This window comes from Aegilops tauschii, chromosome 2 (genome assembly GCF_002575655.3).
Source record: "Aegilops tauschii subsp. strangulata cultivar AL8/78 chromosome 2, Aet v6.0, whole genome shotgun sequence".
NCBI classification, from domain to species: Eukaryota; Viridiplantae; Streptophyta; class Magnoliopsida; order Poales; family Poaceae; genus Aegilops; species Aegilops tauschii.
The window spans coordinates 611,219,573-611,291,661 of record NC_053036.3 but is presented as its reverse complement, the minus strand read 5'-3'; the positions used below and the strand labels follow the sequence as shown (position 1 = coordinate 611,291,661).

The 72,089-nt window shown below is 46.6% G+C and overlaps 1 protein-coding gene and 2 pseudogenes across 1 annotated transcript; all 3 read left to right on the top strand.

Moving 5' to 3' along the window:
• Nucleotides 1-38,785: 38,785 nt before the first annotated feature.
• On the top strand, nt 38,786-40,805 carry LOC109782221 (senescence-specific cysteine protease SAG12-like; annotated as a pseudogene).
• Nucleotides 40,029-43,284, top strand: LOC109782230 (cytochrome P450 81Q32-like; annotated as a pseudogene).
• A 23,516-nt stretch (nt 43,285-66,800) lies between these two features.
• Nucleotides 66,801-68,715, top strand: LOC109782232 (cytochrome P450 81Q32-like). Its single transcript, XM_020340839.4, has 2 exons — nt 66,801-67,797; nt 67,893-68,715. Exons 1-2 carry the CDS (start codon nt 66,874-66,876, stop codon nt 68,508-68,510), a joined length of 1,542 nt encoding a protein of 513 aa, XP_020196428.2. The 5' UTR covers nt 66,801-66,873; the 3' UTR covers nt 68,511-68,715.
• Nucleotides 68,716-72,089: the final 3,374 nt, after the last annotated feature.

The following is a 72,089-nucleotide window of genomic DNA, read 5'->3' as shown; positions in this document are numbered from 1 at the left end:
CGGCTTCAGAACCTGAAGACCCGGACAAGGGAAGGAACTACTTTGTGAGTTGCCAATCGATAAACGAAGGTGAATACTACTGCCAATGCTGCAAATTCGAACGGGGCGGGATTGTGTGCTGTCACATACTGAAAGTAATGGACATGCACGCGGTAACGCGAATGCCCCACCATTTCGTACGACAGCGATGGACTTGGGACACTGACGATGCGTTGGGGCCACGAACATCAAATGCAATTTTGGCTGTGCATGATGAGAGATCAGAGGCAACCATGGACGCCGTGAGGCACGTTGTGTTGACCAAGAACTATGCTGAACTAATAGATGAAGCATGCAAGAGTGATGAGACAGCGAGGGTGGCAGGAAAACATAGGAAGGCCTTGAAAAGAGAGCTTGATGAGATCAAAAAGAGGAAGGCTGAAGAAGCCTTACACAGGTTCCCTCGCACCTCAAGTGTGCCTTCGTCCACGGGTCCATCATCTGAAAACTCGGAGGTAGGGTCTGGAACAGCAAGCACGCAAACCCAGGTCAGGAACCCGCCCCGTTCCATCACAAAAGGGCATCCAAAAGAGGTGAGATACAAATCAGGGTTGGAAATTCAAGCAAAACACAAGAAGACAAAGAAAGGGACGGGCAATCCATAAGCAACTGTGGAGGACTGTAACTTGGGTGTTGGTGACATTTTTTGTAAGGTAGATGGTCTAGATCTTAAAAAATGGGAGAATGACTGTTGGTGGGCATCAGAATTTGAAGAAAATGCCATGAATGAATGACTAAAAATGCCACGTGTTTGCAACTAAATCTGCCATGCAGATTCCATCGAATCTGCCATGTTATTTCTACTGAATCTGCCATCGTGTAGATTTCTGTTTTTAGACCATGCATTTTCCCCCACACATATTGTATTGTATGCTTACTATGAACAAACTAGTTGAAACGACCACGTGCAAAAAACACGAGATAACTGTTGCTTATGAACTACCATGCTAACCGATACAGTTAGCAATGCAAAAAACCCCAGAACCAAAAAACGGAACGATTACTTTCATTGACCGTGTCTGATCAACTATAATTGCCATGTTTCAGGCATCGTAGACGCATTCAAACACAGAAATGGTACTACCAACCACAAACGCATAATAGTAGGTAACATAAACGTAGATGTTGTCACACCTAAGAAGGTTCACATCCACACATATATTACAAAATAGTCAATGGCACTCACACACCACCACTATATACTAGACTACGAGGGATGCAGTCATAACATAGCACATGGACATAGTTTTAAAAGAACAAGCTGATACCTTACATTCCTCAGCCACAGAAATGTAAGGTAGGCATGCAGTATGGAGCATCACGTGATCACTTGTACTTTTTGTTGGCTTTTTTGACAGCTTCCTCTATGAACTCTCGTGCATTGGCCTCCGTGTTGAAATCTTCATTCATCAACCAGTTCCATGTGTATATTTTTCGGAGCTCAATGACCATTGCAGCTGTGACGACAGGGACCCGTCGACCTTCCCACTTTGCAAGATATTCCAACATGTGAAAGCCACAGTCATGCATATAAAGAAAAGAATCAGGTGAACTCAAGAGAACAAAAAAAATCATAAACTTCAATGCATAGGGGACAAAAAGGTTTAGGATTGGTGTGGAGGCCACATGAAAAAGATAGTAATTACCGGTTTCCTTGCTTCGTAGTCGCGACATACTCGATTGGAAAATGTCTGATCTGGACCTTTGAGTTTTCGTAGTGACGGTTCCATGTCTCTTTGAGGTTGTTGATGAAGAATTTAGCATGTGTAGTAAGGTCTTCATCAGCTCCTGAACGCATTGAATCAAGCACCTCAAATCGTTGTTTCTTCAGGTTAAGGAAAATCGCATAGTAGTGACCACACTTGTCATCTGGGTTATCTGGTGCAAGCTCCTGGAACATGGGGAACAGGACCTGCAAGTAAAAAATGAAGGAAAGAAAAAGCAGAGTTCACATCAAAAACATAAATGATGTAATTAGAAAAATGATATGTAAAGATATTGCAGGATGCAGTAAGAGGTACATGAATGACAAAGCAGCAAGGGTCCAAAAATGCGCCCACAGAGAATGTTTATTTGCCATGTGTAATTAAAAGAAGTTGCCATCCATGTATAAACAAAGTTGCCCAATATTTTAAGTGAAGTTGCCACATAAGTAGCATTAGAAACAGTCAAACTTATTGCCACGTGGCAGCTGTTGCCACATGAAACATCTATCACAAAATAGTATGTAGCCCACATATGAAGCATAGCTACTAACAAAACATACATACCATGGAAGAAAAAATGTGCAAACAAGAAGGAACACTCACATGTTTCTTCAGTGTGAGCTTGAAATCACCATGCGCGGCAAAATGCTTCATTAGGATTTTATGGTGGAAGTCACCATCCCATCTTATGCAGGTCACGTTGTACTACATGATCGTCTTGTCGGGACAGATATCCATATGCCTGTTGATGAGGTCAATCCCACACGCAACTACATTCTTCGACATTTTACCAAGTGGCCTCACAGACTCGGCAAGATCACCCGGGTCGACGTACGTCGCATCACATTGTATGATTTTGGTTCTGTCCAAACATGAGCTGTATGAAATGATATAACATGAAAGAATCATGTCTACTAAATAAAATAAAAATAAAAACATAAACAACGCATGGCTGGAATAGCAAAGGAAAAATATCAGAGAAAAAGCAAGTGAGGGATTATGTGGTGTGGACATTACGCTTTCAGCTCCTTCATGTGATTGTTGTTCGATCTCGCATTTCTGAAACGCTTGAAAATATCGTACAGATGGTTCTGCTCCTTTGTGGCCTTAACTTCGGGCTCATAGTCATCCACGGTGGTGCGTGAACTACCCTGTTCTACCTCACGGATCCAGGGGTGGCACTTCTAACGGTATCCTCGGATACCATCTCAGCGGGCACATTAGAACTTGATTGCCCCTGACCCCGTGAGGACATCCTCTTCAATGCTTCCTCGTCAATCCTGCGATAAGCTGCATCAAGTGACGGCGAAATCTCCTCAGGGGTGACTGCAAGGATCAAACAGTGTGTTAGGAAACTAGGAAACAACAAGTTATTGTGAATAAAGAGTGCAAAATGTGAACTGTAGGTGCAAATTAGAAAAGTGTCCATGTGGAAACAACTCCAGTTGCCATGTGCATTGTACAGTAGTTGCCATGTGGCAACAACTATAGTTGCCAAGTACATTGAACTGGAGTTGCCATGTCGCAGCAACTCCAGTTGCCATGTACTTTGGGAATGGAATTGCAACATGGCAACAACTGTAGGTGCCATGTTGCAGCAACTCCAGTTGCCATGTGCATCTCATGAGATTTGCCATCACTAGTAAGAAACCAATAAAAGCTTGTGACAAACGTCAGACTAAAAAAATGTAGAAACAAAATGATAAACACACAAAAAATGTACCTTGCAGTATCGGCTCTGCAAACTTCATAGCCTTCCTGCCATCAGCAATTGGCTGCACCATCATTGGGGCCGTGCCTGCCGGGAAAGCAAAGGTAACATGCATAGGATCTTGCGCCACTAGTTCATCTTGACTGCGATCGATGCCAAGGCTAAATCTCGATGGGGTGAGAGCCAATGGGTGCCTCTCCTGCCAACCAGCCGGACCGTGAGGGAGTTGTTTGGCAGAATCCAGGGATGACAGATCAACAAACATTTCTGGCTTGTCTGCTGCAGGATCATCAGGCTTGTTAGTAGGTCGGGGCGTGCTGTCAGCGATCTCAATCACAACTTTCTTGCCTATCTTCTGTTTGGGCTGTAGGGGACACCAATGTTGACTGGGAGCTTAGAAGTGCGTAGATTTAAGCTGGGGTTCTCCACGGCGGTGAAAGACGCAATCTGCTTCGGACGTCCACCTCCTTCAGTAGCAGACGGCTTACCAGTTGCATTAGTTGTACTCCGGACTTTTGTCTTATCGGGTACATTGCTTTTGGGAGGAGGTGCGAACAGTGTGGAAGCAGGCACATAACCAGAGTCGTCTCTGCTACTCCTAGTTACATCTGGTGCATTGGATATGTCTGCTGTTGGGGAACGTAGTAATTTCAAAAAAATTCCTACGCACACGCAAGATCATGGTGATGCATAGCAACGATAGGGGAGAGTGTCGTCCACGTACCCTCGTAGACCGTAAGCGGAAGCATTATGACAACGCAGTTGAGGTAGTCGTACGTCTTCACGATCGACCAATCCTAGTACCGAACGTACGACACCTCCGCGATCTGCACACGTTCAGCTCGGTGACGTCCCACGAACTCACGGTCCAGTAGAGCTTCGAGGGAGAGTTTCGTCAGCACGACGACGTGATGACGGTGTTGATGAAGCTACCGACGCAGGGCTTCGCCTAAGCACTGCAACGATATGACTGAGGTGGATTATGGTGGAGGGGGGCACCGCACACGGCTAATAGATCAATGATCAACTTGTGTGTCTTGGGGTGCCCCCCTGTCCCCGTATATAAAGGAGCAAGGGGGGGAGGCGGCCAGCCTAGGAGGAGGGCGCGCCAAGGGGGAGTCCTACTCCCACCGGGAGTAGGACTCCCCTTTCCTAGTAGGAGTAGGAGAAGGGGGGAAGGGAATTAGAGGAGGAGAAGGAAGGAGGGGGCGCCGCCCCTCCTCCCTAGTCCAATTCGGACTAGGCTTGGGGGGCGCGCGGCCCAGCCCTTGCCAGCCCCTCTCTCTCTCTCCCCTAAAGCCCATTAAGGCCCATATACTCCCCGGGGGGTTTCGGTAACCTCCCGGTACTCCGGTATTTATCCAGTGAACCCCGGAACTCTTCCGGTGTCCGAATATAACCTTCCAATATATCAATCTTTATGTCTCGACCATTTTGAGACTCCTCGTCATGTCCGTGATCTCATCCGGGACTTAGAACAAACTTCGGTCCATCAAAACACATAAACTCATAATACCGATCGTCACCGAACGTTAAGCGTGCGGACCCTACGGGTTCGAGAACTATGTAGACATGACCGAGACATATCTCCGGTCAATAACCAATAGCGGAACCTGGATGCTCATATTGGATCCTACATATTCTACGAAGATCTTTATCGGTCAAACCGCATAACAACATACGTTGTTCCCTTTGTCATAGGTATGTTACTTGTCCGAGATTCGATCGTCGGTATCTCAATACCTAGTTCAATCTCGTTACCGGCTAGTCTCTTTACTTGTTCCATAATGCATCATCCCGCAACTAACTCATTAGTCACATTGCTTGCAAGGCTTATAGTGATGTGCATTACCGAGAGGGCCCAGAGATACCTCTCCGATAATCTGAGTGACAAATCCTAATCTCGATCTATGCCAACTCAACAAGTACCTTCAGAGACACCTTTAGAGCACCTTTATAATCACCCAGTTATGTTGTGACGTTTGGTAGCACACAAAGTGTTCCTCCGGTATTCGGGAGTTGCATAATCTCATAGTCATAGGAACATGTATAAGTCATGAAGAAAGCAATAGCAACAAAATAAACGATCAAGTGCTAAGCTAACGGAATGGGTCAAGTCAATCATATCATTCTCTAATGATGTGATCCCCTTAATCAAATGACAACTCATGTCTATGGCTAGGAAACTTAACCATCTTTGATTCAACGAGCTAGTCAAGTAGAGGCATACTAGTGACACTTTGTTTGTCTATGTATTCACACATGTACTAAGTTTCCGGTTAATACAATTCTAGCATGAATAATAAACATTTATCATGATATAAGGAAATATAAATGACAACTTTATTATTGCCTCTAGGGCATATTTCCTTCAGTCTCCCACTTGCACTAGAGTCAATAATCTAGATTACATAGTAATGATTCTAACACCCATGGAGTCTTGGTGCTGATCATGCTTTTCTCGTGAGAGAGGTTTAGTCAACGGGTCTGCAACATTCAGATCTGTATGTATCTTGCAAATCTCTATGTCTCCCTCCTTGACTTGATCGTAGATGGAATTGAAGCGTCTTTTGATGTGCTTGGTTCTCTTGTGAAATCTGGATTCCTTTGCCAAGGCAATTGCACCAGTATTTTCACAAAAGATTTTCATTGGACCCGATGCACTAGGTATGACACCTAGATCGGATATGAACTCCTTCATCCAGACTCCTTCATTTGCTGCTTCCGAAGCAGCTATGTACTCCGCCCCACACGTAGATCCCGCCACGACGCTTTGTTTAGAACTGCACCAACTGATAGCTCCACCGTTCAATATAAACACGTATCCGGTTTGTGACTTAGAGTCATCCGGATCAGTGTCAAATCTTGCATCGACGTAACCATTTACGACGAGCTCTTTGTCAACTCCATAAACGAGAAACATATCCTTAGTCCTTTTCAGGTATTTCAGGATGTTCTTTACCGCTGTCCAGTGATCCACTCCTGGATTACTTTGGTACCTCCCTGCTAAATTAATAGCAAGGCACACATCAGGTCTGGTACACAGCATTGCATACATGATAGAGCCTATGGCTGAAGCATAGGGAACACCTTTCATTTTCTCTCTATCTTCTGCAGTGGTCGGGCATTGAGTCTGACTCAACTTCACACCTTGTAACACAGGCAAGAACCCTTTCTTTGCTTGATCCATTTTGAACTTCTTCAAAACTTTATCAAGGTATGTGCTTTGTGAAAGTCCAATTAAGCGTCTTGATCTATCTCTATAGATTTTGATGCCCAATATATAAGCAGCTTCACCGAGGTCCTTCATTGAAAAACTCTTTATTCAAGTATCCTTTTATGCTATCCAGAAATTCTATATCATTTCCAATCAACAATATGTCATCCACATATAATATTAGAAATGCTACAGAGCTCCCACTCACTTTCTTGTAAATACAGTCTTCTCCAAAAGTCTGTATAAAACCATATGCTTTGATCACACTATCAAAACGTTTATTCCAACTCCGAGATGCTTGCACCAGTCCATAGATGGATCGCTGGAGCTTACACACTTTGTTAGCATCCTTTGGATTGATAAAACCTTCAGGTTGCATCATATACAACTCTTCTTCCAGAAATCCATTAGGAATGCAGTCTTTACATCCATTTGCCAAATTTCATAATCATAAAATGCGGCAATTGCTAACATGATTCGGACGGACTTAAGCATCGCTACGGGTGAGAAGGTCTCATCGTAGTCAACTCCTTGAACTTGTCGAAAACCTTTCGCAACAAGTCGAGCTTTGTAGATAGTAACATTACCGTCAGCGTCAGTCTTCTTCTTGAAGATCCATTTATTCTCGATGGCTTGCCGATCATCGGGCAAGTCAACCAAAGTCCACACTTTGTTCTCATACATGGATCCCATCTCAGATTTCATGGCCTCAAGCCATTTCGCAGAATCTGGGCTCATCATCGCTTCCTCATAGTTCGTAGGTTCGCCATGGTCAAGTAACATGACCTCCAGAACAGGATTACCGTACCACTCTGGTGCGTATCTTATTCTGGTTGACCTACGAGGTTCAGTAGTAACTTGATCTGAAGTGTCATGATCATTATCATCAGCTTCCTCACTATGGTTTCTGTGATGAACTACTTTCCAATAAGGGAGCAGGTATAGTTATCTCATCAAGTTCTACTTTCCTCCCACTCACTTCTTTCGAGAGAAACTCCTTCTCTAGAAAGGATCCATTCTTAGCAACGAATGTCTTGCCTTAGGATCTGTGATAGAAGGTGTACCCGACAGTCTCCTTTGGGTATCCTATGAAGACACATTTCTCCGATTTGGGTTCGAGCTTATCAGGTTGAAGCTTTTTCACATAAGCATCGCAGCCCGAAACTTTAAGAAATGACAACTTTGGTTTCTTGCCAAACCACAGTTCATAAGGCGTCGTCTCAACGGATTTAGATGGTGCCCTATTTAACGTGAATGCAGCCGTCTCTAAAGCATAACCCCAAAACGATAGCGGTAAATCAGTAAGAGACATCATAGATCGCACCATATCTAATAAAGTGCGGTTACGACGTTCGGACACACCATTATGCTGTGGTGTTTCGGGTGGCGTGAGTTGCGAAACTATTCCGCATTGTTTCAAATGAAGACCAAACTCGTAACTCAAATATTCTCCTCCACGATCAGATCGTACAAACTTTATTTTCTTGTTACGATGATTTTCCACTTCACTCTGAAATTCTTTGAACTTTTCAAATGTTTCAGACTTATGTTTCATTAAGTAGATATACCCATATCTGCTCAAATCATCTATGAAGGTGAGAAAATAACGATACCCGCCGCGAGCCTCAATATTCATCGGACCACATACATCAGTATGTATGATTTCCAACAAATCTGTTGCTCGCTCCATTGTTCTGGAGAATGGAGTTTTAGTCATCTTGCCCATGAGGCATGGTTCACAAGTACCAAGTGATTCATAATCAAGTGATTCCAAAAGTCCATCAGAATGGAGTTTCTTCATGCGCTTTACACCAATATGACCCAAACGGTAGTGCCACAAATAAGTTGCACTATCATTATCAACTCTGCATCTTTTGGCTTCAATATTATGAATATGTGTATCACTACTATCGAGATTCAATAAAAATAGACCACTCTTCAAGGGTGCATGACCATAAAAGATATTACTCATATAAATAGAACAACCATTATTCTCATATTTAAATGAATAACCGTCTCACATCAAACAAGATCCAGATATAATGTTCATGCTCAACGCTGGCACCAAATAACAATTATTCAGGTCTAAAACTAATCCCGAAGGTAGATGTAGAGGTAGCATGCCGACCGCGACCACATCGACTTTGGAACCACCTACGCGCATCGTGTGACGCCCCCGATTTGACCGTACACTAATCATGCACGCAAATGTGTACGATCAAGATCAGGGACTCAGAGAAGATATCACAACACAACTCTACAACATAAATAAGTCATACAAGCATCATAATACAAGCCAGGGGCCTCGAGGGCTCGAATACAAGTGCTCGATCATAGACGAGTCAGCGGAAGCAACAATATCTGAGTACAGACATAAGTTAAACAAGTTTGCCTTAAGAAGGCTAGCACAAAAGTAGCAACGATCGAAAAGGCAAGGCCTCCTGCCTGGGACCTCCTAACTACTCCTCGAAGCCGAACTCCATGTAGAATCATCCTCGGGATCTCTAGCTCCTGGACTCCAGCATCTGGTTGCGACAACCAGGTAAAGAAGGGGGAAAAGAGGGAGAAAAGCAACCGTGAGTACTCATCCAAAGTACTCGCAAGCAAGGAGCTACACTACATATGCATGGGTATATGTGTAAAGGGCCATATCAGTGGACTGAACTGCAGAATGCCAGAATAAGAGGGGGATAGCTAATCCTGTCGAAGACTACGCTTCTGGCCACCTCCATCTTGCAGCATGTAGAAGAGAGTAGATTGAAGTCCTCCAAGTAGTATCGCTTAGCATAATCCTACCCGGCGATCCCCTCCTCGTCGCCCTGTTAGAGAGCGATCACCGGGTTATATCTGGCACTTCGAAGGAGGTGTTTTATTAAGTATCCAGTTCTAGTTGTCATAAGGTCAAGGTACAACTCCGGGTTGTCCTTTTACCGAGGGACACGGCTATTCGAATAGATAAACTTCCCTGCAGGGGTGCACCACATAACCCAACACGCTCGATCCCATTTGGCCGGACACACTTTTCTGGGTCATGCCCGGCCTCGTAAGATCAACGCGTCGCAGCCCCACCTAAGCACAACAGAGAGGTCGGCACGCCGGTCTAACCCTATGCGCGCAGGGGTCTGGGCCCATCGCCCTATGCACACCTGCACGTTGCGTACGCGGCCGGAAGCAGACCTAGCCTAGTGGCGTTCCAGTCCAATCCGGCGCGCGCCACTCAGTCGCTGACGTCAAGAAGGCTTCGGCTGATACCACGACGCCGGGATACCCATAACTACTCCCGCGTAGATGGCTAGTGCGTATAGACCAAATGGCCAGACTCAGATCAAATACCAAGATCTCGTTAAGCGTGTTAAGTATCCGCGAACGCCGTCCAGGGCCAGGCCCACCTCTCACCTAGGCGGTCTCAACCTGCCCTGTCGCTCCGCCACAAAGATCCACTTGCGGGTACTCCTACGAGCCGACCCGACTTTAGTCATCACATGTGTCATGTATATAGTATATAAGTATATACCCGTGATCACCGCCCAGGTGATCACGGCCCGATAGTATAGCACAGCAGACGGACAAGAATGTAGGGCCACTGATGGAAATCTAGCATCCTATACTAAGCATGTAGGATTGCAGGTAAAGGTAACAACAGTAGTAGCAAGGATAGGCTATGCATCAGAATAGGATATCGGAAAGCAGTAACATACTACACTACTCTAATGCAAGCAGTATAGAGAAGAATAGGCGATATCTGGTGATCAAGGGGGGGCTTGCCTGGTTGCTCAGACAAGGAGGGGTCATCGGTGACGTAGTCGACCACAGGGGCATCAGCATCGTCACGGGGTCTACCGAAGAGAAGAGGGGAGAAACAGTAAATACATAGCAAGCAAGTGCATAACAGGACAACAGGCAGAGCTAGACGTGTTCTAACACGGTATGAGGTGATACCGGTGAAGGGGGGAAACATCCGGGAAAATATCCCCGGTGTTTCACGTTTTCGGACAGACGAACCGGAGGTGAAATGTTGCAGGTTCAATAGGTTAGGGATGTGTGGTGGACGAACGGGCTGCGTATCCGGATTCGTCTCGTCGTTCTGAGCAACTTTCATGTACAAAGTATTTCCATCCGGGTTACGGATTATTTTATATGATTTTCTAAAGATTTAATCATTTTCTGAATTTTAATTAATTATTTAATTCAACCTTATCCAAAACAGTGTTGCGATGACATCAGCATGACATCATGCTAACGTCAGCAGTCATCTGACACGTGGGTCCCACATGTCATAGACTGATTAGGGTAATTAGGGTTAACTAATTAATTAACTATTAATTAAACTAATTAATTAAATTATATTAATCTAAACAGGGTTAATTAACTAATTAATTAACTAATTAATTAATTACTTTTATTTTATTTTATTTTATTTTTATTTTTATTTATTTATTAATTTTTATTAATTAAGTTATTATTATTATTATTATTTATTATTATTTTATATAATTTTCTTTAATTCTTTTTTTTAAACGTTCAGGGCCGTGGGGCCCCCAGGTCAGTGGCACAGGGGCTTTGCGGGTCGGGCGTGCTAGCGGGCGGCCATGGGCGCCCGATGGGCGCGAGCGCCAGGCGCGGCCTCACCCGAGCGGGAGCGCCGGCGGGGAGTCGAGGCGGGCGCGACAGTAGCAGCCGAGGCGGAGCGAGCGGCACCAAGGCGGGGTGGAGTTGGGCGACGGCCGTAGCGCGCGACGAGCGCGGCTGGGACGCGGGTAGGACGTGGTCTCGGCGGGGCAGAGCACAGCGACTACTTGGGCGGAGGAGCTACGGGCGCGGCATCGGGAGTGCTCGAGCTCGAAACCGAGCTCGGGAATAAGCGAGGGGGGAGGAGGAGCTCACAGGGGCGGAGGACGAGCTCGTGTGACCGGAGGTCGACAGGGGCAGCGGATCGATGTAGTCCGGCGGGGCAGAGAGGGGAGACGAGGTCGATCCGACGTGGCTGGGGGCGAGGTGGTCCGGTGAGGGGGAGGTCGGGGAAGCGAGCCTGCGAAGTCCGGCGGCGTCCTGGCGGCTCGGGTCGAGGGCGACGGGATCGGGGCGGCGTCCGGGCGCCGACGGCGAGGCCGGTGAGGCGATGGCGCGCGACGGGTCGGGGGGGCGTCGGTTGGGGAGGAGGTTTGAGGAGGCGCTGTGGGCAGGCGACGAGGAGGCGCCGGCCGGCGACGAGGCGTAGGGACGAGGCGGCGGGGTCGGGCCCCCCACGCTGCGATCCGATCTGGATCGGGGGGGAAGCAGAGGAGGAGTAAGACGAGGGGGAGGGCGAGTGGGGAGGTGGAGGTTGTCGGTGGGGAGTGGGGGGGCTGGAGTGGATAAGGGGATGGCTGGTGGGCCGGTTTGGGCCGGCCGGTTAGCTGGGCTGGGAGGCCCAGTGGGGGGGCAGGCCTCTTTTCTTTATTTTGTTTTGTTTTTTTTGTTTGTGTTTTCTTTTATTTATTTTCCTTTACTGTTTTATTTTATTTCTTTAATAGTTATAGTTTTATAATAACTTAAAGCCCACACCTAAATCGGAGTTGTAAAAAGTTTTTAGTGACTAAATAAACTAGTTTAATATTTGTTTATATTTAATAACACTTATATAATTGTTTTTGCTACTGTTTTATTCATCTCATAGTATTTAAACATTTTATAAAGGTGTGGTTTCTCCACCATAATTATCTGTGCAATATTTGGTTCACTCCGAACATTTTTGTTTCAATGTTTGAAAACTTTTGTTGTTTGCCATATTTTGAATTGATTTTTGAATCGGTTTTGAACTAACGAAGGATTGGAAACAGTAACGGAGGTGACGTGGCATCACTAGCAGAGTTTTACTGTAGCTTGATTATCCGGGCGTCACACATCGTCACCTCGTCCTTAGCTAATCTTCGCTTAATCCATAGTCCCTGTTTTGAGTTGCAAATATTAGCAACAGAACCAGTATCAAATACCCAGGCACTACTGCGAGCATTAGTAAGGTACACATCAATAACATGTATATCACATATACCTTTGTTCACCTTGCCATCCTTCTTATCCGCCAAATACTTGGGGCAGTTCCGCTTCTAGTGACCAGTCCCTTTGCAGTAGAAGCACTCAGTCTCAGGCTTAGGTCCAGACTTGGGCTTCTTCACTTGAGTAGCAACTTGCTTGCCGTTCTTCTTAAAGTTCCCCTTCTTCCCTTTACCCTTTTTCTTGAAACTGGTGGTCTTGTTGACCATCAACACTTGATGCTCCTTCTTGATTTCTACCTCCGCAGCCTTTAGCATCGCGAAGAGCTCGGGAATTGTCTTATCCATCCCTTGCATATTATAGTTCGTCACGAAGCTCTTGTAGCTTGGTGGCAGTGATTGAAGAATTTTGTCAATGACACTATCATCCGGAAGATTAACTCCCAGTTGAATCAAGTGATTATTATACACAGACATTTTGAGTATATGTTCACTGATAGAACTATTCTCCTCCATCTTGCAGCTGTAGAACTTATTGGAGACCTCATATCTCTCAATCCGGGCATTTGCTTGAAATATTAACTTCAACTCCTGGAACATCTCATATGCTCCATGACGTTCAAAACGTCGTTGAAGTCCCGGTTCTAAGCCGTAAAGCATGGCACACTGAACTATCGAGTAGTCATCAGCTTTGCTCTGCCAGACATTCACAACGTCTGGCGTTGCTCCTGCAATGGGTCTTGCACCTAGAGGTGCTTCCAGGATGTAATTCTTCTGTGCAGCAATGAGGATAATCCTCAAGTTACGGACCCAGTCCATGTAATTGCTACCATCATCTTTCAACTTAGCTTTCTCAAGGAACGCATTAAAATTCAACGGAACAACAGCACGGGCCATCTATCTACAACAACATAGACATGCAAAATATTATCAGATACTAAGTTCATGATAAATTAAAGTTCAATTAATCAAATTACTTAAGAACTCCCACTTAGATAAACATCCCTCTAATCATCTAAGTGATCACGTGATCCATATCAACTAAACCATGTCCGATCATCACGTGAGATGGAGTAGTTTTCAATGGTGAACATCACTATGTTGATCATATCTACTATATGATTCACGCTCGACCTTTCGGTCTCAGTGTTTCGAGGCCATATCTGCATATGCTAGGCTCGTCAAGTTTAACCCGAGTATTCTGCGTGTGCAAAACTGGCTTGCACCCGTTGTATGTGAACGTAGAGCTTATCACACCCGATCATCACGTGGTGTCTCGGCACGACGAACTTTCACAACGGTGCATACTCAGGGAGAACACTTATACCTTGAAATTTAGTGAGAGATCATCTTATAATGCTACCGTCGATCTAAGCAAACTAAGATGCATAAAAGATAAACATCACATGCAATCAATATAAGTGATATGATATGGCCATCATCATCTTGTGCCTTTGATCTCCATCTCCAAAGCACCGTCATGATCACCATCGTCACCGGTGCGACACTTTGATCTCCATCGTAGCATCGTTGTCGTCTCGCCAACTATTGCTTCTACGACTATCGCTACCGCTTAGTGATAAAGTAAAGCAATTACATGGAGATTGCATTTCATACAATAAAGCGACAACCATATGGCTCATGCCAGTTGCCGATAACTCCGTTACAAAACATGATCATCTCATACAATAAAAAATAGCATCATGTCTTGACCATATCACATAACAACATGCCCTGCAAAAACAAGTTAGACGTCCTCTACTTTGTTGTTGCAAGTTTTACATGGCTGTTATGGGCTAAGCAAGAACCGTTCTTACCTACGCATCAAAACCACAACGATATTTCGTCAAGTATGTGTTGCTTTAACCTTCACAAGGACCGGGCGTAGCCACACTCGATTCAACTAAAGTTGGAGAAACTGACACCCGCCTGCCACCTGTGTGCGAAGCACGTCGGTAGAACCAGTCTCGCGTAAGCGTACGCGTAATGTCGGTCCGGGCCGCTTCATCCAACTATACCGCCGAATCAAATTATGGCATGCTAGTAAGCAGTATGACTAGTATCGCCCACAACTCACTTGTGTTCTACTCGTGCATATAACATCTACGCATAAACCTGGCTCGGATACCATTGTTGGGGAACGTAGTAATTTCAAAAAAAATCCTACGCACACGCAAGATCATGGTGATGCATAGCAACGAGAGGGGAGAGTGTCGTCCACGTACCCTCGTAGACCGTAAGCGGAAGCGTTATGACAACGCGGTTGATGTAGTCGTACGTCTTCACGATCGATCGATCCTAGTACCGAATGTACGGCACCTCCGCGATCTGCACACGTTCAGCTCGGTGACGTCCCACGAACTCATGATCCTGTAGAGCTTCGAGGGAGAGTTCCGTCAGCACGACGGCGTGATGACGGTGTTGATGAAGCTACCGACGCAGGGCTTCGCCTAAGCACCGCAACGATATGACCGAGGTGGATTATGGTGGAGGGGGGCACCGCACACGGCTAAAAGATCAATGATCAACTTGTGTGTCTTGGGGTGCCCCCTGCCCCCGTATATAAAGGAGCAAGGGGGGGAGTCGGCCGGCCTAGGAGGAGGGCGCACCAAGGGGGGAGTCCTACTCCCACCGGGAGTAGGACTCCCCTTTCCTAGTAGGAGTAGGAGAAGGGGGAAGGGAAGGAGAGGAGGAGAAGGAAGGAGGGGGCGCCGCCCCTCCCCCCTAGTACAATTCGGACTAGGCTTGGGGGGCGCGCGGCCCAGCCCTAGCCAGCCCCTCTCTCTACCCTAAAGCCCATATAGGCCCATATACTCCCCCGGGGGTTCCGGTAACCTCCCGGTACTCCGATATTTATCCGATGAACCCCGGAACTCTTCCGGTGTCTGAATATAACCTTCCAATATATCAATCTTTACGTCTCGACCATTTCGAGACTCCTCGTCATGTCCGTGATCTCATCCGGGACTCCTAACAACCTTCGGTACATCAAAACACATAAACTCATAATATCGATCGTCACCGAACGTTAAGAGTGCGGACCCTACGGGTTCGAGAACTATGTAGACATGACCGAGACACGTCTCCGGTCAATACCAATAGCGGAACCTGGATGCTCATATTGGCTCCTACATATTCTATCAAGATCTTTATCGATCAAACCGCATAACAACATATGTTGTTCCCTTTGTCATCGGTATGTTACTTGCCCGAGATTCGATCATCGGTACCTCAATACCTAGTTCAATCTCGTTACTGGCAAGTCTCTTTACTCGTTCCGTAATGCATCATCCCGCAACTAACTCATTAGTCACATTTCTTGCAAGGCTTATAGTGATGTGCATTACCGAGAGGGCCCAGAGATACCTCTCCGACAATCGGAGTGACAAATCCTAATCTCGATCTATGCCAACTCAACAAGTACCATCGGAGACACCTGTAGAGCACCTTTATAATCACCCAGTTACGTTGTGACGTTTCGTAGCACACAAAGTGTTCCTCCGGTATTCGGGAGTTGCATAATCTCATAGCATAAGTCATGAAGAAAGCAATAGCAACAAACTAAACAATCAAGTGCTAAGCTAACGGAATGGGTGAAGTCAATCACATCATTCTCTAATGATGTGATCCCATTAATCAAATGACAACTCATGTCTATGGCTAGGAAACTTAACCATCTTTGATTCAACGAGCTAGTCAAGTAGAGGCATACTAGTGACACTTTGTTTGTCTATGTATTCACACATGTACTAAGTTTCCGGTTAATACAATTCTAGCATGAATAATAAACATTTATCATGCTATAAGGAAATATAAATAACAACTTTATTATTGCCTCTAGGGCATATTTCCTTCATCTGCAGGATGCTTGCGGGGCCTACGGCGCCTAGGTGGAAGACCAACTCGCGCAACGCTCGCCGTAGCAGCCTCTGGACCACCAGAAGCTGGAGCTGTTGTGCCATGAGTCTCACCTGTGGATGGCATCTCATTCTGAAATGTGGCCGCAGCCCCTTCTTTTGTGGACGCAGAAGTGCCACCAGCCACACGCTTGGAATCCGTATCAGATGAGGGGGGATCTTCCTTTTTAGGTTGTTCCCAGGAGCGTCCACTTCGACACTTGCTGATCGGGTGGCATGGGTCACAACAGCATCCCTCATTGCCACCAGCGTGGGCAATATCTCAGCAGTCCTGGCAGATACTGACTCATCACTCCCAGATGTACGGATGCCTGTTGTTGTAGTCTGCACATCTGCAACCGGCGGAGATGGTTGGTCGCTTGCATCAAAGCTAGTGGGAACAGTGGCTGATAGAGCAGCAGTTTTGTCGACTGGCGCCTCATGAACATCTGAGTTGCCACTTGTCGACAGCTTGGAATGAATGCGTTCGAGTGGGTCTCTAGGGTTGCGTGTGGCCACGCGTGTAGTAGTCTTCTTCACCCTGCAAAGAAAGCACATGAAGAGTATAAAAAAGTGAACAAAATAATTGCCATGGTAGTCATCATAAAAATGAAAAATGCGTGATGTGCCAGAGCTGCCATTTGAGAACATGGTATGGATGAGCACACATGACAATGTAGGTGGTGGATGACAGTGGAAAGCTGCTAGTTGCCATATCAGTGGAATAAGAATTGCCATGTGTTCTAGTTAGCAGTTGCCATACATAACAAGCAGGAGTTGCCATGCAGCAAAATAGTAGATCATGAAAAAAACAGTAGTTGCCATGTGGGACTGATGGCAGTAGCCCATGTGGCAAGCTAGATAGCTGCCATGAGAAGCAGACGGTAGTTGCCACATAAATATATCAAGTAAAAAAGTTGTGTATGATCTAAAATGCATCAAGCAAAAAAGTAGCACTATGACAATGAAAACCAGGGAGAACCTACTTCTTGGTTGTCTTCCTCAAGTCTTCCAACACGACAGGATCCCCGGTGTTGGACGTCGGCGTACGAGGTGATGACCTAGTGGAAGTGGTATCACCAGCAGTGGGAGCACCCTTGTTCAATCGGGAAGAAACACGGGTTGGTGTTGGTGCTTGTTTCTTCTTAACTGCTCGTCCACCAGCTGTCGCCTCACTGCATGTAGAAAAAATGGCAAAAAAGGATACCAAGTGTGAGACAAAAAAATCATGCCGCACTTAGCAAACAATGAAAAAAAGGGTCGGTCTGTTAAAAAGGAGGGACAAACAAAACACTAAATAGATGTCGAACCTCCTCCTAGCAGCTACGGGATCGGTCCTAGACCTCTTGCTAACAAATCCCTGCCCAACATCCTCTGGAGCCCTGCCCCTCTTTGAGCGCGACACCCCCGTGTCTCCCGCAACTATTTGTTCAACTGCTTCCTGCGGTGGCGGAACATTTGGTACAGCCTTATCCTTCTTACCACCTACACGAACTTCAACATGTTCATCATCGTCGGTTGCATGTTGCACATTCTCCATGTCATCGTCACCGTCCTTGTCGAGACCAGCGTCTCCATCTAGATCATCTTGCGTGTCAGGGAGCTCTTGTGAGCTGTTGTAGTCGTACCGGCCACGGCAACCAGTTGGTCGATGTGTCCGTTCTCCAACGAATGATGTGAACTGCCTTGCAACCGCGTCGCTGTCAGAGCCATTAAGTGTCGTCCAACCCTCAACCAACTTCCCGAGCAAGCTGGTCATGCCGGAAGCAAACTACCCAACTAGATGCTCAACAGGTGCCCTCGCCTGAGCACAAAAACAAAAAGTAGGAATAACCAAAGATATTAGAGTCACGTGCGTAAGAACAAAAAAACCAAAACAACCATAAGAGATATATCAAAAATGCAAAGAGAAAAACAATTTCAAAAAACAAAATAAACATCCTTGATTACCTCAGTAGGACAAGATGGAGCTGAATGCACATCCATCCACTTGCCAAAGTTTTGTGGCCCACCAAACACACTGTAGTCTATAGCATGCTTGGCCATCAGCTGGAAAGCAGCAAAAAACAACTAAGATGTAAGAGAGAAATAAGATGCAGTGACTAACAATTCATGTATTGCAAAAAGAGGGAAAAAATGAGTTTCAACACGGATGGCGGAGTTGCCATATGGGGTCAGACATGGGTGCCATGTGCAGACAGCCATGGCTGCCAAGGTATTTATCTCTTGTTAGCCATAAATGATTGTCGTACGGGGATTTTTTTTCATATGTTATGCAACATCTAAATTGAAGAATGTCGTGCAAGAAAGAAGGCAGAACTAACCTGCAGTTTCCCATATTTCGTATCAGTTATCCTGTCTGTGGCAAGCACAGCCTTGACAGCAGCGTCCGTCCATGCAGAGACAGCAAACTTATGTGCAGGCGGCGGGCCTCCTATCCCAGTAAAGTCAACGGTGGACAGATCAAGAGCATCGACGTACATGAGCTGGTATACACAATAAAAAGGAAGCTATGTCAGTTGCAATCATGCTATGGTTAAAAAGAAGCTTATGTAGTTTCCTTGAGTCATCAAGTTGATGAGAATGAAGAAAAGGATTTGCCATCTATCTATGTTAGTTGCCATCATGTTGTGTTGGCAATTGCCATCTTGTTATGCTGGTAGCTGCCACCAGCTCAGCATCATAGTTGCCATGCAAATTGTACAAGAGAGAATGAATGTATGAAATGAACACTTTTTGTGTTGTTGAAAAATGCTGGTATACACAATAAAAAAGAAAGCTATGTCAGTTGCAATCATGCTATGGTGAAAAAGTAGCTTATGTAGTTTCCTTGAGTCATCAAGTTGAAGAGAATGACGAAAAAGATTTGCCATCTATGTATGTTAGTTGCCATCATGTTGTGTTGGCAGTTGCCATCTTGTTATGCTGGTAGCTGCCACCAGCTCAGCATCATGGTTGACATGTAGATTGTATAAAAAAGATTGAATATATGAAATGAACAATTTTTTGTGTTGTTGAAAAATGCTATTGCCTTGTAGGCAGCAACTACAGAAGCCATGGATCAAACAAAAGTCACTTTCACATGTAAAAGGATTCACATAAAAAAGAAACAAAGGGTTGCCATGCACGATCTTGTATGGTTGCCATGCACGATCTTGTACAATTCACACTTATCAACAGCTGCGATGTTGATTTAGGAAAAACATTGAACTGTGATATGAGTATTTGCAAAAGAGTAGGGAAAAATACCATTAGGTGCAAGCGACAACCCTTCTGGTACATCTTGGGCGTGAATGCATCATGCAGGAAGTCCGCGATGAATTTACACCAATTCATGTTCTTGACGTCTTTAGCTTCGCCTGCACAACACAATTTCAGGATAAAAAAGTCATGCCGCATCAGCGTTCAAATAAAAACATGAAAAAAACTAGCAGTGACTAGCTTCCAGATAACATCAAAATCAAAAAAATTGAAGGGAAAAAGAAGTAGAGAGAGCATTCACCAGGATGGGGAAGCACTTGTTGCTTGGGCGAAGAGACGTGGTAGGCGCAAAGACAGTTGAGATCAAGTACATGAGCAGCTTCATCTTAAATACCTCGCCATGGGTTTTCATGCCCTCCAGCGAAGTTGCCAGCACAGTCGTATTCAGCATGGATGACATCCCAGGAAACAAACGGGCGAACAAGGATTCCTTAATCTTAGTATTCACCTCATACGGGACTTTGATTTCTCCACTGGGCACACCCAAAGTGCAGAACACAGATTCCTCATCCAAAGGCAGTCTTTTCCCCGTCCCGGAATCACGAATTCTCTGGAGGCAGGATCATAAATCTCACCGAGCCAGTCGCATACAGGGTTCACTGGGTTCTTGCATCGAACATCCATCAGAGCCTGCATCCCCATCTCACCGGTAGCTCCCTTCTGCTCATCACTAAATCCATTGTTCAATATAGTCAGGCGTTCTTACGAAGCCCTATTGCAATGACGTTTCTTCTTCTGCATAACAGAAAAAGGATCATTTGTTGCCATGTTCAATGTCATGAAAATTTAGTTCTAACGGAAGATTGAAAACTCAATGTGACATTAAAACATATGGGGTGGAAAGTGACCTCATCGCCATATTTTGTCTGACCAGTCGCGCGATTCTGTTGCGGTACATCCATGAAGTCATCATCATCATCTTGATGGTCGCCACGAGCCATTGTGCTATGGTAAGAACAAAACACACGTTAGGGTGAAATGAAAACACAGCCAACGGATACGGAAAGAAATGCATAAAGTAAAATATTCACTGGATATCATCGACAAACAAAAATGAAAACTCGATGGTTGCCCCAAAGTTTAAGCATCTGAAGATGACAGTAATTGCCATGTGCTGAACATGCACAAAAATGCAGAAAAATAATCAAATGGAAAAGCAAATTGCAGGAACATGGCAACTGGACGTGTATGTGTTTCTGAAGGAAGCAGTTGCCAGATAGCAGAATCTACTTGCCATGTTGGCTCCAATTAAAGTGGCAAATGAGGCAGAGCATAATAACACCCACCCCCTAGGATTGCCCAACATGAAATGTGGCAACCAACACATTGGCTTCATAAAAATGTACACATCACATCTTCTAGCTTCAAGTTGCTATGTTAACACAATGCACTTCAAAAAAAAGGGCAGACAATTTCCACTGCACAACATATAATATGGCAACTAACACCCTGAGTCATCTAAAAATGAGTTGCCATGTAATACATTCAAACATGTGCAGCTATCACAAGTCAGCATGGCAAACGCAATTAAGTCTATCATACAGTGAATTTGCCATTATCCTGCATATAACATGGTAACAGGCATGGTGTATTCACAAAATTAGTTGCCACTTGGAAGCATAGTCCTGAGTAAACAAATGCAATGAAAATTGCCATGACTGCCATGATCATACACTTAAGTATGCAACTACCTATAGGTAGAAATCATACACAAAAATTACTCCCTGAATTAGATCTCACAAACTGATATTATCCTACAACTAACATGGCAACTGGCACGGTTGATTCAGAAAATTAGTTGCCATCAGTGATGGTAGTTGTTGAAAATGCCATGACTGCCACTATCCTACAGTTTGAAATGCACCTAACTAGATCTAGGGTTCAATCGCAACAATCATACCCTAAATTCAACAACAAAAAATGCCCTACACTGATGTCCATAGCATTTCGAGGCAAAATCAAAACTAACATCAAGAAAATCCCCGCACAAACACAGGCAATATACAGATGCGGCTGCAGACCAGGCGAGCCACACCGGCATGACTGCCACCGCGGTGGCGAGGAAACTGCGCAATGCCACTCTAAATGGCAAGCACGGGACTCCACCGCAGACGGGGACGCCGGAGTACCGCGAATCGGCTGGAAATCTCGAGGAAACTCGACGGAAGATTGACCACAGATGGGAGGGCGACAGAAATCGCAGGCATGAATGTGAGCACGGATGAAGCCTTACCTTCAATCTGCTGCTGCCCCGCCGACGACGCTCCGGTCCGGCGAACCCCACCAACGGCCGCGAATGCGGTCGACTCTTTCGCCGCCGCCGTCGCCTTCTCCTCTCGGTTTCTCCTCAATCGAATGCAACTGGTGTGGACGGTGGGTTGGGGAGTAATGAATGGGAGGGGAGTAATGAACCGGGAGGGGAGCGCGAGTGGCAAGTGGTGGGAGACGGCAACCGCAGTCGGGCGTGGCGTGCGGGCGCTAAGGCAGTTCCACCGCACGCCCCGACTCGCAACCGCTGACCTCGGAGCAAAACAGGTGTGCGGACGAACTGCCTACACGCCACACACGGGACTTGTCCTACGTGTCAAACCAAATCCATCTTTTCGTGTCAAGATTCGTGCAAAAAGTAGTGAACGATGATCCAGGCATGTGGGCGAGTTGGGGAACGCCCACACGTGTGGGCGTTAGTGTTTCCGTTTTATAAAGGAAAATCCATGATTTTCGTAAGGACATGAGCTATGGGGCCACATATAGTTTCAAAATTGCTGGAACCGGCGAAAGATGATGCTGAAACCGGAGAGTGAGAATGCTAAAACAACGGAATAAATAACTCCGAACGTGCCAGTTTTTATTTTTCGGGTCGAACGCTGTCTTTGCCGTTTGATTCCTGGCACTAATCTTGGAGCATGGAGACAGCCACGTCATGTTTGTTCTCCGTTCGGAAAAGAGAGAATTGCCACTATACCACTAATGGAAACCACGAGTGCCAAAATACCACTATGAAAAACCAAAGTGTCAAAATAGCACTCTTCTCTCAGTTTTTCAGGCCACAATAGCACTCCCGTTAGATGTCAAACAAATTCTGTTAGTCAAACCGTTAGCAACTTGTCACTTTTTCTGGTATTCCCAAAATGCCCCCAGTAAACCTAAAGAGATGAGACTCGTACACATCTCTCCCGTATCCTCCTCCTCCTCCCAGCCCACTCTCATGGCGGCGCGCCGGCGCTCGCTCCGCCGCCCTTCCGCTCGCGCCACCGCCCTCCCCTAGCTTGACCACCCAGCACCGCGGTCTGTGGCCTCGCCGCCCTCCTCGGGCCCCCGACACTGGCCTCCAACGACCCCGACGAGGCCCGACGCCGACCTCACAGGACCCCGGCGAGGCCCGACGCCGTCCTCCCAGGTCCTCCACGGCAGCTGCTGGGGCGGCCTCCCAGGCTCCCGACGCCGCCCTCCCAGGCCCTCGACAGCAGCTTCCGACTCGTCTCTCCCAAGCAGCTCAACGCCATCCTCCCAGGGCCCTCAACCTTGTATGATTTTCCCCTGTTAACTAAGTATTTTTCATTTCAAGTGCAGCAAATCCTTGATATTTTTCATTGCAAGTGGATGGGAATATTTGGTGTTTTGTCAGGTATATATAGACTTTTTTGTGGAAAAGAAGCAATGGGATACAACTTTCTTAAAATAATTTAACATTTCAATTCTGTAGTAGTCTCTACCTGCTAGTATGTATTGTCTCTAGCAACTAGTATCTACTGTGAATGGTGCTAGTATCTACTGTCAATGGTGAATGCTCCTAGATGATGAGCCTCTGTTTGCGTGTTTCAGATTCGATGGGCGATTTCAAAGTAGAAATAGATGTCCAGTCTTACTTGACGATTGTAGATGGCAGAAGAGTGTACACAAGGGGCAAAACATGGAATTTTATGGCCGGTCGGGGCTTGTCTATGGCACGGATAAAGGAGGTTGTGGAGGAGAGGTACAAATGGTCTGCTGATCAGAGAATGACCATTTGGTATGGATCCGGAGATAATGTCGTCCCATTGATCTCTGAATCAGAGATAGCTCAATTGTTTGATACATGTTCTAACACAAAAGTACTAAGGTTCGGTGTGACCATTGAGAGCAAACAGCAACGCAATGAACCTGCTCCTGTCATGACTGAGGAGATGGATGATCAGTCGGTTCACGCTCCATTCTTTGCTTGGCCGAAGCAAGCCTATGAAGGAGAGTACGAGGATGATGAGCCTGTGGGATGGAATCAGGAGAACACCTATTTGCCTGAGGAGAATGCTGAATCAAAGGAGGATGCCACACCACAGAAAAATGTCGAGCCAAAGGCTGCAAGAGTTCCATTGGGAACCCTGGATGTTGACAACTCTTATGATCCACAACATGTGCGAGGGGATGATGAGGCTTTACTTGCGAACAATATGGCTCCTACTTATATCCACAATAAAAACAATCCTCGAATTGAAGTAGGAGCCACATTTCCTAACTCTAAAGCATTTAGAGTTGCATTGAGACAACTAGCAATTAGAGAAGATTGGTCCTTTGGCACGCAGTATAGTGACACTCAGAGATTTAGGGCTAATTGCACTGATGAGGATTGTCCATGGAGGATACATGCCTCAAAGTTACCGAACACTAAAACTTTCATGGTATGGATAGTACAGTTGTTTGCTTCTTGCTTTGGCTCATGTTATTGTTGATTTCTTTCTTTTTACTGTTGTTTAGGCACTTATGTTTCTTAATGTTATTGTAGGTAAAGAAACTTCCTTTTGGCCATACTTGTGGGAGTACCAATTGCAGCAAAGGAATGGCAAATAGAGATTGGCTTGCTGATAAAGGGAGGGCTGCACTTGAGGAGAATCCCACGGTGAGTGCAAAACAACTTAGAGAAACTTTGCAAAAGGAGTATGATATTAAGCTTCAGTACACCGATGTTTGGAAAGGAAGAGCTCGTGCAAAGGATCAATTGGAAGGTACATATAAGGAGAATTTTCAGCAGTTGTGGAACTTCAGAACCGAATTGTTGGCAGCCAATCCTGGAAGTATATTTGAGATAGACATAAAAACAACTACCAACAAAAAGGGTGACATTGTGCATGTTTTTAATAGGTTGTTCATTGCCTTCAAGCCATGCATTGATGGATTTTTGGCAGGGTGCAGACCATATTTGGGGGTTGATGCAACTTTTCTTAGTGGGAAATATACCGGACAATTGGCAGCCACAATTGGTGTGGATGGGCATAGTTGGATGTTTCCGGTAGCATTTGGAATATTTGAGAAAGAAAATACAGAAAATTGGGTATGGTTCATGGAGCAGCTGAAATTGGCCATTGGAGAGCCACAAGGGCTTGCGATCCATATAGATGCATGTAAGGGGTTGGAGAATGCCGTTTCTAAGGTCTACCCAAATTGTGAACATAGAGAATGCATGATGCATCTAATGCTTAACTTCAAGAAAAAGTTCAAAGGTGACATACTAGATAATATGTGGCCTGCAGCTTGGACATATGAAGTAGAGAAGCATGCTTTCAGGATGGCAGAAATACAAGCACAAAGCGCCGAAGCAATAGCCTATTTGAACATGCATCACAACCGTGTGTGGACAAGAAGCAAATTTTCAGCAATGACAAAAGTTGAGTATGTGTGCAATAATTTGGCAGAAGTTTTCAATAATTGGATTAAGGACATGAAGCAGCTTGCATTGGTTGAGCTTTTGGACAACCTTAGGGAAATGATAATGAAATTGTTAGAGAAAAGGAGAGCCATTGCCGGTGCGCTTCTAGGTTACATACTACCTAGTGTGATAAAGGAGTTGAATTTGAAAAGCAAGGGGCTGCATTATTTGGAAGCAAGAGCATCGCCAAATATAGCTGAGATTTCAGGAAATGGATGGAGGCACACCGTTAACTTGGAGAAAAATGAGTGCTCTCGTAGGAGATGGCAGATTTGTGGTAAGCCATGCACACATGCTCTTCGGTTCATATTCTCCAAAAAAGCCAAGCTTGAGGATTATATTGATGAGTGCTTCTCAGTGGCAAGGTTCAAAGCGGCATATGAGGGAATTCTCATGCCAATTAGGGGCAGGTCCCAATGGCCCAAGGTAAATCCTGGATTTGATATGATCCCTCCCAAGCTTACCAAAAGTGCTGGACGTCCAAGAACTAGGAGGATAAGGAATTACACCGAAGGTGGAACCGGCAGAAAACATAAATGCAAAAGGTGTGGAGCATTAGGTCATCTTCGGAAGACATGCAAGGAGCCAGAGATTGAAAGTGACGCGGACCGAGATGCTACTCCTCCTCCACGGTAATTATTTCATGAGTCCAAATTCCTTTCACTTGTTGCCAAATGTCTTGCATATTAATTGCTAATAATGTTGTTCTGTAGGAAAAAATCAAAGGTTGAAGCAAGCATTGCAGCTACTTCTTCTCCTATTACACCAACTAAGCAAGGTACTCAACTTGGTACTCCTACAAGTCCAATGACAAGGCAAAGGGCAGCAGCTATTGCAATTGCTTCAACACCTCCTAGTGCCTCTACAAGGAGCAAAACTGCTGCTCCTAGCCCTCTTCGGTGAGTTTAGTTCATTTGGTTGTGAGAACCATGATCTTTTGCTTATGGTATGAGTTTGTTGTACTGGAATGCAGATTATACTAGCCACTTGTCTTTTCCGTTCATTAATTTTCTCTAAAAACATTCGGATTCTAAATTGCCTTCATCCTGATCCTTACTCCATTCTCTCTAAAAACAGCAATGCCATGTGAAGGAGGATATCAGCAAGCTTTTGGATGTTGAGCGCTCCAGATCAGGTTGCGTACTTTGTTCTTTTATGTTATGTGACTTGTTGGTTATTCTGTTGTTGCTCACAACCTTTCTTTTCTGCTATCATGTGGGTAGTACTAGAAAGAAAACATCCAACACTAGGACATCTACATTCAGGAAATGTCGTAATACTAACTAATATCATTTTCAACTTGCAGTTATATGGATTTTGGTTCATCAATCAGGGAGAGCAGAGAGCTGCATTTCCTTAGTCAGTTGCAGTTCTAACTGTTTTTATTATAACTTGTAGCAAATTAATTAGATGCTATGTAACCGGAGCAAGTACTCCTATCCTATGGTACGATGACTGTTTGCAACTGTGCTTGCATGCTTAGTAGCAGAATGGTGTATGTGATCAGGAGGTGCTCTTTTGCTAATTGCTATATTGTGTTGTGAGAACCATTCTGTGTCCATGTCCATTTTGTGTTGAAGAGGTAAGGGCGTGCAAGTCTTTTTTGGATGATGTTAGTCTCAGTTATGAACTAGTGGTATTTTGGCTAGAGAAAACTAAAGTGAGTGCTATTTTGGCAAGTTGGTTTTTACTAGTGGTATTTTGGCATGTTTGGTTTTCACGGGTGGTACTTTGGCTATTGTCTCTTCGGAAAATACAGGTCTCCTCCCGAATGCCTCCCTGTCCCTTCCCCACAACAGCGGTCAATCCACACTTCTCTCCTCATGTCTCCATCCCTACTCATCTTCCCACCCCCTGATTTCTCCACGGAGCACAAACTCCGGCGAGCTTGACGGCTCGCCATTGGGTTCGACCGGTTCACGGCGAACTGGCGCTGGGCCACGGGAGGCGGAGACGCGTAGGGGATGGATCTGGACGCCGCTGCTCTCGTCGGCCGCGGCTCATGCTCGCGCTCGACATCGCCGCTGGGGAGCGCCTCGCGTGTGGCGGAGGGGCTTGACCGCGTGGAGGTCCCTGGCGGTGGCTGCCGAAGAACGAGGAGCGCCCCCACGGCGGTGGCTTCGAGCGCGGCCATGGCGGCAGCCTCAGTGCGGCGGGAAGCAAGGCACCGTGCGCGCCAGCTCCTTCTACGGGGTGTGCTCTGCCTCCTGCAGGGGCGCTGGCGACGCTGCCTCCGACCGGTGCTTCGACCTCCTCTTCGAAGCCAACGGCGCGCGGCGAGCCTGTGCTTCACGGGGCCAACCTCCGCGTCGAGGAGTTGCTCTCCATGAGCTCCTGCACCGTCCCACCTTGACGAGGAGGAGAAGCAGCATTTGTGCTTGATGCTGGGAATAGCAGCGAAACTGCGCTCTCGATGAGCTTGTGTGTCGGCATGCAATTCCTTGAAGTGGAGTTGTAGCATGGGCTGCGCTTGATGATGGAGAGTAGAAGCGTGGCCACTGCGCTGTCACTAGCTTCAAATTTTCTCTTCAGGTATAAGTTGATGCTTTTCTTAATTTTTGCCATATGAAAAAATTAGGATGCTATCATCCTATATTTTGCCATGCTGAAAGATTGTGCCATGTAGAAAATTCCCATGCTAATCTTTAGATAAATACAAATAAAACAAACTCTTAGATAAAAATTTACCATGCTATTTTACAGAACACACAAACATTTTTTGCCACCTTGATACATAGCTGAATTTTTGTGTAGTACGTTTAGATCTCATTTTTGAGCTATCACACTTTTTTTGTTTACACAGCTACAATCTTTTGCCACGGCTAATTTGGGGACCATGGTCACATGGCAAATGTAGGATTGCTTTTAGCTAAACACACGGCAAATGCTATCTCCCCTTAATATTCAGTTTAGGAGGGTGCTTATTGGTGACCGGTGGGATGCTTGGATTCATCTGGTGAGTAGACTGATGGAGGTTCAGCTCACTCATCAGCCCGATCAGTTGTGTTGGAAGCTTACTAAATCTGGTGAATTCACAGTCAAGTCGATGTACATTGATGTCATCAACTCTAGTGCTATTCCTAGTTCCAAACATGTTTGGAAAGTTAAGGTTCCTCTGAAAATCAAAGTGTTTATGTGGTTTGTACATAAACAAGTCATCTTAATGAAAGATACTTTGGTTAAGCGCACCTGGACAGGCTCTACTAGGTGTAGTTTTTGTGATCGGGATGAAACTATCAAGCATCTTTTCTTTGATTGCCCGTTGGCGAGGGTGTTGTGGCGCTCGGTGCAAATTGCCTTTAACATTACTCCTCCGAATTCGGTCAGGTCGTTATTTGGAACGTGGCTTGTCGGGATAGAGTCCGAAACAGCTAGACAAATTCGCGTAGGAGCATGTGCGTTGTTATGGGCAATTTGGAACTGCAGAAATGATCTGGCTTTTAACAGAACAACAACTATTCATTTTTTGCAGGTTTTATTCCGGGCTACTGCGCTAATCCGTATGTGGTCCTTACTCACTCCGACGGAGCAGGGAGCGTTTGGTTACTGGATCTGTCCGGTGGGAGATGGTAGCGCGGGATATCTTCAACCGGTTTGGATGGCGGTCATGTAATAGGATAGGCGATTAGTTTACCTATCTTTCTTGTGCCAGCCGGTTGTGGCTTTTGGGCCTTCTTTCATTTTGGCTTTGTAGCTCTTTGTGAGCCAGCCTCTTATTTTTTTGCAGACTGCAAGACCTTGTTCAACTACTTCATTTATTTATAAATATGGCCGTATGCATCGTTCTGATGCAGAGGCCGGGGAGTCCCCCTTTTCAGAAAAAATGTAAAACATGGCAAATTCTGAAATTTCCACAACATGTCAAACTTACTTCAAGTACCATGGCAAACTGAATGTTGGAATGAAAGTTGCCATGGCAGACTTTGCTATGAGTAGTTGCCATGGACAGAATCTCTACGAGTTTTTGACATGGCAAAATTCTGCAGTAATTGCCATGGCAAAATTCTGTAGTAGTTGTCATGGTAGTATTTGCTATGAGTAGATTGCGATGGACAGAATTGCGATGAGTACTTGTCATGGCAAATTTCTGGAGCAATTGCCATGGCAATTTCTGAAAGTTTCTACAACATCGCAAACTTGTCATCCTCTAAATAGTTTGCCACCATTTTCTTCAAATGTATTTTTATTTATTTTTGTAACGTTACAAACTTACTACATGGTCCATGGCAAAATTAGTTTATGGATCATGGCAAGTTTAATTCATGTCCCATAGAAAAATTCTTGGCTTATCATTGCCAAATATATTTGTATAAATGACAATTTTCTTTAAAGATATGGCATGGCAAGATTTACTCAAGTCACATATTTTTTTGCCATGTTTTTAGGCATCTCTAAATTTTCCATGACAAACGATCACTACAACATGGCAAATTCTACTATTTTTCTAAAACATGGAAAACTTGCCGCCCTTCTAATATTTTGCCACCATTTTCTTCAAATGTACATTATTATTTTTATTTTCTCTAACATGGCACAATTAGTTTATGGACCATGGTAAGATTAGTTTATGGACCATGGCAAGTTTAGTTTATGGACCATGGCAAGTTTAATTCAAGTACCATGGCAAAATTCTTTTGTCTTATCATTGGAAAATTGTTTTTTACATAAATGATATTTTTTTCTTTAAAGATTTGACATGGCAAGTTTAAGTCAAGTCACATGTCTAAATTGCCATGTTTTTTAGACATCTCTAAAATTGCCATGAAAAAAGTCACTAAAACATGGCAAATTTTGAAAAAAAAAATCTAGGACATGGCAAACTTGCCATCCTTCAAATAGTTGCCAACATTTCTTAAATTTTACCATGAAAAACGGTCACTAAAACATGGCAAATTCTGAAAGTTTTTATAAAACGTGGCAAACTTGCCATCCTTCAAATAGTTGCCACCATTTTTATTTAAAAATATTTTTTATGTTTAACACGGAAAACTTCCTATATGGACCATGGCAAAATTAGTTTATGGTCCATGGCAAGATTAGTTTACGGACCATGGCAAAATTCTTTTGCCTTATCATTGGCAAATTATTTTTTACATAAATGAAAATTTTACTTTAAAGATTTGACATGGCAAGTTTAACTCAAGTCACATGTCTAAATTGCCATGTTTGTTAGACATCTCTAAAATTGCCATGAAAAACGACCACTAAAACATGGCACATTCAGAAAGTTTTTCTAAAACATGGCAAACTTGCCATCCTTCAAATAGTTGCCACCATTTTTTAAATTTTGCCATGAAAAATGATAACTAAAACATGGCAAATTTAATTAAAATACCATGGCAAATTTTAATTTAGAACGTGTGCATGACAATTTTTAATAATTAATCATGGACAATTTAATTAATTGACCATGGTAAATGTAGTTTATGGATCATCGTTAATTTCGTAATTGACCATGCCAAATTTAGTTTTATGTATCATCGATGAATTTAGCTTATTGCGCATGGCCAGAGTTCTTCTCATGACAATACTCACTTTTTTAACCATGGCAATTTAGTTGATTCTTTTTTGAACATCATGGGAATTGGTTTATATGTATCATGATGATCTTACAATTGTTTTTTGCCATCATGACAATTTTTGCACCACTCTTTTTGCCACCATGGCAATCTTATACTTTTTTTTGCATCAATGCGTATTTTTAGGACCATGGCAAATTTTTCTTTTTTGCTTTTGCAAAATGGCATGATTACTATTCATGTCACCATGGAAAATTTTAGGTTATGCCCATGGCAAATTCATTTTATACATCATGACATTTTTTTGTATGGACAATGGCAAATTTTTGTGACCATGATGACTTATTTTTGGACCAATTTCCAGAATTTATTTAAAACCATGGCAATTTTATTTTTTCTAGCATGGCAAGTTTAATTTTTGTTGGACCATGGCAATTTTATATTGTTTCCATTAGCTAGTTTTTCTATGATTTCCATGCCAATTTGTGGCACTTTTATTTGTAAAAAAATTTAATCCGTTTTTAGCCTTTTCTTAGAGAGTTTTTCTGGGGGTTTTTTCGTGCTTCAGTATCTAAATGGGCCTATTTTCTTATGTCACTCGTGCAATAGGCCCACGATGGCGTCTTTGTTAGGCTTTTTTTTACATTGGTGTGATAAGCGATGAGTTTTCTGTAAGTGTTCGGGCGAGAGAGCTCCTGACCCGAACGAAATCGTTCGGTCGTTCCCCCTGCCCAGCGCGAACAATTCGTTCGGGGCGACCCCTTCCCAGCGCGAACGTCGGCACCTTATCGGTGTCCAAAAACAACGGCATCCATGCATCCCAGCCAGCGACATTTTGCTGCAACCCCGTGACATCGATGTCATCAATGTTACCACAGTGTATCACAGGAGCTACAATCAAGTATCGGCGCTACAAACCGTGCGCACGGAAGCTGCACACCATCAAATCCTTCATCGGAGCATGATACAACCATGTCATGCACAAGCTACAACCATGCGCGCGCAAAGCTGCAACCGTTGGCATTTACTACAATCATGTACGGGGAGCTCGATGGCGATCAGGAGCCTCAATGGGTGATGCTGGGACCGCTGCCGACCGGTGGGCCACGGTTTTTGCTGGAACCACCGGGTTTGTTTTCTTGACGACGACCACGGCGAGTTGCCTGTCCCTGCTATGAGTTGCGAGCCAACCGGCGACAGGAGAAGGCGGGTTGCCGGTGAGCACGAGGCCGAGGACGAGCGCGACAACAGGGGAAGCTGCGCGAGACGGCGAGATGCGGGGAGCTGCGCCACATGCATGAGGAGGAAGAAGGTCCCGGGCGATCCATTTTTTCGCTAGATCCAATGGCCGGGGCGACTGGCATCCGGCGGCTAGCGCGCGGCCGGCGGGACGCCTAGCACCCGCCAACAAGTGATCCCAGTTGGACAAGTTTTTTATGGTGAAAGCTGCCCATACGGATTTAAGTCTTCGACTTTGCAGTATTTAACGGCTTCATTCTTTCGGCTATAACTCACGTGTGTGTTTTGAGGTCTGAGTATGCATGGGCGGATCTAGAGGGTGGACAGGGTGGGCCACGGCCCACCCTGAAATTTAGGATCAGCCCATATACTACAGGAGGTAAAACTGTGAATAAAATAAACCTGAAATCTTAAAAGTGCGCGCGCGCTCGTTGGAGAGAACGAGCGGCCGCTCTGTCACTCGCATGCATACATGCATGTATTGTCTGCTAGTGCATGTGACTACTAGCATTAAATGCGGTCAGACTTGTCACATGTGACAAAAACAGATCCACGTCTATTTATTTTGGGTTTTTCAAATTTTTAAAAAGTCATATCTTTCAAACCATGCGTCGGAATTTAGATCCGTCTTCACCATTGGATTTCTCGTAACGAGATCTTTGAAACTAGATCCCACATGGGTATGTTTTGACGAAATTTTTTCGATGCCAACTTTCGTGCTATATGGTGCAACTAGTCTACTGTCCCGACCAACTACCTAGTAGTCGTTGTGCAACCCTCCTCCCTACTCGTGGATGCGTAGTTTTTCACTGTTGGCACACCCTACCCCCACCTCCCCTGCAAGGGATATGTGCAACTTAGTCTATTGTTCAAGCCAACTGCCTATTAGTCAATGGGCAACTCCTTACGCTCACTATTTGTGGACCTGTATTTTTAGTTGGCGGGACCAACAAACAAAGTTGCACATAGTCTGCTAGGTAGTTGGCCAGAGGCAATATACGAAGTTGCACATCTCACAGGCAGGGACAGTTGAATGGTAAAAAATTGACATTCGTGAGGGTAGTAAAAAGTTTGCATATAAACAGAGTGCTAAAGTTGCAAAACTCACTACGGGGGTGGTTTGAGCCGTGTGCTAGTAGGAAAACTACACATCCATGGGGTACGAGAGAAAGTTGCAAATCACAGTTAGACAGTTGGCCGTGGCAGTATACGAAGTTGCACATCCACTGTTAGGTTGTTGTCCGATGCAGCAAATAGTGAAGCACATCCACGGGCAGGGAAAAGTTGCAGATCAACTACTATGTAGTTGGCCTGGGTAACAGACGAAGTTGCACATCTCATTGGAAGGAATTAGTTTTGCACCATCATTGAAATCTGCATGTTTACGGTATAGGAGAAAAGTTGCACATCCCTGTCAGGTAGTTGCACACTGACGGCTAGGCAGTTGCACAAAACGGGGAGAAAATTGCACAATTTTTTTTTGCCAAAACATAACCATGCGGGATCTAGTTTCGAAGAGCACGCCACAAGGGTTTCAAAAGTGAAAACGGATCTTAATTTCGACGCGCGGTTTGAAAGTTATGATTTTTTAAAAAATTGAAAACACAAATTAAATACGTTCACATCTGTTCATATGGATGCTTTGTAATTATTTATTCCCTTCACATATGTCCACACCTGTTTACTTTTTCTAATATGAGTTAGGGAGAAAAAAATTTACCTTTTTCGGCCTGCCACCACGGAGTGCTAGTGGGCAGCCGGCCACCGGCTAGACGCGTCCTAAAATAAAAGCCCAACACTATCTTTTAACCAGGACGTTCAACACCGCACTCTGTGTTATGCTGTTCCGACCACAAAGACACTCTACTCGTCCACTGATTCCTCCTGACTTTGCTTACCAACATGGCGACTACCTACAGCTTTTGCTACGCTACCCTCTCGCGGACTCTCAAGCCCAATTACAACAGCTGATTTTCCAAAATCTCTTTGTCACATTGATGCCTTATTACCATTGCTATTTGAATGCAGTTTTTTTTCATTGTCAGCACAAGAATATTTCTACAATGAAAGGATAACAGTGCCATGCCTTCTTATGAAAATAATTAGTTCTTGTTACATATTAATACTGTTAGATATTACATCAGACAATTTTTGTTGGTCTTTACTTTAAACACCCAAGTTTGGATCATGGATCCTCACTGCCGTGTAAAATTAGTGGTCAATTTTTTTATGGTGGACCACCCTGCTTCAAAATCCTAGATCCGCCACTGTGAGTATGTATTGTGTTTCATAAAAAGAGAAACTTACGTAGAATAACAGAGTAGTTATTTAAACTTGTACTACCTTTGTAAACTAATATAAAAGCGTTTAGATCACTAAAAACTAATATAAAAACGTTTAGATCATTAGTAGTAGCGAAATCGATCGACCCTAAATTAGATATGGCCGAAACTTTTAACATGTGCAGAACAAAAAAGAGAGCTCCCATAATACACTAACTCTCATAATACACTAAAGAATTGACCTAGCTAGCTACTCCCTCCGTTCCAAAATAAATGACCCAATTTTATACTAACCAAAGTTAGTTCAAAGTTGGGTCATCTACTACCTTCGTCCGAAAATATTTGTTATCAAAATAGATAAAAGGAGATGTATCTAGAACTAAAATATATCTAGATACATCTCTTTTATCCATTTTGATGACAAGTATTTTGGTACGGAGGAAGTATTTTGGTACGGAGGGAGTAGTTGCTAGCTAGTACTAGAGTAATTCTGGTGGTTTGCAAACAAATTGACCGAACGCATGTCACACACGGCATGCGTAGCTAGCCATCTGCAGGTTCACGGGCGGGGAACTTCGCCGGCGTTGGACGCCAACTGCGCCCAAGCTTCCTCCCTGCTCATCCTGTACCGGATGCCGCACGCGTTGCACAGCGTGCCCGGCCCGTCCGGCCCGGTCCGCCACTGCGGCGTCTCCATCCTGTGGCACTGGCCGCACATCCTCGTCCTCGGCTCCCACCGGATTTGCTGCCCCGCCGCCGAATCGCCGTATCTGGACTGACCCTGGCCGACGACGTGAGCATCGTGACTGCTGTCGCCACCGTGGCCGTCGTGGGCGGCTGGCGCCATGAAAGCGGACGGAAGAGCTACGGGCCAGGGTCCCGTGCGGGCGCCGAGGGGCTGGTGCCGCGGTCTTGCCTGCACCTGGAACGGGGGGGCCGTGGGCTCGTCGAGCGCCGGCGCCGACGCCGTCGCATCACGCGGCGGCGAGGAGTCGATCCGGAGCGATTCCAAGGAGTCTTCGATGGGTACGTGATCCATGGCTTGTCCAACGAATTATCCAGCACTACGCGGAACCGACGATCGAAGGGCACGTACGCGTGAAGAGATGGGTATACATGCAGCTGTCAGTTTATTTTCGCCCGACGTTTACAAACCCTAACAAACAAATAATAGGGCAACACATCTTTATTTATCTCTGCAAAAATTGGTTTGTTTCTTAATGGCGGTGAAAAGAAAAATAGAAAACACGGCTGCTTTGAGATTCCTATCGCCACGCGTCGTCCGCGGGAGAGGGTCTCACGCCCACTGCGTGCGACCCAGGTCACATAGGATTATTTTCCACCATGGATGGACACGTGTCCCAAACTAATCGTGGAGCTTTTGCATACAAAAATGTATTCTCATGAACAAAACTAGAAAACACGCTAGCCAGACCAATCACGGGAAATTGTGTTTTATAGTACTTGAAATATTGGCTTAGATTAGTTTACGATCCATAATAATACTCCAAATCCCCTGGAAAAAACATAATACTCCAAATCCAGAAGCGATGAAAAATATCCTCCTGCCTCGGCCGGCGCCGTCTACCCTAGGGCGATATGGGTGGTGCCCCACTGCCGCTGCCAGGCCTCAGCCCAAGCCTTCTTTCGGCCTCCACCGTCGGTGTCGGCGCCGCCGACGGGCAAAGCCCTGGCGGTGGTGGGTGTCTGCGGGGCCTGCTCCATTCCTTCTCCTCGTAATCATTTTAATATTGCTATTAATGACTAATGAATGCGAGAGATCGTGAAATTATTTGTTTAATGTGTTCCCGGCCAAGGGTTTATGGCCCGAAGAGGGCCTAAACATGAAAAGGAATCATCACTTGGGAGGAAACAAGAAGTTGGTGGAAGAGAAGAAGGAATTGGAGGCGTACCAGAGGAGACAGAATGCAAGACGACATTTGGTCAGGCGCCCATGGCTCCAGGAGGGCCAAGGAACCAACCTTTATAGAGGGTCCAGCACCAAAATCCCAAGAGGGAGAGCACCATTCACGAAGCGGAACACAAACTCATCTTCCAACCCTAGTCGCCGCCATTTCCCATCTCAACTTCGTAGCTGCCGCCACCATCATTCCTGCGGCAATCCCTCTCCAAGTTAGCCATACTTGTAATCATGTATCGCATCCGACACTCATCAATAGAGAATTCCTCTTTATGTCTTCTTCAATGAGTTCATCTTGCGATCTGATCGTCATGTGTGAGTAATTCAGTAAGGTAATGGTTGAGGCACCACCTTGCAATCCGATGTATTTGATAGGATCGATGGAATGACTTTAATTATTTGACGTTATGTATGTACCCGATTGCAACGGAGTTGTCTCTTGTCTATTTCTCTTTTTAAGGCCCTGGTACGCAGGAACCCGAAGATCGATCAAGGAACAGATAGAGAGCAAGGAGAACGCGGAACACTAACCCGAATAGCAGTGAGAGAAAGGGTTAGTAATGTACCAAAAACCAATCCTTGGGGACGAATGAGGTGTAGCAATTAAATGAACAATGCTTTTGTCTGAATATTTATTCTTAATATAGGTAACCCCGCGAGACGGTATGATTGTGCAACTGACTCTTGATGCAGGTCGCACGGGTCAAGACATACTATGGACATGTCTCTCACATCATCGCGTCACAAGCACATATTAACGGTTGTTGTCCAGCGCACAAATTAGTATCATGATCACACTGAGTATAAATAAGTTTGTAAGAAAAAAATCATCATACCCATCACTGTTTTAATTCTAGTGTTTACACCCATAAGATTGTTAAAGATCATGTTGAAAAGCTGGGATTTAATTATTTCGCAATAACTTATCAGAGTCTTTGTCGGAGTGCGCATCCTCTCGTGGGTTCGATAACTCAGAGTCACTCCTTGGGAAAAAGGCAGATAATCTTTCTTCTATCTAAACCGGATCTTAAAGGGCATCAACCACCTTTTTTGGCGCCGTTGTCGGTGAGGCATAATGTTACTCCCTCCGTTCCAAAAAGCTTGTCGCTCAAATGAATGTATCTAGTCAGTGCGTTAAGAGTTTTTATTTTAGTTTATTGTTTCATCTTTTACTCTAGTTTTTATTTATTTTCTAGTTGTGTTATCAAAAAATCCCCATAAAAATTCCTATGGCTTGAAACCTTGGAGACTTTGCTTACTTTATACGTGCATCAATTGCGTAACCTAATATTGCCGCTGAGTAATATAAAATCAAGCACCACTTGGGTTTAGCAGAAAAGCCTTATTGATGCTTCATTTTGAGTCAATAAAGTCTACCTTTTATCAAAAAAAGCAGAAAAGCCTTCTTCGAAAAGGAAAAAAAGCACGCCATGAGAGTAGATACAAGAATTTTGGCCGTAACGTGTTTTTGCCTATTCTCTCTCTCTCCCTCCCTCCCTCGCTCGCTCTCTCTCTCTCCCGCTCGCTCTCTCTCTCTCCCTCGCTCTCTCTCTCTCTCTCTGGTTCATTCACTATCGTGTGCATATTCATCTTCGCGCCGGGCGGCCTCTCGTCAACCACGTTCAAAAGAAGAAAAAGCACGAGCCCATGCCCTGTGATCGTGGGATACATGGGCAGTTGAAGCCTACTCCATCACCTCGAGACCGACCGCGTCCATTCAGTGGCGTGCATGCTTTATTATGTCAACAATATATGCTACCGCGAACCAACCTGTGGTTGGATGGTTAGAGGGATAGTGGTATCTCCAGCCCACTAGGGTTCAAGTCCTGGTGTTCGCATTATTCCTGGATTTATTTCAGGATTTCCGGCGATGCGCTTTCGGCTCAGTTATCGAAGGTGCTCATAGGAGTAGGGTGTGCGTGTGTCGTTTATAGTGGTGAGTATATGCGCGTACGTATGAGCGCTTGCGTCTGTACTGATGTTAAAAAAACAATATATTCTACCATTAAAAAATCAATATATGCTACCAACTGTTCGATGTAACGTACAGTGCTATAACAGCCACGTAGCTAGAGCGCGCCGACGGATCGGATATCGGTGTGGTTGTGGCCGGTGATCCAAACTAGATTTGCTCCATCTATTCTTTGTAGCTACTTTTGGACAGCAACACCCAGCGATCGAGTTAAGTACGGTGGACGCGGCCACGATGCAGCAGCTGAGCCGTAGTACTCCGAGTTTTGTAATATTCGATCGATTAGCCGTCCACGTACGTCCACCTGCAGCCATGCCGGCCGTGTATAAAACCCAGCCGCGGCGCCACAAAGCAGCGCACCGGCGACATGGCATCCTCCTCCCCTTCCCGTGCCCGTACCCTAGCTCTCGCCATTGTTCTTTTCCTCGTCGCCTCGGCATCGGCAAGGCCGAGCCAGCAGGACGAGCCGGTCACGATGGTGAGGTTCCGCCGGTGGATGGAGCAGCACGGCAGGTCGTACCCGACGGTCGACGAGGAGCTGCGGCGCTTCGAGGTGTACCGGCGGAACGTGGAGCGCATCGAGGCCACGAACCGAGCGGGCGGGCTCGGCTACACGCTCGGCGAGAACCAGTTCACCGACCTCACCAGCGAAAGACTGAGCCGGAGATGAGCCACGATGGGAAGATGTTGATCACGACCTGTGCCGGGGATGTCGCCGAGGGACAGAATCCGGCGCAGCGCGGCAACTTGTCCGCCGCGCCTGAGAGCGTGGACTGGAGGGCCAAGGGCGCGGTCACGCCGGTCAGGCATCAAGGAGGTTGCGGTAAGTTCAATGAGCTGATTTCCAGGTTACTTCAACATGCCTGTGACTTAATTTGCTCTATCTAAAAGCCCCTGTTGGTTGTGTTGTGCCGGCCGGTCGATAGCTGCTTCCGGGGCTTTCGCCGCGGTGGCAGCAGTGGAAAGCCTATACCAAATAAAAACCGGGAAGCTGGTGCCCCTGTCCGTCCAGGAGCTGGTGGACTGCGATTCAAGGTCGTTCCATTGCAGCCCCGGCGGCACACCCGCCGCGGCCTTCACATATATCAAGATGAACGGCGGCATCGCGACGGCGGCACACTACCCGTACACCGCGCAGGAGGGCTACTGCAACAGCCAGGCCGAGCAGGTCGCCGTCTCCGTGCGCGGCTACCGCGTGCTGCCCTACGACGAGCAGAGCGAGCAGAAGCTCCTCGAGGCGGTGGCGCAGCAGCCCGTCGCCGTCGCCGTCAACCACCTCAGCTTTGAGTTCCAGAGCTACAAGGACGGGGTGTTCTCTGGCCCGTGCGCGTTCGAGGTCGAGCGCTCCAACCACCAGAGCGTCACCATCGTTGGGTACGGGGAGGACGCCGCCACCGGAAAGAAGTACTGGATCATAAAGAACTCGTTCGGCCAGTCGTGGGGGATGGGCGGCTACATGTTGATGGAGAGGGGCATCGCGGATCCGCGAGGCCTCTGCGGCATCAACTCTTACCCGGCTTATCCTACCATGTGATCGATGGGATCATGGAAGTAATCAGGAGTTGGTTGTGTGTTGTATGTGGCTCTACGTCGTTTTTTTTTTCCGGGGGATGGCTCTACGTCGTTTACTGCATGCCACGTCGTCCACCCGGTAAGCATGAACTCCCAGTGCATGTACGTGTTTCATCAGTATGTGTTGTGTATGTGTTTCGCAATAACTTGTCAGAGTCTTTGTCGTAGTGCGCATCCTCTCATGTGTTCGATAAATCAGGGTCACTCTTTTGAAAAAGGCAGATAATCTTTCTTCTATCTAAACCGGATCTTAAAGGACATCAAACACCTTTTCTGGCGTCATTGTCGGTGAGGCATAATGTTACTAGTCACTGCGTTAAGAGTTTTTTGTTAGAGTTTTAATTTCCCACAAAATTCCTATGGCTTGAAACCTTGGAGACTTTTCTTCTCCAAGTGAGAACTTTATGTGTGCATCAATTGCGTAACCTAATATTGCCCCCAAGTAATATAAAATTAAGTACCACTTAATTAGTATCAATGGTTCAACAAGACCAATTTGAAGACTCTGCTTCAGAAGATGCCCATATGCACTTACACAATTTTTCTAAGTTGAGTGATATGACACACATTAGAGATTATGAATCCGATGCTTTGAAGTTGCGTTTATTTTCTTTCCCCTTGAGTGGAAAAGTAAAAGAATGACTTCTAACTTTACCAAGAGGTACTATAATTTCATGGACTGCTTGTTGTAGCAAATTTTTATTTAAGTTTTGTCCAGTGCAAAAATTATGCAATTACACAATCAGATAACATGTTTTAAGTAAGAGGATCGTGAGCCATTAATGCCTGCGTGGGATCGCATGAAGAAGGCTACAAGAAACTGGCCCAATCACGGGATGAAAGAATTGTTAATTCTTCATATGTTTTATAATGCTCTTACTCCCATGACAAAAACTATGCTTGAGACAACTGCAGGAGGAACTGTTCGAAGAAAAAAAATCTATAGGCAAATTTGAACTTATTAGGTCCAGTCGTATGTAATTTGTGGTTTAATCAACAATAAATCTGATTTGTTCAACATATTACTATGTGCATGCATTCAAACGTCGTTGAAATGTTTATTCGATCTGCAGGTGCCTAAACCCATCAAACTCTCTGTTCTTATTGTGCAAACATGAGTCTGATAATAGTTTAGTTATTCAGGTAACGATTTGGCTAACTAAAAATTGTCAGCGAATTGCATTCAGGTAACGATTTCACTAGTAGGAGTATATAACAATGGCGCACTAGGTGACGTACATCTTGCTTCTTTTATATAGTACAAACAGATTTTTGCTTGGGTCAACCTAGGCTAGCTAGCAAGCCTTCGGTCCTCCGACGGAGGTTAACTCTAGCAAGTAGCAACTCGATCCAATCCTTTGTTTTTGACCTTATCATCAGTCAATCCGATCAGACATTTTTCTAGTCTAATAAAGAAAGAAGAAGAAGATGAATCCAAGAAGCAACGCCGAAAACGAGATTCTACGGCATCTCCGAAGAAACGAAATGGAGATTCACCCGAGAAAGAGACATTGCCTGTGAAAGTGAAAGAGGCTGCTTGGTCCACGATTCCCTTCCCTTCCCGCAGCCATGGGATCCTCCTGATTCTATATCTATACCACGACTACCTGCCTGGGAAAGGTGTCTCGGATTCTATAGCCGACACGAGACATGGACGCCGCCACGGACGGAACGGCCAGCGGCGGCGTCTTCGTGCTCCTGCTCCTCCTCGTCGCCGGTGTCTTCGCCGTCTCCGTTCGGCTGAGGCGACGATGGGGGACGGGAGCAGCAGCGCGCCGAGCCCGCCGCCGCTGCCGCTGCTCGGCCACCTGCACCTGCTCAAGAAGCCGCTGCACCGCTCGCTGGCCGCGCTCGCCGGGCCGGCGCCGCTCCTGTCGCTGCGGCTGGGCACGCGAAGGGCGCTGGTCGTGTCCACGCACGCGGCGGCCGAGGAGTGCTTCACGGCGCACGACGCGGCGTTGGCAGGCCGGCCGCGGATGCTCGCCGGGGAGATTCTCGGCTACGGGCGCACCACCGTCGTGTGGGCCTCCCACGGGGCCCACTGGCGCGGCCTGCGCCGGTTCCTTGCCGTCGAGCTCTTCTCGGCTTCCCGCGTCGCCACCATCGCCACCGACCGCCACGCCGAGGTCGCGTCCCTCGTCGAGAACCTGCTCCACGACGCCACCGCCAGCTCCGGGCGTGGTGCTGGGGCTGGGACTATCACGCTCCGGGCCCGGCTCTTTGAGCTGGTGCTTAACGTGATGCTGCGCGCGCTCACCGCGCGCCGGCATGCCGGCGACGTGGGCAGGATCCAGGAGATCATAGAGGAGACGTTTGCGGTGACCGGCGCTCCCAGCTTCGGGGACTTCTTCCCGGCGCTTCGCTGGGTCGACCGTCTCCGCGGCGTCGAGGCGGCGCTTGCAAGCCTGCAGGCAAGGCGCGACGCGTTCGTCACTGGCCTCATCGATGACCAACGGCGGATGCGCAACGCAGGCGGACGAGACGACGTGGACAAGAAGGGCGTGATCGACGTGCTCCTGGAGCACCAAGAAACCGATCCCGATTATTACAGCGACACCGTCGTCAAAGGCATCGTCTTGGTGAGTAGCCAGCATACTTCGCAAACTCCATGCGTGACACCACCACCATGTGTTACCAACTTACCATGTCCATGCTGACTGACATTCTCACATCCAGGTACTCCTCACCGCCGGCACCGACACGTCGGCGCTGACAACCGAGTGGGCCATGGCGCTGATGATGACGCACCCGGCGGCGATGGCGAAGGCGAGGGCCGAGACAGACGCCGTTGTCGGCACGGGCCGGCTGGTCGACGAGTCGGACCTAGCCAACCTACCTTACCTGCAGTGTGTTGTCAAGGAGACCCTTCGGCTCTTCCCCGTCGGCCCGATCATCCCGGCGCACGAGGCCATGGAGGACTGCACCGTGGGTGGCTTCCGTGTCCGGCGCGGCACGATGATCCTCGTGAACGCATGGGCGATCCACCGGGACGCCAGTGTCTGGGACGCGCCGGACGAGTTCATGCCGGAGCGGTTCTTGGGCAGAGACACGGTCACCACGCCCATGCTGCCGTTCGGGCTTGGCCGGAGGCGATGCCCCGGGGAGGGGCTGGCGATGCGCCTTGTTGGCTTGACTCTTGCAACGCTCGTGCAGTGCTTTGAGTGGGATGTTGGTCAAGGCGACGCCATTGACATGGCTGAAGGTGGGGGGTTGTCAATGCCGATGGCGACGCCGTTGGCGGCTCTCTGCCGGCCCCGGGAGTTTGTCAAGGGCGTGCTCGCTGCTTCCACTTGATGGACTGGTGTTTGGACTTAAAGTAACCAAAATTTGGATTAAAATTGTTTAGCTGTGGTGCACTGGTGTCAGTGATCGTCGATTTCACTTTTTTAGAGGATACTGAACTGTAGTCCCCTCTTCCTTCACTCATGATGCTCGATAGCAAGGTTGGTGGCGTTAGTAGCGCACTTGTGGGTCTTTTGCCTGTGCGATTTAGTTGTTCCAGTTTTTCTTTGGTCTGTTTTATAAGAAGACTTTTTCACTGCCAAGTTTTGTGAGACAGGTAGGGGTTGGTTAATTAATCCCTCGCGTAGCCGCCGCCTCCTCTCCCAATCTTAGGTTTTCTCCGCCTCCGACCCCGCCGGTTTGCCTTGTCTCCGGTGGCCTTAGGGCCATGGAGGCATGGTGGATCCTGATCCTTGTCGGTGAGACGGCTTTGTTTTTATATGTTACTTTAAGTTTTGTTAGAGTTTATGTCTTGCTCAGAAAGGCTAGACGGCGCCGGCTCCCTGAAGATGGAATAAGAATCTCCCCGCCTAGTCCCTGTTCTGGTGGGCGTGTGAAGATGTGTCTCCGGCGGATCTATCTTTGACGTTCATCTACGTTCGTGTGTCTTCAGGTTGTATCCTTCCGATCGACACTACTCTTCCTCGGCGATTGTTCTTGTTCTGATGCGTTGGTCCTACGGGGCCTTAGCACGACGACTTTCTGACTGTTTACTACAACAAGGTTTATCTGGCTCCGACGAAGAAGGGGCAATGACGGCGGCGCGCCTTCGGCTCGCTTCAGTTCTTGTAGTCTTGGCTAGGTGGTCTATGAATGTGAATGTAAATTTTATTATTTCTGATGTTCGTTGTACTATCATGATTGAAGATGAATAAATCAATAGCTTAAAAAAGGACTTTTTGACTGCCTTATTTTCTTTATGACTTGTGGATCTGCTTTATGACTCAATATTGTTATATGATGGTATAAGCCGAAAAGCTTCTTATATAAACAAAAGTTGGAAGGTCAAGAGAAGCCCAAACAAAGGGGCCTATTTGTTTGGGTTTATGTTTTTGCTTTTGCAGTTTTCCCACTTTGGTCTAAAAGCCAAAAAGGCTGGGCTTTTGGTTTTGGCTTTGGTTGACGTCTGATTTTTTTTGAATGAAAGGGGTCCCCCCCCCCCCGCCCCACTTTATAGAATGAAGTAGAAAAGCAACCAGTCACAAGTTAAGGTAACAGACTACTGCAAAGCAGCTAACTAACGACTGAAAAACTACAGCCAACAGACCAGAAGTTCAAGATGGCTCGTCAGATATAAGATTCAAGCCTACTTATTACAGAGCACCAGTTGAGAAGACACAGAAGAGTGGATCAAATAAGTAGATCTTCAGGGAATGGACTGATCCATCATCTCCCGCCTCAGTTTTCAGCTAGTCTCCTCCTGCATCACCTCCATGCGATCCGAAGGAGTTCCCCACGCCGTTTGTCCAAAAGGAGAATGCACCGTTGCAGTAGAGTTGCTTGCACATCGTCGCAGAGAACTTTCCAGTGGTGTAAATAGCAGCTTACTTTTGCAAGAATGCATTTCACACTTTTCCATTTGCGCCCCTGAAAGCAAAACTCATTTCTTAGTCTCCACAAGCTCCATAAGGTAGCAGTTGTCACCAAATTCAGAACAACATTTTTCTTATGCATTTGCCAGAAGGACAAGATATTTTCAAAATTAGCTATTTTGTCAACACCAAAGAACTCTGAAACAAAATCCCAAACATGTTGGGCTACCACACAGTCAAACAACAAGTGTTGAACAGTTTCATTTTCGGAGCAGAATAGGCTGGAAGGATCCTCTACTTCTCTTCTTTTAGCAAGATTGTCTATAGTAAAACCTTATTGTAAACACACAACCACAGAAAAATATGAATGTTCTGTGGACATAGAATTTTCCACATTTTGTCACTGATAGCAGAAGCTATCCCATCAAAGTTAATTTGATTATAAAAGGATTTTACTGAGAATAACCCATTAGATTCTAAGCACCAAACTGGGGTGTCAACACCATCCAGTAGAGGATGTTGTTTGACCACATAAACAAGTTGGTCCCAGCGATCCATACCCATGCGATCGACACACCTTCTAAACGTCAATTTTAACTCATTCCCATCCCACACCTCGGCCACTGTACTTTCAGTCTGATTACAGATATTAAACAGATCCCAGAATTGTACTTTAAGGGAACAATCCCCCGCTCAGACATCATGCCAAAAGCTAATGAGTTCTCCATCTCCCAACCTCCATCTATAAAAGGTTTTTGCTGCTGCCATGGCCCAGGTAATGCTCTTCCAAAAGGTAGAGCCCCCTTCACCTTTAGCCCATAGGAGATTGGGGGAGTTTACTCTGTATTTATACAAGATGAGTTTTGTCCAGTATGAATCAGGATTGTCAAAGAATCTTTTACCCCAGGAAGCTAACAAGGCCATATTAAATTCTTTTATGTTGGGAACCCCCAAGCCTCCAAATTCCTTCTTCCTAGTAATTAATCCCCAATTGGAAAAGTGGTATTTGTGTTGATCTCCCAAGTTCCCCCAAAAGAAATGAGTCATTTGAGAGTTAATGGCATTGATTGCCCATTTAGGAAATTTGATCACAGACATCAAGTATGCAGGAATGCTAACCACACAAGCACACAACAAAATAATTTTCCCTTTATAAGTAAGATATCTCCCCAGCCAGCCAGAAATGCCTTTAATGATTCTGTCAATAATAGGCTGGAGATCCTCTCTTTTTGTTTGTCATAATGCAGAGGTACTCCCAGATATTTCATAGGAAACGAGCCTTTTTTACAACAAAATATCTGTGCAAACTCCTTAGAGATCGCATCTTCTACATTGATAGTCATCAGATCACTTTTATGAAAGTTAATTTTCATCCCAGATAGGTTTTCAAAACATGACAGAAGCCATTTAAAATTCCTTGCTTTGTGAGCAGAGTTTTCCAAGAAGAGTATAGTGTCATTTGCATACTGCAGACTGACCACACCTCCAAGGATCAGATGGGGCAGAAGCCCAGAAATTAAGTGCTGGGAAGTGGCTTTTTAAGTATTTTGGTAAAAACATCAGCAACCAAGTTAAACAATAGGGGGGGTGGATCCCCTTGCTTGAGACCTTTTCCCCCTACAAAGTAGGGTCCAGTGGTGTCATTAATCCTCACACTAAAGGTGCTGTGGGTAAGAGTACTTTTGATCCAAGCAATCCATTTTGGACCAAAACCTCTCGAATGGAGCATATCAAAGAGGAAATCCCAACTAACTCTATCATAGGCTTTCTCATAGTCCAGCTTAAGCACTAAACCTTGAGAGCCTGATTTTTTATCTCGTGGATCACTTCATGAGCCATAACCACATTCTCCAAGATGTATCTACCCTTAATGAAAGCATTTTGGTTAGAAGATATCAATCTACGACCGATGGGGGAAACCCTATTGGTCATGGCTTCAGAAAAAATCTTAATCCCACAATTACTCAGACTAATAGGTCTGAACTTCTTCATTTCCCTAGCATCAGGTTCTTTGGGAATGAGAACAATCAGGGCAAAGTTTAATCTCTGCATATCCAGCTTGCCCTCTTCAAAGTCTCTAACCAACGCCATAAAGTCAGTTTTAATCACCTCCCAAAAGGTTTGGTAAAACAGAAAGGATAGTCCATCCGGACCAGGGGCACCATGGGCATAAGACCCAAAAATTGCCTCTTTAATCTCCTCCTTGGAAAAGTTTTTTGCAGGTGATCATTCTCTTCCTGGGTAACCATCTCACTTTCCTCCCAAAAGGAAGGTCCAAGACAAATGTTATGTTTACTTTCAAAACCAAATAGGTTTTTGTAATAGTTAGTAACCACATCTAGCATTTCTTGAGTAGTGTAAACAGGACCATTTTCTCCAATTAACTCGGATAGATTGTTTCTCCTATGCCTGTGGTTGGCTAGAGCATGAAAATAGGCATTATTCTTATCCCCATCAATAATTCGGCGATCTCTGGAGCGCTGCCATAAAGCAGTTTCCTCCTTGCTCCAGATTTTTGAAAGTTCTTTTCTAATATCATCCATCCTGTTCTTATCTCTACCATCAACTTGGTTCCTTTCAGAGAAAACGTCAAGAATGTCAAACTCGAGCAAAAGCTCTCTCTTCTTCTTCTTAATATCTGCTTCAATGTTAATACTCCAACCTTTAGCTTTCTTCCTAAACAATTTACTTTTCTTCATCCAAACATCTATAGCTGGTTTCCCAGGAACTGGAGTGTTCCAGGTGTCAACCACCAATTTTTTAAAGTCAGGGTGATCAAGCCACCATTTTCTCAAAGCGAAAAATCTTCGGGGAGGTAACCCTCCGAGCACCCGTGTCCAAAATCAAAGGTGTATGGTCACTTCCTACACGAGAAAGTGCAGTCACCACTGGCAAAGGAAAATGAGCATCCCAGGAGAGAGAAGTAAAAATTCTATCTATAGTAGCAAGGATGAGATTGTCCTGGTTATTGCTCCAAGTATATTTCCTATTTGCAATATTAATCTCCATAAGAGATCATTTGTTAATCCAGTCATTGAAAAGGTATGAGAATTGATTATTAATAATCCCATTGTTCTTGTGAGCCGTAGACCTGACCAAATTAAAGTCACCCCCAAGCAAAACTGGGTAGTTGAGACTAGCCATGGTATCATGAAGTTCAGCAATAAATTCTAGTTTAAACTCATTATAGGAAGTACCATAAACTGCAACAAGATGCCAAATGAAACCATTAGCTTTATTTTTAATTGTTGCAACAATGCAAAATTTCCTATTAACAAAACCAGTTATTTCAAACAATTCACTCTTCAGACCCACAAGGATCCCACCAGCCGTGTTTATCGCAGGAAGGTAATGCCAATCAAAGTCCTCTCTACCAGAAATACCTTTGAGAATATGGGTGTCAATACTTTCTCTTTTGGTTTCAAAGAAACAAAAGAAATCTACATGGTTGTTACAAATAAAATCCCCCAGGCACTGAATTTTTCCAGGTGGACCTAGACCTCGAATATTCCAAAAAGCTCCTATCATTTAATCTTAAATGGGTGAGACAAGCCACATGGCTTTTTCTTTGTATTCAAGGTGGGGCTTTCCACAAATGAATCAACAGTGGCAACAGATCCATTATATGGCATAGCATCCTTCCCAGAATCAGGAGTAGGATCACTCATATCCATCAGATCTAAATTACCAGGGAGAACAATCTCCGGGTTTTCATCAGCAAATTGTAGACATCTAGTTTTTTCATTGTCAATTAGATCTAGAATAATATCCTTTTGTTCTTTCTCATTATTACCAATACACAAGTCCACTTTAGCAGTATAAGATGCAAGTTCATCAGGTTCTAGGATAGCAAACAATTTACCTTTGAATGTGGTAGGAATTTCCAAGTTCTTCTTCATCATGTATGAAGTTGCTTTATCCATGATCTTAACATTTCAGTGGTTCCTGGTCATAGGCTTATCAGCAAGCACTGGACCCCACGTAGGTGAGGTTTATCCATGATCTTAACATTTCTGTGGTTCCTGGTCATAGACTTATCAGCAAGCACTGGACCCCAAGTAGGTGAGGTTTTGACATTGGGTTTCTTCTTTACCACTATGTCAGCTCTCTCTAGTGTCTCTAGTAATGATCTCTTCACTGAATTCATTGCCATAGCTAGCTCATCTGGTAGACATTGCATTTCAGTACTGACATTCTCTTCTTCCACATCAGACTCCTCCATTTCAAATTTGCTAAGTTGTTCAGAACAAAAGTCTAGATGGGCTGACAAAGGATCAGACCTTGCAAACACCGAGGCTGGTTCAGTCTCATCACCAACATTCTTCACCGGAGCCTTGTCCCTGAGCTCTTCAACAAAGTCTTCATGAACTACATTCATCATGCCGAGAAGGTGAAATTCAACTGCAGAAGCAGTCACTTGAGACAGATTTTTGCTTGCACTTGCAAATGGGACGGTCTTGGTAGGGAAGTTGGCCTTATCCAGTTCATCAATGGCTTCTTCATCATTGTCCTCTTCCATGCCATCCTTACCAGAAGCATCCCTGATGTTGTCCTCATTGTTACCTTCCAAGTTATCCAGACCTGGATCATCATCACCTCCATCAGACTCCTCATCAATTTTCTCAAAACCTTCCACTGTAAAGAACAACAGATAGAGTTTCTTTTTCATCTCCACCAGCCTCTCAAAAGGGATTTTCCTCGGATCTCTGCAAGCAACTTTAACTCGGATAGTTTCACAAAAACTTTTGAAAATACCATTCCAATCAACATCCACCAAAATCCCAAAAGAGGCTGTGATCTGGGCAAAGACTTTCGAAGCACACCACTTGGGTGGAATGCCTTCAATCTGTACCCAAGCCTCGGTTAGTACCCCAAATTCATCCAACATTCCTTCCCATTCGCATATTTTGACAGACACCCGAGCAATAGGTAGCTCAAATGGTGGAAACTCAATTAAATGATCTACATTTTTCCATGGTGGGAATCTCAGTAAGAATTTCTTACTCTCCAGTTCTCTGATCTGCCACGGCCATTCCTTGTTCTTACAGAAGATCCCTTTGAGTTGAGTCAACAGTTCCGAGGCAGAAACCTTTCCTCTAACCACCTTAAGAACAGCACAATTCTTATAGTTAAGCCAACTAGATTCAGCCGCCCAGGAACCTCGATATGGTAGAACCCCAGCCCCGATGCAGCACTACCAAAGTAAGTGGCAGCAGGCAGTGGTTTTTGTGACGCCCGGATAATTAAGCTACAGTAATCCCATGTTAATGGTGCCATGTCATCACATTACTGTTGCTAATCCTCACTTGATCCAAATCACTATTCAAATTCATATTCAAATTAAAGTCCAAAATTCAAATTTCACAAACATGAAAACTAAAATGTTCAATTTATGGCAAATAATCTCTAGATATTTGTCATGTTGATACCCATATTTTATAAAGTATTTAAATGCCCTTTAATGAATATAACATGGGCTAAAACAAATATATAAATGCTTTTTAATTTATAAAAACTCTAAACTAATTTATTTTAGTGCCAAAATAATTGAGGTAGTGGTCTAACTATTAACACTCATTTAGGGCTACTTTTATATTTATAAAGCCTAAAAATAAAATAAAACTAAAAGAAACCGAAAGGGTTAACAAAACAGAGCTTTAAAACAGTGGAAAAGGCCCCCCCCATTTTATTTCCTGGGCCGTAGCCCACCCGGCCGGCCCAGGTGGCCCAGCAGCCACCTCCCCGTCTTTGTCGTCTTCTCCCCACACCCCCACTGTTCGTCCGACTGCGCCCGCGGTCGCCGACGGACCAGCTCACCGCCCCGCGCCGCTACAGCCCCCCAGAAGGGATAAGGACGCCGCCTGCGCCCCTAGATCCCCTCTCCCACTTCCCCCTGCCACTCCACTCGCTCTTGCCATCCCCCATCTTCTCCACCGCACCCGATGCACTCGTCGCCGTGCCATCGTCGCCGTCGCGGACACCGTCGACCCCGCGCTGCGCTACTGCGTCCTGGAGCTTCCCCCTTGTCGTCTTCGTCGAACCCAAGGAGGAGATCAAGTCGGGGAGCATCACATCGACGCCACGCCCTCCTTTCTTCTTCGGCCCTGACCTGGATCTCGCCGACGATTACCACCGCTCTACTGCACCCAGCGCCTCCCCGACCAAGTCCCCGTCATCAATGTGAGCAGCACCACGTTTCCCCCTCCGTCCTCCCCCTCGATTTGTTGTTGCTGCTGCTAGCTCCGCCATTGCCGCAGCTCGCTGCCGCTTGGCTCGTCGCCGGCGCGTCTCCGATGACCTAATGGTCACGGGACCATGCTCGCCGTCCCTACCGCACCACGTAGGCCCCGCCTAGCCACTTAGTGCGCTCGAAAGCGAGCTGTAGCCGTGCGCTCGTGCTCACCCGAGCGCCACCGGCACCCTTCGTCGCCGCTCCGGCCAACCTCGGCCTCCCCTGTTGCTGCCACTACCACCGGGCGACGCGCGGCGCTGCCCGCGCTCGATCCCCTTTGGCCGCGCGTCGAATGGACGCGGGAGGCACGATCCCGAACCCCTCCGCACCCCCTGTGGTCGCCGGGGCTCTATCGCCGGTGCGCCGACGCGGTTTGAACCTCCCCGGGGCACCGACAGGTGGGCCCAGGGTCATTAGCCACTAACCCCGGTCCTAAAACCCCCACTGACATGTGGACCCCCCACTTTAACTAATTAGGATTAGTTTAAATTAACTCTGTTAATTAACCCAGCCACTGACAGCTCGGTCCTACCTACTAATTAGACTAATTTTTAAATAAATAAAACCTATAAATAAACTGTCTCACTGGCAGAAGGGACCCACTGGTCAGTTTGACCAGCCAACAGTCAAACTTTGACTGTTGACTGGGCTGCTGACTCAGCCCCCCTGGACCCCACCTGTCAGCCTCACATTGCAATCTATTTGGGTACAACTCCGTGTACCCCTAGCATTTTAATATTTTGTTATGCGTAAAAATAATTTTCAAATTGGTTAAAAGTTAGAAAATTAATATAAAATAAACCGTAGCTCAGATGAAAATACCTTGTACATGAAAGTTGCTTAGAACGACGAGACGAATCCGAATACGCAGTCCGTTCGCCCGCCACACGTCCCTAGCTTAGCGAACCTGCAACATTTCACCTCTGGTTCATGTGTCCGAAAACGCGAAACACCGGGGATACTTTCCCGGATGTTTTTCCCCCTTCGCCGGTATCACCTACTACCGCGTTAGGGCACACCTAACGCCGCTCGTTGTCATGTCATGCATCGTCATGCATATGTTTGTATTATATTTATTGTTTCTTCCCCCTCTTCTCTAGCTAGACACCGAGACCGACGCCGCTGCTACCCAGTATGACTACGGAGTTGACGACCCCTTCTTCTTGCCAGAGCAACCAGGCAAGCCCCCCCCCCCTTGATCACCAGATATCGCCTATTCTACTCTCTACTGCTTGCATTAGAGTAGCGTAGCATGTTACTGCTTTCGGTTAATCCTATTCTGCTGCATAGCCTGTCGTTGTTGCTACAGTTGTTACCCTTACCTGCAATCCTAAATGCTTAGTATAGGATGCTAGTATTCCATCAGTGGCCCTACACTCTTGTCCGTCTGCCATGCTATACTACTGGGCCGTGATCACTTCGGGAGGTGATCACGGGCATATGCTATATACTTTATACTGTTACATTACTTATGATACTGTTCGGAGATGGGGGCTGAAGGGGCAGGTGGCTCCATCCCGGTAGAGGTGGGCCTGGGTTCCCGACGGCCCCCAACTGTTACTTTGTGGCGAAGCGACAGGGCAGGTTGAGACCACCTAGGAGAGAGGTGGGCCTGGCCCTGGTCGGCGTTCGCGGATACTTTAATTAACACGCTTAACGAGATCTTGGTATTTGATATGAGTCTGGCCACTGGCCTATACGCACTAACCAACTACGCGAGAACAGTTATGGGCACTCGACGTCGTGGTATCAGCTGAAGCCTTCGTGATGTCAGCGACTGAGCGGCGCGCGCTGAATTGGACCGTAAGCCTGCGCTTGTATTAAGGGGGCTAGGTCTGCTTCCTGCCGCGTACGCAACGTGCAGGTGTGCAATGGGCGATGGGCCCAGACCCCTGCGCGCATAGGATTTAGACCGGCGTGCTGACCTCTCTGTTGTGCCTAGGTGGGGCTACGACGTGTTGATCTTCTGAGGCCGGGCATGACCCAGGAAAGTGTGTCCGGCCAAAGGGGATCGAGCATGTTGGGTAATGTGGTGCACCCCTGCAGGGAAGTTTATCTATTCGAATAGCCGCGTCCCTCGGTAAAAGGACGACCCGGAGTTGTACCTTGACCTTATGACAACTAGAACCAGATACTTAATAAAACACACCCTTCCAAGTGCCAGATACAACCCGGTGATCGCTCTCTCACAAGTCAACGAGGAGAGGATCGTCGGGTAGGATTATGCTATGCGATGCTACTTGGAGGACTTCAATCTACTCTCTTCTACATGCTGCAACACGGAGGCTGCCAGAAGCGTAGTCTTCGACAAGACTAGCTATCCCCCTCTTATTCTGGCATTCTGTAGTTCAGTCCACCGATATTGCCTCTTTACACATATACCCATGCATATGTAGTGTAGATCCTTGCTTGCGAGTACTTTGGATGAGTACTCACGGTTGCTTTGCTCCCTCTTTTCCCCCTTTTTCCTCTTCTTCCCGGATGCCGCAGCCAGACGTTGGAGCCCAGGATCCAGACGCCACCGTCGACGACGACTCCTACTACACTAGAGGTGCCTACTACTACATGCAGGCCGCTGACGACAACCACGAGTAGTTTAGGAGGATCCCAGGCAGGAGGTCTGCGCCTCTTTCGATCTGTATCCCAGTTTGTGCTAGCCTTCTTAAGGCAAACTTGTTTAACTTATGTCTGTACTCAGATATTGTTGCTTCCGCTGACTCGTCTATGATCGAGCACTTGTATTCGAGCCCTTGAGGCCCCTGGCTTGTATTATGATGCTTGTATGACTTATTTTATTTTTAGAGTTGTGTTGTGATATCTTCCCGTGAGTCCCTGATCTTGATCGTACACGTTTGCGTGTATGATTAGTGTACATTGAATCAGGGGCGTCACAAGTTGGTATCAGAGCCGACTCCCTGTAGGAATCCCCCTTCCACACTCCTTGGCCGAAGTCGAGTCTAGACACTGCAAAGCTTTTTACTATCTTGGCTGTGCGGCTTACGGGCCCACGTCGCCATTAGGTGGTATTAGGATCTTTTACTCCTCGTCTATGCTCTGGGACTCTGATCTCTCTTCTATTCGGGTTAAATGATTTTGCTAACTCTAACTCTAGGTTCTCGTAACTATTTCTCCCGAAGAGCCCTCATTCCGGAAGATCACCTGCTTTGTCAGAAGATTCTGAGGATATCCCTCGATATTTTCCCGAGACCCTTGTGCTCCTCGCCTTTGCAATCCACTGTCACCGATATATCCCTATGGATATCTGTATGCACTTGTCATTCTCTTGATCATTCCTCGTCGCTCTTGTTGTTACAAGATGCCTTGAAATATTTGCCGTTGTCCCAAAAATCCTTGGAGTTTACTGTCTTGCAGTTTTATTTCGCATAAAAACCCTTACGGGTTTTTCCTCACATTTATCGAGGATCCGTTCTTCTCAATTGTTCATGTGTCTCACATAATTCTTCGGAATACTTTTCGATCTTTCGAAAATCCTCTGCAGCCAGTTATTCTTGAAATTCTTGCCTGCTTGCATTATGGTTAATTCCATATGACTAGTAGTCCTCGATAACATAGTCATTTTGAGCCTATTGATTCAATATGTGCGTGCGCACGCAGTCATCAGGTTATCCTTTTTAAAATTTTCTTCCTGACTCAGACGTCATTCCGGACATGAGTTGGTTCTCGGCAATTCAAACTTTTATTGATTGTCCAACTAAGTGTTTTCAACTTATCCATCCTTGATTAGAGCATCTGGTTCTGATCCTTCGTTTTGGAAACCATAATTGCCTTCTATTTAAGCATCAGACTAATCAGGTGATTCTTGAATCTGATGCCTCTGCATTCTTCTTCTTCTGAGTGAGTACCGATACTCACATCAGCTATGTTGTGGATCGCCCGATCCATTGTTGGATTGTTATCCGACAGTGTCCTTCATATTCAATCACCTTGTGAGTTCTTCCCCTGATACATAGTGCCTTTGGTAAATTGTATCATCTGCTTGGCCAACCATGCTCTACTTCCAGCTTGTGTATTACTTTTGAAACTTGTGGTATATGTTACTAAGATGCCCAATGGGTTGAACCTATGCCTTCCCCTAATCCGTGAGAACCCGAAAGTTTTCACAATTCATACTCTTTCGGTGTTCTACCAAATAAAATTCCAACACTATAGTTTTATCAAAGCGAGAGGTGAATGAAATGTTATGCATTAAAGAAGTGGGAGTCGACCTTGAACTTGGTGTTCATGCCCATGAAAATGATGTAGACCGTCTTGGAAGCTTCTTGCAAAATGATTATCTAGCTGTATGATTCTTTCGGTATTCTTGAATTGATTCCTTACAGTTATGGTTCCGACCATGCTGTCCTGATCTAATATATCTGATGGGAATTCATTCCAGTGCCTCGTCTATTTTTGACAAGGTTGAAGTATCTACTGTCACAGGTCAACGACCCGGTTCTACTTCTATCATGTTCTACCTTCGAGTATTACCCCTTGGTATCTCAAAGATGTCTGGCCATTGCACCACATCTTGCTAACTTTGTTGAAGTAATGTCTTTCCTTATCGTAATCACTCTACGGGTTCTGGATTGTTGTCAACCGAGGACACCGACTAGTGAAATTATTCCCTACAAATCAAATACCCCTAGTATTTTTACTGGGAAATTCTGAACCTAATCTGGTCATTCCCAGACTATCGGCCGCATCCTGGTCTTGCTATCTTTAATTGTGCTACCTCGTCCTTCTCTGGTGCACGAATTCTTCAGTGTGTGAGCACGACTTACGTCGAGCTTTCAACATCATGTTGCTTGTCTTGAAAGGCAACTTTGGTTCTGAGCTTGCATCTTATATATTGATCCTATAACTTGCCACTTTGTCATTTCCTTGCTTGTTGTTGTTGTTGTTTGATTGCATCCTCTTGAAACCTCCCGGCAAATGTGTTGGATCACCTTCAACACTTTGACTTCTTCCGAGATGTCAACTGTGCTCATGATGAGAAATACCCTCCTTCCCTTGATGATTTTTATTATCATCGACAACACCCTTGACTTCCTTTCATCGCGAACTTGTCCACATTATGAATACAACTTGCTCTCCAGCTACTGTTGTGTTCTGCCTTGAAGTATCACTGTCTTTTATGTCAATAATGTTGTGAGAATTGCTCCACCTCTTAAGAATTCTTGATATAGTAATGCCTCTCGCCATTTGCGTTCATTTCTTGGTCTCCGTGTTGTTTCTATCCGGGATACGAGCCATTTAACTTTGAAGTGTAATTTCAAAACTTCTAGCAACCCTATTGCTTGAAGTTAATGGTTGATGGCTTGATTCTTAGTCTATTGGTTATTGAATCACCATTCTAACATCGATCGGGATAATTAGTCCGTCCTTCCAGGGGCACGTTTTGATCAATGTTTACTCGTGGATGTTTTCCTCGAACATACTTCGTTATCTACTTCGGTATGTCTAATATTATCTCCTTGTTCACATAATTGTGGAAATCCATCTTTTTGGAAACCTCGAGGAATTGTCGCTGATTCCATCAGCCACCTCCTCATCCTCTCATTGGTTTACTGATGAACTCTTGTTTCGGAACTAGCTTCCATAGTTCAGTTCCTGAGAATCTTCGATGTCATGTCGTCAATTTGTGTCGCACCTTTTCTCCTCGAGCATCCTGAGTTTGAGGTATCCTGACACCAAGCAGATCTGAATCTCGGTCAGATATGATGGTTGGAACATATTTCCAAGAGTTATAACATTGGTCTTTATGTGACCCGGTAAGGTGTTGTCGTGCCTAGCACACCTGGTCGGAGGCCCTATTGTTATAGATTCCTTTTCAGCAAGGTTATCCATTCTTCCATGAGGAAATCGTAAGACTTATTCTACAAGTTGTTCCTGATGGGTCCTTTGTGCATCCAAATTCTGACCCTTACTTGATGACCATGTCAATGCTATCTCGAAGCATGTCTGTGGCACTCTGATCATCGATAAGAACATTTGAAGCACCATGCTAAATTTACTTTATCAATTATTCAAACATAGTTGTTTGGGAAATGTCATGAACTTCCTCTCCCCTAACCTAAATGGTTTTCTACATTATATCATGTCATGGATATCATGCTCTGCTTGTCTTTGGGAAGGATATACCCTGAAATATGTGTTTAATCACATTTTTCTTTCCATTGTTCTGATTAAATCTGATAGACACTTTTCCCATTCCATTGGTTTGTTTAAACCCTTTCTTGTGATCTATATAATCTAAGAAGTAAAGATTCACTGCTTATGTAAACACCTCGGTGTACAACTTCGTCAGCAAGACCCTGTTACTATTGTTGATGACATTCCGGTAGCCGCCGATGGACGAGAACTTTGCCTACTGGTCCGCCTCGTTTCAACAAGCAGGAAAATGGTTCTCTTCGTCCCTCTCCCTTGGTACCGACATTGTTGCCGACATAACTGATAGGGTACCCTCTGACATGTCTTGCTATCATGACCGTGCAAGATGTCAACGCCCTTCCTACTTTAATCACATGGTGGGCCCATAACCCACAGTTCCACAGGATCGAAACCTGACTCTCCTGTGCACCCCCTGTTCCCAAATTTATTCCTCGCGCGTGGCCTCGTATGTAATTCATGGACCACCGTCCTACTGATCTATACTGGTATCAGACAGAATACTTATTCCGATTGCTTTGAACCCATTTCACACTCTGTTTCAGGCATCGAACGAATGCCTGCCGCTTGAAACTTCTCATGACACCTTCTTACTTTGCTCTCGATATTTTCTAAAAGGTTTTTAATTCGAGAGTTACTTTCCCCCACCTTCCCCGATGTTATCAACAAGTTAGCCGACCTTGCAGAGGTCTGTTCTCCCGGCCCCTTTATTCTTTCGTAAGTGCGATGGAGTTCCCAAAGAAAGGATGCCAACTTCATCATGAGAACCTGAAGCAGAGAAATGAAGACATCAAGGTTATGGATCGGCCTCTTCGAGAAGAGCAACCAAGACCGAGAACACTCGCTAGGAATTCGTAACCAGAACCTTCTCCCTCTACTCCGCCTCTTAAATCTCGGGACGAGATTTCTTGTAGTGGAGGAGAATTGTGACGCCCGGATAATTAAGCTACAGTAATTCCATGTTAATGGTGCCATGTCATCACATTACTGTTGCTAATCCTCACTTGATCCAAATCACTATTCAAATTCATATTCAAATTAAAGTCCAAAATTCAAATTTCTCAAACATGAAAACTAAAATGTTCAATTTATGGCAAATAATCTCTAGATATTTGTCATGTTGATACCCATATTTTATAAAGTATTTAAATGCCCTTTAATGAATATAACATGGGCTAAAACAAATATATAAATGCTTTTTAATTTATAAAAACTCTAAACTAATTTATTTTAGTGCCAAAATAATTGAGGTAGTGGTCTAACTATTAACACTCATTTAGGGCTACTTTTATATTTATAAAGCCTAAAAATAAAATAAAACTAAAAGAAACCGAAAGGGTTAACAAAACAGAGCTTTAAAACAGTGGAAAAGGCCCCCCCCCCATTTTATTTCCTGGGCCGTAGCCCACCCGGCCGGCCCAGGTGGCCCAGCTGCCACCTTCCCGTCTTTGTCGTCTTCTCCCCACACCCCCACTGTTCGTCCGACCGCGCCCGCGGTCGCCGACGGACCAGCTCACCGCCCCGCTCCGCTACAGCCCCCCCGGAAGGGATAAGGACGCCGCCTGCGCCCCTAGATCCCCTCTCCCACTTCCCCCTGCCACTCCACTCGCTCTTGCGATCCCCCCATCTTCTCCACCGCACCCGATGCACTCGTCGCCGTGCCATCGTCGCGGACACCGTCGACCCCGCGTTGCGCTACCGCGTCCTGGAGCTTCCCCCTCGTCGTCTTCGTCGAACCCAAGGAGGAGATCAACTTGGGGAGCATCACATCGACGCCACGCCCTCCTTTCTTCTCCAGCCCCGACCCGGATCTCGCCGACGATTACCACTGCTCTGTTGCACCCACCGCCTCCCCGAGCAACTCCCCGTCATCGATGTGAGCAGCGCCGCGTTTCCCCCTCCGTCCTCCCCCTCGATTTGCTGTTGCTGCTGCTAGCTCCGCCATTGTGGCAGCTCGCTGCCGCTTGGCTCGTCGCTGGCGCGTCTCCGATGACCTAATGGTCACGGTACCATGCTCGCCGTCCCTACCGCACCATGTAGGCCCCGCCTAGCCACTTAGTGCGCTCGAAAGCGAGCTGTAGCCGCGCGGTCGTGCTCACCCGAGCGCCACTGCCGCCCTTCGTCGCCGCTCCGGCCAACCTCGGCCTCCCCTGCTGCTGCCACGACCACTGGGCGACGCGCGGCGCTGCCCGCGCCCGATCCCCTTTGGCCGTGCGTCGAATGGACGCGGGAGGCACGATCCCGAACCCCCCGCACCCCCTGTGGTCGCCGGGGCTCTGTCGCTGGCGTGCTGCCGCGGTTTGAACCTCCCTGGGGCACCGACAGGTGGGCCCAGGGTCATTAGCCACTAACCCTGGTCCTAAAACCCCCACTGACATGTGGAGCGCCCCCCCCCACTTTAACTAATTAGGATTAGTTTAAATTAACTCTGTTAATTAACCCAGCCACTCATAGCTCGGTCCCACCTACTAATTAGACTAATTTTTAAATAAATAAAACCCGAAATAAATTGTCCCACTGACAGAAGGGACCCACTGGTCAGTTTGACCAGCCAACAGTCAAACTTTGACTGCTGACTGGGCTGCTGACTCAGCCCCCCTGGACCCCACCTATCAGCCTCACATTGCAATTTGTTGGGTACAACTCTGTGTACCCCTAGCATTTTAATATTTTGTTATGCGTAAAAATAATTTTTCAAATTTATTAAAAGTTAGAAAATTAATATAAAATAAACCGTAGCTCAGATGAAAATACCTTATACATGAAAGTTGCTCAGAACGACAAGACGAATCCGAATACGCAGTCCGTTCTCCCGCCACACGTCCCTAGCTTAGCGAATCTGCAACATTTCACCTCTGGTTCATGTGTCCGAAAACGCGAAACACCAGGGATACTTTCCCGGATGTTTTTCCCCCTTCGCCGGTATCACCTACTACCGCGTTAGGGCACACCTAACGCCGCTCGTTGTCATGTCATGCATCGTCATGCATATGTTCGCATTATATTTATTGTTTCTTCCCCCTCTTCTCTCGCTAGACACCGAGACCGACGCCGCTGCTACCCAGTATGACTACGGAGTTGACGACCCCTTCTTCTTGCCAGAGCAACCAGGCAAGCCCCCCCCCCCTTGATCACCAGATATCGCCTATTCTACTCTCTACTGCTTGCATTAGAGTAGCGTAGCATGTTACTGCTTTCGGTTAATCCTATTCTGCTGCATAGCCTGTCGTTGTTGCTACAGTTGTTACCCTTACCTGCAATCCTAAATGCTTAGTATAGGATGCTAGTATTCCATCAGTGGCCCTACACTCTTGTCCGTCTGCCATGCTATACTACTGGGCCGTGATCACTTCGGGAGGTGATCACGGGCATATGCTATATACTTTTTACAGTTACATTACTTATGATACTGTTCGGAGATGGGGGCTGAAGGGGCAGGTGGCTCCATCCCGGTAGAGGTGGGCCTGGGTTCGCGACGGCCACCGACTGTTACTTTGTGGCGGAGTGACAGGGCAGGTTCAGACCACCTAGGAGAGAGGTGGGCCTGGCCCTGGTCGGCGTTCGCGAATACTTTAATTAACACGCTTAACGAGATCTTGGTATTTGATATGAGTCTGGCCACTGGCCTATACGCACTAACCAACTACGCGGGAACAGTTATGGGCACTCGACGTCGTGGTATCAGCTGAAGCCTTCGTGACGTCAGCGACTGAGCGGCGTGCGCCGAATTGGACCGTAAGCCTGCGCTTGTATTAAGGGGGCTAGGTCTGCTTCCTGCCGCATACGCAACGTGCAGGTGTGCAATGGGCGATGGGCCCAGACCCGTGCGCGCATAGGATTTAGACCGGCGTGCTGACCTCTCTGTTGTGCCTAGGTGGGGCTATGACGTGTTGATCTTCCGAGGCCGGGCATGACCCAGGAAAGTGTGTCCGGCCAAAGGGGATCGAGCGTGTTGGGTAATGTGGTGCACCCCTGCAGGGAAGTTTATCTATTCGAATAGCCGTGTCCCTCGGTAAAAGGACGACCCAGAGTTGTACCTTGACCTTATGACAACTAGAACCGGATACTTAATAAAACACACCCTTCCAAGTGCCAGATACAACCCGGTGATCGCTCTCTCACAGGTCGACGAGGAGAGGATTGTCGGGTAGGATTATGCTATGCGATGCTACTTGGAGGACTTCAATCTACTCTCTTCTACATGCTGCAACACGGAGGCTGCCAGAAGCGTAGTCTTCGACAAGACTAGCTATCCCCCTCTTATTCTGGCATTCTGCAGTTCAGTCCACCGATATTGCCTCTTTACACATATACCCATGCATATGTAGTGTAGATCCTTGCTTGCGAGTACTTTGGATGAGTACTCATGGTTGCTTTGCTCCCTCTTTTCCCCCTTTTTCCTCTTCTTCCCGGATGCCGCAACCAGACGTTGGAGCCCAGGATCCAGACGCCACCGTCGACGACGACTCCTACTACACTAGAGGTGCCTACTACTACGTGCAGGCCGCTGACGACGACCAGGAGTAGTTTAGGAGGATCCCAGGCAGGATGTCTGCACCTCTTTCGATCTGTATCCCAGTTTGTGCTAGCCTTCTTAAGGCAAACTTGTTTAACTTACGTCTGTACTCAGATATTGTTGCTTCCGCTGACTCGTCTATGATCGAGCACTTGTATTCGAGCCCTCGAGGCCCCTGGCTTGTATTATGATGCTTGTATGACTTATTTTATTTTTAGAGTTATGTTGTGATATCTTCCCGTGAGTCCCTGATCTTGATCGTACACGTTTGCGTGTATGATTAGTGTATGATTGAATCGGGGGCGTCACAGTTTTGCCCAAGCGGCACAATTGTTAACATTATGACTCCCAACACAGATAAAGCATTTCTTCGGCTCCACACAATTCCCCACATAGTGACCAAGCCAACTACAATTGAAACAGATCATATCTTTGTATTTTGGGTCAAGGACTTGTACCGCTGGAGGGGGAGGGGGTGGTGGTGGGGCTGTAGTCATCGGAGGGGCAGCTTGGGGTTGATTCCCTTGATTTGCCGGTTTGTGCACCCCCTGCCGCCCTGGTTTCCCGGTGTTGCCCGAGGACGAAGCAGCAGCTTTTCCATCCTGCGGGTTGGGCTTCTTCCCCGGTGGTGGCCGGTGATTTCTTTGCGCCATCTGGCCGCGATTCTCCATCCCACTCTTAACTGCCTCTAAGAACGATCTAGGAAATCCTGACCCCTCGGTAGATACTTTGAAAGTAGTTGGAACAGGATCAAAAGGACCCACAGTCGAGATTGGGAAGCAGTCCTGGACCGTGAATTTCTTTGATAAGAACAAATCCTTCCTAACCCAAAACAATTTAGGAATGGCGTATTTAGGGTTTGGGGGCACCTGCCTATGTTTATGTAGGCGGCGACAGTGGGTCGGGGAGGGGATAACCCATAGCTGGCCAAAGAAATCCGCCACCTCCTCCCCATCCCCGCTCACCAAAGCAGAAGACGTCTTTTGAAAACCCGTTTTCTTCCTAACCACACATCCTTTGATCAACGGGGATGGGGTAGGGGTCGGCCCCATAGCTGCAGCCAGCTGGTTTGAACCCAGGCCAGCCTTTCTCGCAGAAGCGAGTTCATCGGAGGTAGCATGGTTTGCCGGAACCGGAGTTTCACAGGAAACTCTCAATGATCCAGGGGTGGATGGGGAAACACAAGAGCTAATCGAAGCGACAACCCTTCCAATCGCATCAGGAAAACTCTCCCTAGCAAATTTGTCACCCAAATCAACGTGAAAATCCCCACCCAAACGAGGTTCAGATCGAACTTTTTGTAAATCCACACATGAACGAGCTTTGGATCGAATGATTTGTACCTTGTCAGGAAGATGAGGTTTCTCCCCGCGGTCACCCGGCCATGGCGGAGGTTCAAGGTTGCATCCAACCTTGTTCCTCCTGCGCCTTGCTTGCAGGTCGGGGTCACCCTGCAAGGCCCGCGCGCCGGGATGCTGGTGCTTTAGGGGGCCCTCGGAAGGGCGGTCCCCGGCGGCAGGTATTCCGGCGGGATGTTGGTGATCTGCACCACCGGTGGGGGACGTATGTTGAGCCCTCGTCTTGAAGCGCACCCACCGCGCCGCCTGCCTTGGTTCTGTCGACTCCGCCTCCTGGATGGCCCAGAAGATGAACTCGTAGTCCATCCCTCCGTCGTCGCCCGCAAAGCGAGCGCGCTCTTCGAATGTCGCGAATCGAAGGATCTCCAGGAGGATGTCGGGCCACCTGGAGCGGTTTGGGAATCTCTCCCTCACCACCCGCGGCATCTCCGCTTGCGCCTCCGGTGACGACGCGTCGATCTCCGGGAGCACCGGCACCGGCGGCTGGAACGGCGCAGCCACCTGATGAACGGGGCGCATCCTCCGCGCCCTCGTCCCGCGTCCCCCCCCCCTACCATCTCGCGCACCGGATTTGGCGGTGGGAAGTTGCAGAGGGCTGCGGCTCGATCTAAGATGTGGAGGTGCGGGATGGGAACTGGGGACAGGTAGGCTCGCGGTGCCATTAATGGCGGCATCGGCGCCATTAATGTTGGTAGGTGAGGTTTCGCCTACCCCGTCCATCCTCCACGCACAATCCTGCCTCTGACGTCTGATCTTAATAAGTGTTTACTAAATATAAAATTATTATTTTTAATACAGTCACATTCATATAAGTAGATAATATTAAAACATTGTCGAGTATCACATCTAGCAACTCGCCAACTCCCAAAAAGAGCAGATCGTACATAGGCGAATAGGAGGCACCCACGACTTCCCTTTGTGCCGCCGGCGCCACCGCTGGTTCCCTCTCCCTCTGACAGCCGCTCCGGCGACGGGAGGGAGGGAGAACCTCGGATCTATGCTTCGGGTGGGTTCTCCGTAGGGTTAGGGTTGAGGGAGACGTTGCCGAGGCCAGTGACGTCGCGTCTGAATAAGTTTCCCCAGCTTCCATTCACGGTCAGGCGGACGGGGCTCTTACCTTCGTCTAGGAGCCAGCGGGGTGGGGGATCCCCGGATCTCGTCAAGGTCGCGGGCTATAGTGTTTGGAAGTCGAGGCAGAAAAAGGGAAGCAGCATGGTGGCGATTATGTCGTGGTTGAAAATGATGACTTGCTTGGGTCTGGTTGCAGAGGGGTCTTCTCTTTATGGACGATGAGACGGAGCTATGGAGATCTTCGTGTTTTCCTGGTTGCTTTAGGGCGCTCTTTGTTATTCTGATTCTTTGTGCGTGTGTTAGAGTGTAATTGTGCGGGTCAAGGACTTTATATTATTTTGTGAGTTAAATACAAGTATACATTTTAAAATAAATACGAGAATATTATACCCCCGCAAAAGAAAATACTACAAAATACGGAGTAATTTATGTGAGGACAATCCTCTATTGCATCGGTGAGGACAAACACCTGGCACGCGGCTACACGAACGAAGATGTGTCTCCATCCAACTACTACTGTATTTGTTTACCAGAACGATTTAAGATTTTTCTTTTCATCAACTCACAGATTATTAGACAAAAGAAAAAACAAATTCCTGATCCACCACGCTGATTAGGGTTATATATAGCCTCCACACAAAATCTAGCCGTTATACACTGATTAGGGTTTGTGGCAGTGGCTATGTCAAATGAACTCGGTGGTGCCGGATAGATCAAATCGGTGGGTCCGAGTTTGACTTTAGGTTTAGGACATATATGGATATGAGAAAGTGGTTGAGGGCTTTGGAGCATATCACTGAGCACTTTGAGCAAGCAAGCCATTAAGCAACACCTCATCCCCTTTTAATAGTATTGGCTTTCCTATGGACTCAATGTGAACTTGGATCACTAAAATGAAAATCTAGAGTCTTGAGCTTTTGCCAATGATTGTCCTTAGCATCTGGAAGGGGTTCCACATCCTCTTATCCATGCCACTCCAATGTTGAATTTATCTGAAATATATTAGATGAAAATATTAGTCCAACAAGAGACATGTTGACATTAATTATCAAAATCACCCAGGGAGCACTTGTGCTTTCAACCCGGGCCTCAATGTTGAGGTCACGGATGGCGGCGGCGCAGGGCTCGGGGCCGGCGAACGGGTTGTACGAGCGAGTCGTGGATGAACCGGGCGAAGACATGGCGGTGCGCGGGTAGGGCTAGGGGCAGCAGCGGCGGTGGAACGGGACGGCTGCGGGTCGGGCGCGGCACCGGGTCGGGTTAGGGTTTGTGGGGGCGGGAGAGGCAGCGGCGGCGGGTGATGTGGCGGCTGTGGGGGCACGCTGCGGGAGGGAGGCAGCAGCGAGGGGGCGGCGCAACGGGCGACGACGGCGCATGCGAGAGGTGCACGGCGGCGGCGGACGGCGCGGCAGGGAGGCGGAAGCGGGCGGCGGCGGCGCGGCTGGAGAGGGGGGAGGGGCACGACGGCGGCAAGTGCGGCGGTGGTGGGGAGAGGCGGCGGCGGCTCGTGCGGGGAGGGCGCGGCTGCGGCGGCGCAAGCCCTAGGGGAGTAACGACCAAGATGATACCATGTAGACGGGAAAGTTTGCAATACAATAGACGTTGTATTGATGTGATGCTGATGCACGTATATATAATTACAGGGTAGACCTCTACTTTAACTATACAAGACTAGAAGGTGGACCACATCTCCAATATACATGCAACATAAAATACATACTCAACACAGGGAAGAACCTTGCTCTCCTAGGGAAGAGCCAGGGCTGGAAGGGTTCCTACTCTCCTAGGGGAGAGCCGCGGCTGTTTATTTATTAAGGCAGAATACCTTGCCGTGAGGTACAAGAGAAGGATTAGGAATCCTGTTTGTTTACAAGAAGGAATAAAGATAGATACGGAAGAAAGATAGTTGAGATTACGTAGAGTATACTACTCCCTCCATTATGTCTATAGGTTTTTACAAAAGTCAAACATTACAAACTTTGACTATATTTATAAAAAAAAATAGGCACATCTAGAATACCAAGTGCACATCATTGGATACATAATGAGTTATATTTTCAGATTGTACATGTTTGATATTGTAGATGTGGACAATTTTCTCTATACACTTGGTCAAAGTTTACAAAGTTTGACTTTCAGAAAAATCTATAGGCACTACATTATGGAATGGAGGGAGTAGTTAAACTCTAACATATATAACAATGGCGCACCAGTGACGTACATCTTGCTTAATCTTTTCTCTATAGAAGTAATAACAGATGTTTGCTTGGGCCAACCAACCTAGGCTAGCTAGCAAGCCTTCGGTCCTCCGACGGAGGTTAACGCTAGCAATTCGATCCAATCCTTTGTTTTTGACCTTATCATCAGTCAATCCAATCAGACATTTTTCTCCAAGAAAAAAAGGAAGATGAATCCAAGAAGCAACGCCAACAGCGAGATTCTACGGCATCTCCGAAGAAACGAAATCTACAACGCATTACACCCGAGAAAGAGACCTTGCCTATGAAAGCGAAACAGAGGCTGGTTGGTCCACTGGCGCGGCCTGCGACGGTTCCTTGCCGTCGAGCTCTTCTCGGCTTCCCGCGTGGACCTCCCATTCCCGCAGCCATGGGATCCTCCTCATTCTATATCTATACCACTAGCTGTCTCTGACAGTCTGACTGCCATAGCACTGCACTACTACGTGGGAGAGGTGTCTCGGATCTTTCCTCGCCGACACGAGCCATGGACGCCGCCACAGAGGGAACGGCCAGCGGCGGCGTCTTCGTACTCCTACTCCTCCTCGTTGCCGGTGTCGTCGCCGTCTTTTTGCGGCTGAGGCTACGGTGGGGGGACGGGAGCAGCGGCGCGCCGAGCCCGCCGTCGCTCCCGCTGCTCGGCCACCTGCACCTGCTCAAGAAGACGCTGCACCGCTCGCTAGCCGCGCTCGCAGGGGCGGCGCCGCTTCTGTCGCTGCGGCTGGGCGCGCGAAGGGCGCTGGTCGTGTCCACGCACGCGGCGGCCGAGGAGTGCTTCACGGCGCACGACGCGGCGCTGGCAGGCCGGCCGCGGATGCTCGCCGGGGAGATCCTCGGCTACGGGCGCACCACCATCGTGTGGGCCTCCCACGGGGCACACTGGCGCGGCCTGCGACGGTTCCTTGCCGTCGAGCTCTTCTCAGCTTCCCGCGTCGCCGCTCTCGCCGCCGACCGCCGCGCCGAGGTCGCGTCCCTCGTCGAGAACCTGCTCCACGACGTCGACGCCAGCGCCGGGGGTGGGGGTGGGACTGTCACGCTCCGGCCCCGGCTCTTTGAGCTGGTGCTTAACGTGATGCTGCGCGCGCTCACCGCGCGCCGGCATGCCGGCGACGTGGGCAGGATCCAGGAGATCATCGAGGAGACGTTTGCGGTGACCGGCGCTCCCAGCTTCGGGGACTTCTTCCCGGCGCTTCGCTGGGTCGACCGTCTCCGCGGCGTCGAGGCGGCGCTTGCAAGCCTGCAGGCAAGGCGTGACGCGTTCGTCACTGGCCTCATCGATGACCAACGGCGGATGCGCAACGCAGGCGGACGAGACGACGTGGACAAGAAGGGCGTAATCGACGTGCTCTTGGAGCACCAAGAAACCGATCCCGAGTATTACAGCGACACCGTCGTCAAAGGCATTGTCTTGGTGAGTAGCTAGCATATTTTTCAAACTGCGTGGGTGACATTTTGGCGATCCGTGACAGCAACATGGTTGCCATGTCCATGCTGACTGTCATTCAGGTACTGCTCACTGCCGGCACCGACACATCGGCGCTGACCACCGAGTGGGCGATGGCGCTGCTAATGACGCACCCGGCGGCGATGGCGAAGGCGAGGGCCGAGATAGATGCCATTGTCGGCATGGATCGATTGGTTGACGAGTCGGACCTAGCCAATCTACCTTATCTACAGTGTGTTGTCAAGGAGACGCTTCGGCTCTGCCCCGTCGGCCCGATCATCCCGGCGCACGAGGCCATGGAGGACTGCACTGTGGGTGGCTTCCATGTCCCGCGCGGTACGATGATCCTCGTGAACGCTTGGGCGATACACCGGGACGCCAATGTCTGGGACGCGCCGGAGGAGTTCAGGCCGGAGCGGTTCTTGGGCAGGGACACGGTCACCACGCCCATGCTGCCGTTCGGGCTTGGCCGGAGGCGATGCCCTGGGGAGGGCCTGGCGATGCGCCTTGTTGGCTTGACTCTTGCAACGCTCGTGCAGTGCTTTGAGTGGGATGTTGGTCAAGGCGACGCCATTGACATGGCTGAAGGTGGGGGGTTGTCAATGCCGATGGCGACGCCGTTGGCGGCAGTCTGCCGGCCCCGGGAGTTTGTCAAGAGTGTGCTCTCTGCTTCCGCTTGATGGACTGCGAACGGGTCTCTGAAGGAAAAGAAAAGAAAACTTGGATTAAAATTGTTTAGCAGTGGCGCACTGGTGCCAGGGATCGTCGAGATCCCTTAACTAAACAAGTCTCCTACTCATGCTCGATAGAAAGGTTCGTGGCCAGCCGTGCGATATCTGTTGTTCAGTTTTTCTTTAGTCTGTTTTATAAGAAGACTTTTTAGTACCTTATTTTCTTTATGACTTGTGGGTCTGCTTTATGACTCCATATTGTTCAATGATGGGATAACCAGAAAGAAAAGTAAAAAAGTCAAGAAAAGCCCAAACAAAAGACAAAAATACAAAGGTGAACATGGTTCCACGCACATCCACATCTTTCCCTAATAATAAAGCGCGGATTGACTTTGTCGGGTTCACCGTCACAATACGCTTCTTTCTGTGAATTTACACTTCAGTTTTTTTTCAACACGTTCATATTTTTTCCAAAATCCAAGTGGTACTATAATAATCTATTTATAGATCACTTCATGTTTCGTCCGTCTGCTATTTTACTAGGTACGCTAATTTTTGTCTATATATATCGTCGCTCGTCACCAAGCCAGCCCGAGCGAACGAACCAGGCCATGTGCGCCCAGCACACCCGGCCCACTCTCGCGGCCCCGAGAGGGAAATTTACTAAACAAGGTTTTTACTGTCTAAAAAAAGGTTTTTACTGTAATAATAGTCCCACCTCGCTCCTTTGCGCCCAAAAACATCAACTTTTATACGTTGGCGGCCTCGCTGCATCAGAAGTCAACAAGCAACAAGCGAAGGACGGGAACAGGACAAATGAATATTTCCGCAAGTGGAAACAGGACGCAAAGGCATATAAACTTCTCTAATAATAGAAGGTTGTGAAAAAATCGGATTGGATTAGCGCAATGGGCAGCGTCGACGATGTACGATTTGACTCAGATGGCAAAAACTAAGAATAGAATAATCGGCAGGACAACCCTTGAAAACAGCCTGCTATCTTCGGTGAAGAAACAAAGCAGTGGTGCAAATCGTAGCATCCGCCGACACCGCCGTTCCAGCCGGCGAGCACGCGAGAGCCGCCTACCGCGTGAGATATCGGATGCTTTCCGGCAAGCAAAATTTCTTCACTCAAGAAGGAGTCATGCACACGATTGCCGGGTTTGGCTCTACATTTTCTTTTAAATAGGATTTACATCTGTTTTTTTTTGTTGTACTCATACTAACTACACAGGTTATGACACACAAGGCGGAAACATATTTGTCTAGACGCCCAAATGAAGTAAATACATAAATTATCTCGAGGAGCTGTTGACCCAGATTTATACGAGTTCATAATAAATCATCAACATTAAAACATAGGCATTTACATGTCATGGCTACATAGTCTTTAGTTGTTCTCAAAAAAGTTATTTTTCTGGATCAGGAAGAAGATGCCATGCTTGATGTCCCTTAAGACCGTCATGTTGAACGTGGTACGGAGGAACCTGACAACCAGCTTAAACATCATTTTAACCCAAACATTGATACTATGGAGAAATGAGAACAATTGGGATGCATATACGATGCTTTTATTGTCTGATGTCAGTGCAATAGTTAACCTGCCGGTGTGGTGTGTTTTATTACTAGGTACCGATAGACTGAAATACAAAGTTGTACTAAAGTCGTCGGACAATAAACATGGTGTATACGACAATGCTCTTACTTTAATATCATTTTTTTCACTTTCTAAATTACTTCAAAGAAAAGCATGATTCTGATACTATGTCCAGCGTAATTAAATTTATTTATACGTAACTACCTATGCTCTATTTATGATGCAAAAATTATATCAGTTTTTAATCAACAACAGATTCATACAGTATACGAAACTCACATGTAGGCAAGCAATTTGGATGGCAATCTCGAGTCATGGAAGCTAAGAAACAAAGAAGGGAAAAAGATAGAGAGCAGTATGCACGGGCCAATGAAGAACTAAAAAAGCGTCATGAAGCGTATCAACTAAAAAAATAAAGATCCGCCTCAGTTGCAAAGAAAAATACATAAATGGCAGGAAGAAATATGCAAATATGGAGCCACCACAGAAGGTAAAAAGGTGTGACTGAAAAAGGCAGAAATACACAAATATGCAACCAGAACAAAAGAAAACTTACCTGCAAATTTTTTCAAAGAAAAGCTGGAATAGAGCAAATTACAACTAACTGTGGGCGCAACACACTAAGCAAAGAGTCAGTTGCGATGGATAATCTTGCATATATCGCGTCAAGACACAAGTTAGTACATTGGTTCATACAACAAGGTCTTCACAGTAGCGCACACACACAACATGCCTGGACGCAGGGCGAAGTATGCGACATTTTTATTGTGTGATATCAGTAACTCAACACAAGTGTTGTGTGTATGATATTTTTATTATCAGTATAGTAGTAAGGGTAGACATGTGGGGCGGGGGTGACTCGCATGGCTGTAGTAACAGAAATTAAACGTGTTATTATATTCACTAGTATGCTTACCTTCATTTGCAAAAGCATGGGCCATAAATCCATCGTAATGTGTTAATGGAATGTAGTAATGCATAAATCTAGCTATCCACGATTAGGAAAATTCACATGTAGTAATGAGTTAATGGAATGTAGTAACAGAGTGAAGGGAACATAGTAATGTTCTGATGTCTATTACCATCATGAGTCGTGTGGCTGTAGTAATGAAAGTTAAATTTTTTACTATATTCACTAGTGTTTTTACCTTCATTTGCTAAAGCATGGGAGAAAAATCCAACGTAACGAGTTAATGGAATGTAGTAATGGACCATATTCATTGCGCCTCTCCGCATAATTTCTGCATAATGTAGCTGTGCACGATTAGGAAAATTTGCATGTAGCAATGAGTTAATGGAATGTAGTAACAGACTGAAGTGAACATAGTAATGTAGTGATGTCTATTATCATCAGTGTTCTCTTTTACGAGGTTGCTTCACTTTTTACTAACATGCACTATGCATGGTAATGCTACTTTCAATATATGATAAACCAATTACTAGATGATCTTTCATTTACGATTAGAGGATCTAGTAGTGGTGTGTGTGCAGCCTTTCAATTCCATTACCATATATGCTAATACTTTTACTGTTTAGTGGCAGGAGGTGTGGGTCTTAGTAAGACGCGTGGAATCCGTAAAGCATTTATCTCGTTACCATATACACTGTTTTTTTTACTGTGATTAATTAGCAAACAGAGATGCCGCGCAGGGGTGAGGCGCAAGGGAGGGTAACAAAAATTAGACCCGTTACGATATTTGCACTTGCTTTTACCCTCATTTTCTCTAGTATGGCGGATGTGTGGCTGCCCAGCCCGAGCGGCTCACCGACCGGCGCGTAGGATTAGATGTTTTGCGCGCACGCTTAGTTTAGCGCGACCGTGTGTATATATATACACGTACTCCTGCACCCATTTAGCTTTTACTTAAAAAATAATAAGTGAAAAAAGATCCATCTAAAACAAACAGAGGTTATTGGTCCTATTTTTTAGGCGTTTTTATATGCGATGCGCTTATCCATCTCTCCTCCCGTTTCATTGGCGTTATGCGGCG

Coding starts and splice junctions, on each gene's coding strand:
- LOC109782232 (XM_020340839.4), top strand. CDS start 66,874: ATGGACGCCGCCACAGAGGGAACGGCCAGCGGCGGCGTCTTCGTACTC. Junction 67,798..67,892: donor TCGTCAAAGGCATTGTCTTG/GTGAGTAGCTAG, acceptor ACTGTCATTCAG/GTACTGCTCACTGCCGGCAC.